Source organism: Sturnira hondurensis, unplaced genomic scaffold (assembly GCF_014824575.4).
Source record: "Sturnira hondurensis isolate 20B ecotype Veracruz unplaced genomic scaffold, ASM1482457v3 Scaffold0008671, whole genome shotgun sequence".
In the NCBI taxonomy this organism is placed as follows: Eukaryota; Metazoa; Chordata; class Mammalia; order Chiroptera; family Phyllostomidae; genus Sturnira; species Sturnira hondurensis.
Genome location: NW_028081302.1, coordinates 220,430 through 292,518, shown reverse-complemented (window position 1 = coordinate 292,518; position 72,089 = coordinate 220,430). Strand labels below are relative to the sequence as shown.

General features: G+C 40.0%; 1 long non-coding RNA gene across 1 annotated transcript; it reads right to left on the bottom strand.

The window, feature by feature from the left end:
• Positions 1-40,929: 40,929 nt before the first annotated feature.
• On the bottom strand, positions 40,930-70,372 carry LOC118993286 (uncharacterized). Its single transcript, XR_005067828.1, has 3 exons — positions 70,275-70,372; positions 42,675-42,866; positions 40,930-40,964 (listed from the first exon to the last, which is right to left on the bottom strand). It is a non-coding gene; the product is annotated as an uncharacterized LOC118993286 (long non-coding RNA).
• Positions 70,373-72,089: the final 1,717 nt, after the last annotated feature.

Here is a 72,089-nt window from a genome sequence, read left to right as displayed (position 1 = left end):
CCACTGTAAATACTTCACAACACATCTCTCGAGTCTTACACCACCTTACAGGTACCTAAATTTTATTACTGTAGTGATTAACTCTACTTGCTCACACGTTACACCTATATACTATTCTTTACTCTCACCTTACCTCAAAATCTGACCACCCGCAACCTCAGCGCTTTCTAGATACAACTCACAAGCCTTCCCTCCCCAACAAGAGACTTATCTTTAGTCTATCCTTTCTTTAAAGTGGAAAATTGGGTTGAAGATTACAGTTAACACTATATATAGCCAAAAGATCTTCTATCTCTTCTCTACCAGCTGTGACTGTAAATATCATAAACTACTCTCCTGCTGTCATAAACCATTTTGCCTCCCCCTCCAAATGATCACATACACACAAAGAAAGGAGTAGGTGGAAGCAGAGAACATCAAGATACCTGCAGGAAACTGCACCACTGAATTTCACAGATATTCTACCACAAAAGTTCACACCATAAACCCAGGGAGTCAGAAAAGATCAATTTAAGAAGCTGAGGCTAACAAGAAGAGTCTCATAAGCAATGGGAAGACAAAGAAACAATGCCCAAATAAAAGAAAAGGTGGAAGTCTCAGAAATAATGTCAGATGAAAGAGAGGCAAGTCAGCTATCAGATATTGAATTCAAAGCACTAGTTATCAGGAAATTCAAAGAGCTCACAATGAGCTACCAGAAACTAGAGGGGAGCTACAATGAGCTCTCTGCAAACTATATATCAACATGAGAAAGGAAATAGAAACTATCAGCAAAGGCCAAGAGGAAATGAAGAATACAATTTTGGAACTAAAGAACACAGTAGAAGGAAAGAAAAGCAGGATCCATGAGGCAGAAGATCGGATCAGCGAGTTGGAGGACACAGTAGAAAGAATCACAGAGAGACATAGAAAGGGAAAAGAGGCTCAAAAAGAATGAAGAGGGACTAAGAGAAATGCAAGATAATATGAAACTTCATAATATTCGAATAATAGGAATACCAGAAGGAGAAGAAGAAGAACAAGGGATAGAAAACCTATTTGAAAGAGTAATGATGGAAAATTTTCCTAAGTTGAGGAGAGAAAAAGTTACGTGAATCCAGGAATCACAGAGAGTCCCATTCAAGAGAAACCCAAAGAGGCCCACTTCAAGACACATTATCATTAAAATGGCAAAATTCCAAGACAAAGAGAGAATCTTAAAGGCAGCAAGGGAGAAAAAGGAAGTAACATACAAGGGGGTCCCAATAAGGTTTCCTACTGACTTCTCAGTGAAAACACGCCAAGTAAGAGGAGAATGGCAAGAAATATTCCAAGTAATAAGAAACAGAGGCCTACAACCAAGGCTACTATACCCAGCAAGGCTCTCAATCAAGATAGAAAGCCAAATAAAGAGCTTCCAAGGCAAAAGAAGTCTAAAAGAATATGCCTCCACCAAACCAGCTCTACAAGAAATACTAAAAGAACTGCTTTAAGGAAAGGAAGGAAAAGAGAGAGAAAGAGGAACTGTGGTACAAAAATGGCAATGAAAAAGTACCTGTCAATAATAACCTTATATGTAAATGGATTAAATGTTCCAATCAAAAGACATAAAACAGCTGAATGGATAAGAAAGCATGATCCACACATATGCTGCCTACAGGAGACCCACCTCAGGACAAAAGACCATCACAGAATAAAAGTGAAAGCCTGGAAACAAATTTTCCAAGCAAATGGTCAAGACAAAAAAGCCCGGATAGCAATTCTCATATCAGACAAAATAGACTTCAAAAAAAGGGCCATAAAGAGAGACCCAGAAGGTCACTTCATAATACTCAAGGGAAGAATCCACCAAGAAGACATTAATATTGTAAATATTACTGCACCCAACATAGGAGCACCCAAATAGATAAAGAAAATCCTAGAGGACCTCAAGAAAGACATTGGCAGCAACACAATTATAGTAGGGGATTTTAACACCCCACTGTCAAAAAAGGACATATCTTCCAAACAAAATATCAACAAAGATATAGCAGCATTAAATGACACCCTAAACAAAATGGACCTAACTGATAAATATAGAGCCCTCCATCCCAAAGAAGCTAAATACACTTTCTTTTCAAGTGCACATGGAACATTTTCAAAGATAGACCACATGACAGGACACAAAACGAGTCTCAACAACTTCAGGAAAATAGAAATCATACCAAGCATCTTCTCTCATCACAAGTGACTGAAATTGGAAACCAATCCCGGAGGAAAAAAACCCAAAACACCCAAAAGCATGGAGATTGAATGATATGCTATTAAACAATGAATGGGTCAAGACTGAAATTAGGGAAGAAATGAGAAAGCTTCTGGAAACCAATGAAAATGAACTCACAACAACCCAAAACTTATGGGACACAGTGAAGGCAGTCCTGAGAGGGAAGTTCATAGCAATACAGGCTTACCTAAAGAAGATAGAAACATTTCAAACAAACAACCTAACCCGACGCCTCCAAGAACTTGAGGAACAACAACAAAGACAGCCCAGAGCAAGTAGAAGGAAGGAAATAACCAAGATCAGAGCAGAACTAAATGACATAGAGACTAAAAGCACAATTCTAAGGATCAATGAATTGAGGAGTTGGTTTTTTGAAAAAATAAACAAAATAGACAAACCTTTAAGTAGGCTCATCAAGAAGAGAGAGGACCCAAATAAACACAATCAGAAATGAAAGAGGAGNTCAAGACAAAAATCCTATTCAATATAGCAAAAACAAAAATACAATACCTGGGAACAAACCTAACCAAGGAGGTAAAAGACCTGTATGCAGAAAACTACACAAAACTGAAGAAAGAACTCAAGGAAGACACAAACAAATGGAAACATATACCATGCTCATGGATTGCAAGAATTAACATCATCAAAATGTCCATACTACCTAAAGCAATTTATAGATTCAATGCAATACCTATTAAAGTTCCAATGGCATATTCACAGACATAGAACAAACACTTCAAAAATTTATATGGAACCATAAAAGACCCTGAATAGCAGCTGCAATTTTGAGAAAAAAGAACAAAGTAGGAGGGCTCACAATACCTGATATCAAACTGTATTACAAGGTCACTGTAACCAAAACAGCCTGGTATTCACATAAAAACAGGCACATAGACCAATGGAATAGAACAGAGAGCCCAGAAATAAACCCAACTCTCTACAGTCAATTAATATTCGACAAAGGGGGCAATAACATAAAATGGAGTAAAGATAGCCTCTTCAACAAATGGTGTTGGGAGAACTGGACAGCTACATGAAAAAAATGAAACTCGAGCACCAACTTACACTATACACCAAAATTAATTCAAGGTGGATAAAATACTTAAATATAAGCCATGACACCATTAAAGCCCTAGAGGAGAACATTGGCAGGAAAATCTCAGATATTCCACGCAGCAAGATTTTTACTGATATATCCCCTAGAGCAAGGGACATAAAGGAAAGAATAAACAAATGGGATCTCATCAAAATTAAAAGCTTCTGCATGGCTAAGGAAAACAGTATCAAGATAAAAAGAGAAGCAACTGTTTGGGAAACATATTTGCCAATGATACTTCACACAAAGGTTTAATCTCCAAAATATACAAAGAACTCACTGGACTCCATTCAAAGAAGACAAGCAACCCAATTAAAAAATGGGGAAAAGACTTGAACAGACATTTCTTCAAGGAGGACATACAGAGGATCCAGAGACACATGAAAAGATGCTTGATATCGCTAGCTATCAGAGAGATGCAAATTAAAACCACAATGAGATACCACTTAACACCAGTCAGAATGGCCATCATAAACAAAGAAACAAACAACAAGTGCCTGGAGAGGTTGTGGGGAAAAGGGGACCCTAGTTCACTGTTGGTGGGATTGCAGACTGGTATAACCACTATGGAAAACAGTATGGAACTTTCTAAGAAAACTAAAAATGAATGTGCCTTTTGTCCCAGCAATTCCACTATTAGGAGTATATCCTAAGGACCCTGAAACACCAATCCAAAAGAACCTATGAACCCCAGTGTTCATAGCAATAGAATTTACAATAGCCAAGAGTTGGAAACAACCTAGGTGCCCATCAGTAAATGAATGGATCAAAAAATTACGCTACATATACACAATGGAATTTTATGCAGCAGAAAAAAAAGAAGGAGCGCCTACCCTTTGCAATAGCATGGATGGAACTGGAAAGCATTATGCTGAGTGAAATAAGCCAGGCGGTGAAAGACAAATGCCATATGATCTCACCTTTAATAGGCAGCTAAACAACAAAACAAATAAGCAAGCAAAATATAACCAAAGACACTGAAATGGGGAACAGGGGGACAGTGACCAGAGGGGATAGGGGAGGGAATTTCAGGGGAAAAGGGGGCAGGATTTACAGGAACTGGTATAAAGGACACATGGACAACTAAGGGGGGGTGGAAATGGGAGGGAGGTGGGGAGCACTGGGCGGGGGTGGGCTGGCATGAGAGTAAAAGACAGAAAACTGTACTTGAACAACAATTAAATAAATTATTTTAAAAAATAAAGCCAGACTGGGCCACCACCCCTGGCAGAGCCTCAGGAATGGGAAGGTTGCACCCAGTCCCCACCTCCTGCAGGAGTGGGGAAGATCCACAAAACAGGCTGGGCAGGCTCAAGAACACTGCGGGGTGCATTTCCACAAGAGAAATACAAAAAGAGAAATACCTAAAGGTCCCATTTTCAACTTCTCTAAGGGAGACATAATACACTGGTTACTAGGGCCCTATTTCACTGAGACCAACAAAGCAGGGAGATCAGAAAGCACTGCAGCAAGGGGACTAAGGGTCCTGCCCAACCTCAGTTGGCATATACAGCAGCCATCAACACCAAGCAGGAGAGAGTTAACACTCTTACACAAATCGCTGTGAAACAGACAGCTATTTAGTCAGAAATTATATGTTATTTGAAATAACCTGGGAGAGGCCAAGATGGGTGCAGAGGCAAGGGGAACACATCCATGATTTTCCAAGAAGACTGAACAGTGCCTGCCAGGGAAGACCCAGGGGACCCACCCTTCCAACTGCAACAGAAGCTCCCTCTAGAGGCAGGTGAAGGAGATACAGGCGGTAATGCCAGACATTGGACAATCCAGAGGTGAATCCAGAAAGAGAAGACAGAAGGCAAACACCAAATGTTACTGAGATGAATTTCACCTCACTCTTCTTCAGAATTAGCAGATTTTCCTTTTTCTTCTCTTCCTTTCACATAGCCCTTTAATATTTCTTCTTTTGCTTCAATTGTATTCCAACTAACTCATGACTTTTGGCCATTCATTTTTTAACTCAGATTATTCTTCATTTCATTATTAATTCAAATCTCACATTGCACCCTTCCCTTATCTTACTCCATTTTGCCTTCTTCCTGGCCTTTCTCATTAATGTGGAAAACTTTATTTTCCCCCACATTATGCCTTGTTCCTATTCCTTACTGTTACCATTTCTCCTCCCTCTATCCTCTCAAAAGCATTCTTTTTTCTTTTAGTGAACTCACATTCTTACCCCTCTCCTATAATATTTTTATTTTCTTTACACCTTTGTAAATCGTGGCTTGTTGGGTGTGGATATTGTGGTTATTGCTGTTCTTATTTGGTATTTTTATTTATTCATTTTTTCTTGTACTTCAAATCACATAGGTCACTCTCTCCACATGTCTTACACCATTCTGCCTTCCCCCTGACCTTGCTCATTTCAGTTAGGAAGTTTATTTTAATGTTTTCCCTTTCTTAGCCTGAATTCTATACCTTACTCTTATAGTTTTCCTCCCCCTATCCTCTCAAAATCATTTTTCTTTACTGTAGATATCTCATATTCTCCTTTATATAACATCTTAGTCCCTTCACACCTCTATTAATCTTTGTTTAGCTGTCATTGTTATTGACCCTGCTGTTGTTTTCTGAAATTATGTTCCCTTTGGTCAATACCTTCTTAATTTTATTTGAAACCTCATAGTACACTCTTCCCTTTTCTTACTCCATTTTGCCATCACCCTTCCTTGTTTTACTTATGTTTTAAATTTTATTTTCTCCCATTCTTTGCTTTGTTTCTATTCCTTACTCTTATTATTTCTCTTCCCTCTTCCCACTCAAAATAATTTTCCCTCCCTTTAGTCATCTCATATTACCTTTTTCCTGTCTTATAATATTCTTAATCTCTCTCCACATTTATTAGTCTTTGCTCAATTTCTGTGGATATTGTTGATGAGTTAGGGGGCATTTTGTTGGTGTGAGCTTGGTTTATGGTAATATTGCTTTATTAACCAACATCTTTACAACAGCAGAAAAGACATGGCAGGAGTTGTGACTCCCAGTCATTACTGGAATGACAACCCACCAATGAATGAGCCACCAATAAGCAAAGTCCAAGTACACCGAGAGAATCCACACAAACTGACTAAATGGCAACCCTAGAACATTCAGATGAGGAGATTAAACAGACTACACCACTGAGTCCCATAGAACTCCTACCACCCCACAAAGACAGGCAGGCAAAGCAGAGCAACATGAAATGCAGAATCAACCAAAAAGAGTCATTGTAAAATGAGGAGACAAAGAAAGAACACTCAATCAAAGGAATGGAGGAATCCCCCCAAAAAAGAGCTAAATGAAATTGAGGCAAGCAATCTATCAGACATAGTATTCAAAATAATGGTTATAAGGATGCTTAAGGAGCTACAAGGAACTTAATGGGAACTACAGCAGGGTGAAAAAGGACAAAGAAACTATGAATAAGAATCATGAAGAAATGAAGAACACAGCATCAGAAATAGAAAATATACTAGGAGGAATTAAAAGCAGGCTAGATGAAGCAAAGGACCAAATCAGCAAACTGGGAGAGAAAGTGGAAAGAAATGCCCAGAGCAACAAAACAAAACAAAAAAAGATTGAAAAAGAATGAGGATACTTTAAGGGAACTTCAGGACAACATGAAACAGAACAACATTCACATCACAAGTATATGAGAAAGAGAAGAAAAGGAGCAGGGGGTAGAAAATTTGTTTGAAAAAAATAATGACAGAAAATTTCCCTAACTTCACGAGGAAAAATGTCACACAAGCTCAGGAAGAATAAAGGGACCGAATCAAGATGAACCCAAATGGACCTACTCCAAGACATATCGTGATTTAATACCAAATGTTAAAGACAAGGAGGGTTTCTTATAGGCAGCAAGGGAGAAATAGCAAGTAACATAAAAGAGAGCTCCTGTCAACAGCCATACCACCCTCAAAGCACCTGATCTCCTCTGATCTCAGAAGCTAAGCAGGTTCATTCAGGCCTGGTTAGCACTTGGGCGGGAGAGAGCTCCAATAAGGCTATCAGCTGACTTCTCAATGGAAATACTACAAGCCAGAAGGGATTGACATGAAATATTTCAGGTAATGAAAAGGAAAGACTACAACCAAGACTAGCCAGGAAGGCTCTCATTTAAAATGGAAGGTGAAATAAAGAGTTTCCCAGACAAAAAGAGGCTAAAGAGTATGTCTCCACCAAGCCCATACTACAAGAGATGCTAAAAGGACTCCTATAAAATGAAGAAGAGAGACAGAGAGGGAGGAAGAGAGAGAGAGAAACACAGGTATGGATACAATGGTACCTATTAATAATAGCTTTAAACATATATGGATTAAATGCTTCAATCAAAAGACATAGGGTAGCTGTATGGATAAGAAAACACAACCCACATACATGCTGTGTACAAGAGACTCACCTAAGAACAAAACCTTTACACAGGTTGAAAGCGAAAGGATGGAAAAAAGTATTCCAAGCAAATAGACACGAAAGGAAAGCTGGGGTAGCAATATTTGTATCAGACAAAATAGACTTCCAAACAAAAGCCATAACAAGGGACAAAGCAGGTCACTACATAATACTTAAAGCAACAATGCAACAACAGGATATTACCCTTTAAACATATATGCATGCAACATAGGAGGATCTAAATATATGAAGAAAAGCTTAAAGGACTTCAAGAAAGATATTGACAACAATGAAGTATTGTAGGGGACTTCAACACCCCACTGTCAACAATGGATAGATCTTCCATAAATATGTTGTTTCTAGTTTCTGAAATAACAAACCCCTGGATGCAAAAGGCAGGATTTTTTTTGTACCCTATGTAGGCAATATACTTCCCTCGCTGTAGGTGCCAGCAATGAAAATAAATATATCCTACTGTAACTGAGCTTGTTCAACATCCAGTCCTTTGGATGGGACCTCCAGGATATCTGAGGCCTAGTGCTACTCGGGCCTCCTGTGCTGCTCCACCCCTCAGAACCCCTTGCCTTGCCCTGAGGAAGCCCCTATACCCCTGCTTCCCTTTCCAGCGCCCTTACCCTTCTGGCCCTGAGTGCACCTCCTACACACTCAGTGTTAAGTTTGCAGCACAGGCACACAGACCCTTTTCTCCCATTTCCTCACCAGTTGTTGGTGGCCAAAATCCAACCGCCCAGACTTCAAAGGAAGATACATAGTCTGGAAATAATGAAAAGTGATATCTTTGCATGCGAAAGGAAAGAAGTTGAGGTATATAACTTTTATCAGTATTAGAAATGTATGAACTAGTCTCAGAACAAAGTTTTTATTTACTCTATGTCAAGGGTGTCAAACTCATTTTCACCAGGGGCCACATCAGCCTCCCAGTTGCCTTCAAAGGGCCAAATGTAACTTTAGGACTGTATAAATGTAACTACTCCTTAACTGGGGCAAGGAGCTCAGTGCTGCTGCCAGGTAGAAACAAGGTGCCAGGCTGGATAAAACAAGGTGGAGGGCTGGATTTGGCCCATGGGCCTTGTGTCTGCCACCTGTGGGCTAGGTGAATACATATCAGAACCAATCATCCCCATATCACTTCATACCAAGTGTGGTCTGCTTAGTTAAAACCAGTCTGTGCATCCCTTAATTTTTATGATGATTGCTGTTATTTTTTCTTGTTATTATTATTTTGGGTTTCTGGGGGTTTTTTCTTTGCAACTCTCCACACTAAAACTTGCAACATTGTACAGAGAAGCAGTAGCTTATCTCTATGCTGCCGTGAGATGTAGCAGAAACTGCCCCAGCAGCGCAGCCAGGGCTGATGCTCACAATAATCATTATTGGTTTAAAGCTTTATTTAGCCCTCATCTGTACCCTTTTAGTCAATAAGGTCTTGCCACATTTTAATAGTGAGGTTGAGACATGCATTATTTGTTGTTCTGCCTCTCCCCCTATATTAAACTGTGAAATTTGTGATTTGTTTAAATTCTGGGTGAATCATAGCTTAGTTGCATGTCCAGCTAATTTGTTTCTATACATTTTGATTCTCTTTCTCCTCTCAGGACTTCTACAAATATATATATATACAAATATATATATATATATACAAATATATATATATATATACAAATATATATATATACAAATATATATATATACAAATATATATATATATACTTCTACAAATATATATATAGATGTATATATATATACATCTTCTAAAAAATTTTTTGAGATGCAAGTTTCTCTTTTGCTTTTCTCTTTGATTTGTGAACACAATGCTGAGATTTAATCACTACATGAAACTCCTGGCTGTGAAAACAGAACAAGAAACTCAAAGGCCTGTTTTTGCAAGCAGCCCCAGGGAATCTATGTAACAGTCAGATGCAAGTTTCACAAAGATTCATCATACCCTCAACCCTCTGTTTGTCTTTCCTCTCCTCTCTTTTGTTTAAGAAGGAAGTTGATCTTAGTTATTTCAGCCCATGCACTAAATAGGAAACAGGACTTCTGGCCAAGATGGAAGCACAGGTAGATACACTGTGCCTCCTCATACAACCAAAAGAATAACAACAAATTTAAAAACAAACAACAACTAGAATTGACAGAAAAGTGAACTGTATGGAAGACTGATGACAACCAAGGAGTTGAAGAAGAAACATTCACCCAAACTGGTAGGAGGGGCAGAGATGGGCAGCCAGGCAGAGAGGACTCACAGCAAAGTGGTGGCTGAAGGACCAGGGCAGGCAAAGCAGTGGCTGCTGGACCAAGTGAGGGAATGGCTTATGAAGCAGGTGGCCCCACACTCGCATGCAGATAAACCAGGAGGAACAACTGGGGAGTGAGACAGACCACACAACCCAGGGTTCCAGTGCAGGGAAATAAAACCTTAAAACCTATGACTGAAAAAATCCTGTGGAGGTTGTGGTGACAGAAGAAACTCCCAGCCTCATAGGAGAGTTCATTGGAGAGACCCAAAGGGTCCTGGAATATACACAAACCTATCCACATGGGAATTAGCATCAAAAAGGCCAAATTTGCTTATGGGTAGAGGCAGAAGTGACTGAAAGGCAGTAGAGAGCTGAGCAAGCAACACTGTTCTCTCTTGGACCCTTCCCCCACAGAAAGAACCACAACATGGCTATGTGGGTTGCCCTGTCCTGGTGAATGCCTAAGACTCCACCTCTTATTATATAAGAGGCTCACTGACACCAAAAAAAAATGGCCCAAATGAAAAAACAGAGCAAAGCTCCAGAAAAAAATACAACTAAGTGATGAAGAGATAGCCAACCTATCCGATGCAGAGTTCAAAACACTGGTAGTTAGGATGCCCACAGAACTGGTTGAATTTGGTCACAAAATAGAGGAAAAAGTGAAGGCTATGAACAGTGAAATAGGAAAATGTACAGGGAACCAACAGTGAGGGTAAGGAAACTGGGACTCGAATCAATGGTTTGGACCAGAAGGAAGAAATAAACATTCAAGCAGAACAAAATGAAGAAACAAGAATTCAAAAAAAAATGAGGAGATGCTTAGAAACTTCTGGGATAACTTTAAACATTCCAATATCCAAATCATATGGGTGCCAGAAGGAGAAGAGGAAGACCAAGAAATTGAAAACTTCACTGAAAACATAATGAAGGAGAACTTCCCTAATCTGGCAAAGAAAATAGACTTCTAAGAAGTCCAGGAAGCTCAGAGAGCCCAAAAAAAGTTGGACCCAAGGAGGAACACACCAAGGCACATCATAATTACATTACCCAAAATTAAGGATAAGAAGAGAACCTTGAAAAGTAGCAAGATAAAAGAAGACAGTTACCTACAAATGAGTTCCCATAAGACTATCAGCTGATTTCTCAAAAGAAACCTTACAGGCAAGAAGCGGCTGGAAAGAAGTATTCCAAGTCATGAAAGGCAAGGACCTATATCCACAATTGCTCTATTCAGCAAAGCTTTCATTTAGAATGGAAGGGCAGATAAAGAGCTTCTCAGATAAGGTCAAGTTCAAAGAGTTCATCATCACCAAGCCCTTACTATATGAAATGTTAATGGGACTTATCTAAGAAAAAGAAGATGATCAAAACTATGAACATTAAAATGACAACAAACTTACAACTATCAACAACTAAATCTAAAACAAAAACAAACTCAGCAAACAACTAGAACAGGAAGAGAATCAGAGAAATGGAGATCACATGGAGGGTTAGCAGCAAGGGAGGGGAGAATGGGGGAAAAGGTACAGAGATACGTAGCATAAATGGTAGGTAAAAAATAGACAGGGGGTGGTTAAGAATAGTATGGGAAATGGGGAAGCCAAAAAACTTATATGTATGATCCATGGACATGAACTAAGAGGGGGACAAATGCAGGTGGGAAGGTGAGTGCAGGGTGGAGGAGAATAAAGGGGTAAAATGAGACAACTGTAATAGCATAACCAATAAAATATATTTTTAAAAAAGAAAAGAAACACAACAAGCAAGCAAAATGTAACCAAAGACTTTGAAATACTCCTCCAAATTTTAAAAGTAATCATCATGGTTGAAAATACACTTCTTACCACTCTGATTGGTTTCAATACGGCCAGTGAGCCAGGAAAGAATTGAGGAGGTTCTTCCCTAGACTTATTTCATCTGTTCTAAAAGTCATTGTCCACAGAAGTCAGAGATTTCTGCTGCAATTACTATTTCTAAGTGAAAAAAAAACTTTTTTCACAATCCTCCATGGGAAAAACTTTTAGCAGCTTTACAATCATAGAAAATAGTTAGAATAATAAGCCTTCTATGGAGAACTCACTGCTGGGTAACTGAAACAAGAGTTAAAACAAAATTATAATTAAGAGTACATTTTCCTTAAAACCTGTTGGTGACTACTGCTGCTCTGAAGATAAGATCCAGACTCCTTTCCACAGCCTTGTCAGCCCTTCGATCCTCATTCCCAGCCACTCACCTTCCTGCTGTCTAACAACGGCCACTTAGCCTTCTGTGTGGTCTTCAGTAGTGCCAAACTGCTGCCTGGCATTGGCACATGCTGCTCCCTCTGTCTGTAAAGCTCTATGTTGTTCTCTTTGCCTGGCTTTACTTGTCAAGCCCCAATTGAAGTGTTACTTCCACAGGAAAGCTTTCTCTGATTCTCTAGATTAGAAAAATTTTCATTTCTTTAATTGAAATATATTGACATATAACATTGTGTAAATTTAAGGTGTACAGCATGTTAATTTGATACATTTACATATTGGAATATGATTGCCACTGTAGTGATAATTAGCACCTTTATCACATTACATAATTATCATTTGTTTTTAGTGGTTGAAATATTTAAGGTCCATACTCTTAGCAAGTTTTATTATAATGCACTATTGTTGTATATATTCACTGTACTGTGCATTAGATCTCTAGGGCTTATTTACTACTTAATGTGCATTTGTACCCTTAAATAACATTGGTGCTAACCCCACACCCACCTCACATTCCTTGGTAGCTATCATTTTACTCTGTTTTTACGACTTTGTTTTTAAGATTCCACATGAGTATCATCATACAGTATTTGTCTTTTTCTGTCTATTTTACTTAGCATAATGTGCTCATGGATAAACATGTGAGATATGTATATAATGGAATATTATTCAGCCATGAGAAAAAGGACATTCTGCCAATTGCAACAACATGGATTGGCCTTGAGGAAAAATATTTCTTGAGTGTTTGTGTTCTTAGCACCCTCTTACTTTCCTTCACAGCATTTATTGTCTGACTCCACCACTCAAACTGTGACCTCTAGGAGGAAAGGGGCTGTCTCCTTTTTTCACCACCATACCCCTAGTGTAGCATAGGCACTCAATGAAACATTCAGTTGAAGGCAGAAAAACTGTACAACATGCCCTAGAAGTGATTTCCCCCATGAGAGGGCTGAAAAGAAAAGTGACCCAACAGTCTCCTCTGTTTTCTCCCTCTGCCATCTCAGTGGTTTTGTCCAACCAAGCTCTCCATTCCAAATCTTACCCATTTTTTCAACCCACCCTCTATCCTTTAATACTTGCTCTCCTCCCCTCTCAATCTAGCTTTTATTTTCCCAATTTTTAATAGAAGTTGGATATAGAAAAATATTTCAAGTCTTCTTAATGCCACTGTAAAAATAACAATAATGGAGTTCAATGGAAAATGGTAATCAACTTTCATATTCAAGGTCAATTTGACAAGGGCAGCCACTGTTCAGTTCCAGTCAGCTGTTATGAGAAAATGGGGGCCCTGTGTGCCAGAGTCTGTGTTTGTAGAAGTCAGGAATTCATCTTTTTATATAAAACCTCCTATATTTGAAATACTGGCAACTATTTTTTACTGTGAACATGTGTTATCCTAATGAAGCATATGTATAAGCAAGAAGTGTCCCAGAAGCTACTACTTTGTGACCACAAAATAGTAAATAATTTAACTACAATGCAAGTCAGAATGAAAACAATGGTATAATGGAAGTCAAAGCAACATGCCATAGGAACATACATGGTGCAACAATCACAGAATGCACATTGTCATATTAATGGATACATTTTTTAAAACAACTAGGCAAGGCCATGGCCAGTATGGCTCAGTTTGTTAGAGCATCGTCCTATAAACTACAAGGTTGTAAATTTGATTCCCAGTCATGGATATGCTTAGGTTGAGGGATCAGTCCCCAGGTGGGGCACATTCAGGAGACAACCAATCGATGTTTCTCTCTCCTCTCTCCCTCCTTTCCTCTCCCTCTAAAATCAATAAGCATGTCCTGGGGTGAAGATTTAAAAAATTAAGTAAAATAAAAATAGGTCAGTGACCGCCTCGTGTGAGAGCATAGGCAAAGCAGGATTGCAGTGCCCCAACCTTTGTTTGACTACCAGAGTCACACAGGTAGTCCAGTTATGGTCCATGACATGCTCTCTTGCCTTTATTTACCTCCTGGATCTTGGCAATGAAGACAGAAAGTAAGGGAGGAATGATGATTAAAACAAAGAAAATAGGCTTAGAAAGGAGCACAGTGTTCTTTCAGAAAAGCACTACAGGAAATAAATTCAAGAAAAATGATTCACAGACATGTGTATTCATTAACAGTTCATTCCTAAGTGCACTTTTGAGTCCTTTGCCTCATCTTTTCAGTATCCTAAGAAACCAAAAAATTCTAACCTCTTTTTGCCATTTAATCCTAACCTAATTTCAACATTCTAATTTTCCCCTAGTAAAAATAATCCGAAATGCTACTTAAACCTAACCACCTTCTCAAAGCTTATCTTGACTATTGTAACTCGACTTGTTTCCCTAACCATTCTTTATCCTTTCCATTTCCCTAACCTATGACTTTTTGTGAATATCTCTGTGTAACTTCATAATTAATGAAATATTTTATGATTAACTTTAGTAATTAATTTCCTGGAATATAGCCATAGTCCACAAAACTAACATTCAGAGCCCTCTTAGGACTACCTGAAATCCTAAATAAGCATTTTGAAGAGAACTTATATAAAGAAGTTTGAGCTCATATGGCACATAAAGAGTCAAGAATATTCACTGAAACACTGTTTGTACAGACATGCCTTGGAGACATTATGGGTTCAGTTCCAGACTACAGCAATAAGCAAAGGCATACCTCAGAGATGCTATGGTTTCAGTTCCACATCACCATAATAAAGTGAGTATCACAATAAAGCAAATTGTATTCAGCTGGTGGAGGATCTTGCCTTACATTTGTGAAAGACACAACATCTATTAAAGAGCAATAAAGCAAATCACAGTAAAATGAGGTATGAATGTTCACAGAAAAAGACTAGATAAACTCAAATGTCCATCATCTGGAGAATGGTTCAATGCACCAGGAGGTAACTATGCTGTGAATTACTATAACTGTTTCATGTATGAATAGACACAGTAGGTCTCGGATTGGGAGTTCTAGAAGCAGGGCCTGAGATAAGGATTTTGTGCACAAGATTTATTGGGGAGCTGCTCTCGGGAGAAGGGAGGAAGGCAAGCAGAATAGGGCCAGAGGAGAAAGCTAGGGAAGAATTTGATCTTAGCTGGAAACTAGCCTCAGTCTCATCCCACAGAAATCCTCTGAAGTATAAAGTGCACTACCAAGCATTCCTTCCCCAACCCTGAGTAAAAGACGCTTTATACCCTGGTACCCAACAGCTCTCAAAATGTTTAAGTTGCCTTCTTCCAGTGCACATTCATCCAATGAAATGGCCAGGAATTCTTTGGGAAATAACAGAAAGAATCATTAGTACAAACATGTGCAGTGGTATTGCATGATCCTTCCTCCATGGGGCCTTAAAGCCCATTTAGTCCATGGTTTCCAGGTGTGAAAACTAGCTCACATCCAGAAACTCAGCAGGAGGTAATCACTTTTTACTGGAGTAACTGCCCTCAGCCTCCTCATCATTAAAGCTTGACTGCTTTTGATTTGTAGATTAAGCAGTGCCCTTGCATCTATTTTACCCATGAGAGGTATATTTTATTAACTACCTCCACAACTGACACTGGGTCAGGCCCTTTGGTTGCCTCTCTGTCCTAGCTCTGTATTATGATTATTGCATCCACCAAGCTTCTGGAAGTTGAGCATTCATTACTAGTTGGCCTGTATTACCTCATCAGTTTCCCCATCATCTCCATTGCTAGTTATGAGCCCAGTTCCATTACTGCCTCTCCTACTGTCCACTCTGGCCTGCATGTGGCCTGCACATGAACTTCTTCATGATGGTGGTGCCCTCTCATCAGCATTCCCTATGGCCTTGGTGAACGGTGTATTCTCTGTGCCTTTCTGTGCAACATAATCCCCAAGTGAATCTTCTGATCTCACACACCATAATCTCTCAGCAGGCTCCACTCTGAGTCTTCTCTCTCACTCAGAGATTCACTCTCTGTCATGGTAAATCAGGCTTTTCTACACAACCAAGTGTCACCCAAGATGTTTTCTATGCTTCTAGGGTCCATTTTAACAGTGTGTTTGCACCATCTTCCAGGTTCCCCGCCAGGGTGTTAAATCCTGGATCCCAGGAGAGATCTCTATATCTACAAACTATCTCTTATCCAAATTTGTGTTCTTCCTCCCTTGGTTCAACAAAATCCTTGCCCATACCTACTGTCCCAGCCCTTGCTTGTACATTTTGACAACATGCTTCAGTTTTATCCAGGTTTTGTGCCTCTCCTATCTTAGCGAGCTTAGCACACTAACTGGGTTACATTGAGATTTACTCCAGTTACTGGCCTACTGTCCAAAAAGACCAAGGCAGGGAGGGGGGAAGGTGCTGAGGGGGCAGAAACACGTTGTCTTGTAAGGGAGAGGCCTCTGTATTGTGTTGAAGCAAATGAAGCATGCTAGCTCTTAATAGCAAAGAGTGGGCCACTGCCACAGGCTCAGGGGATTCATGGAAATCTGAAAATTCAAGGTTTTTAGAGCCTAGAAGTCTCTCTCTCTCTTATGTCAAATTATCATTCTTTCTCAACCAAAACTCTGACTTTGGTATAGCACATCTGATTTTAACCATGTTTAGAGAATTACTACTCATAATTAAGTCCTGGGCTGGGCCTTTGCTTTTTCTATCATTCTGCTGCAGGAGGTGAGAGCCTCTTTATATGCTACCAAGGAAGTTCTAGGGATTTCATACTTAACGTTAAATTGCCAATTAATCACTTTCAGCTTTTTGTTATCTTTTCCCAAAGTATCAATGAAAGTTAGGAATAAGCATCAAATTCCATTCTTTTAAACATTATTGTTCTCCCCATATTTCTCAAATGTCTGACATAAACCTATAGCTGGTGTATTCCCTTCCACCAATGAAAGTAACATCACTGCTACCTTGTATCAGGGAACATCCATGCTCCACCTTCCACCTCAACAGAGTCCTCAATGCCAGGCAGGCAGTGGTGATCCAGGTCCAAAATACCATGAAAATATTGAATACCTGCTTCTTCAGACCACTTTTGCCACCAACTGTCAGAGATTCTGGGTTCCCCAGGAAACAGACTCTAAGATAGAGACTAGTATGTGTGTGTGTGTGTGTGTGTGTGTGTGTGTATGTGTGTGTATATATATATATATATATATGAGAGATATATATGTGGTATATATATATTATATATATATCAGAGATATATATATGCTATATATATACATATCAGAGATATATATATGCTATATATATACATATCAGAGATATATATATGCTATATATATACATATCAGAGATATATATATGGTATATATATACATATCAGAGATATATATGTGGTATATATATACATATCAGATATATATATATATGGTATATATATACATATCAGAGATATATATGTGGTATATATATACATATCAGAGATATATATATGGTATATATATACATATCAGAGATATATATGGTAGTGCCCTTAGGATCAATAGCTGGAAAGAAGGTGGAGGAAACAGCACCGAGCAGAGGGAAAAATGAAACTATGATGCAGTCCCAAGAAAGGCCTCAGCGAATGCCACGGTAGGCTCTCAAACTAGAATGACTGGTTGGCCCAAATTGGGTTTAGTGGGAGGAACGGACCTTTATACCACTGCATTAATTGCTCATTCAATGTGGGCATACCTTGAAAGGAGGCATGATCTTGGGCGAGGCAGCTTTCTTTAGCCTCAACAATACCTAAAAAGGACTGAAACCTAAGGACCCGAGGACCCTAGGACCCTCTTTAAGATGCGCTGCCAGCAGTTAGGAGGAATAACATCTTCATTGCTGAAGGCAGATCTGGGTGACACATTACAACATTCATAACATGTACTCATGTCAATACCATGTGAATGCAAACTTTCTGATCTGCCTTCTAATTGGTATGAGAAAGAACACATTCTCTAGATCAATAGGCCCATATATGTGGCTATGTTAATTTGTTCTAGTGAAGACAACTCATCTGACATAGCAGTTGCTACTAGTACATGGTAAAATCTGTGATACCACATTTTGTTACCTGCCATGATTTATCTGGGTTCTTTTTTTAGGGTCACATTATTGCATTAAATAGGAATCTGATACCTGCTAAAAAAGGAAACTTGACCACCAACTTAAGCCATACACATAAAAAAACCTCAAGATGAATAAACGACTTAAATACTAAGTTGTGACACCATAAAAGTCCTAAATGAGATCATAGGGAATAAAATCTCAGATACTCCATGCAGCAATATTTTCACCGATATGTCCCCTAGAACAAGGGCCATAAAGGAGAGAATCAACAAATGGGACCTCATCAAATTAAAACACTTCTGCATGGCTAAAGAAAACATCAACAAAATGAAAAGGGAACCAACTGTATATGAAAATATATTTGCCAACAATACCTCAGACAAGGGTTTGATCTCCAAAATATATTAAAAACTCACATAACTCCACACCAGGAAGAGAGACAATCAAATTAAAAAATAGGCAAAAGGCCCTGGCTGGTGTGGATCAGTGGATTGAGCATGGGCCTGCAAACCAAAGGGTTGCTGGTTCGATTTCCAGTCAGGGCACACGCCTGGGTCTTGGGCCAGGACCACAGTGGGGATCATAAGGCAACTACACATTAATGTTTCTCTCCCTCTCTCCCTCCCTTCCCCTCTAAAAATAAATAAGTAAAATCTTTTAAAAATTTAAAAAATGGGCAAAGGACCTGAACAGACACGTCTCCAAGGAAGACATACAGACCCAGAGAAATACGAAAAGATGTTCAGCATCACTAGCTAGCAGAGAAATGCAAATTAAAACTACAATGAGATACCACTTCATACCAGTCAGAATGGCCATCACAAATAAAAGAAAAATGAATAAAAAACAAAATTGTCATTATTTGTAGATGACATGATCATGTACACAAAAAATCCTATAGACTCCACCATAAAACTACTCGACCTAATAAATGAATTTCACAAAACAGTGGGATATAAAATCAATATCTGGAAATCAAAGGCATTTTTCTACACCAAAAATGAAATATCACAAACAGAAATCACGAAAAAAATCCCATTTGCTACAGTAACAAGAAAAATAAAGGACCTACGAATAAGCCTAACCAAGGAGGTAAAAGACCCATACTCAGAAAACTATACAACACTGAAGAAAGAAACTGAGGAAGACACAAAAAAATGGAAGCAGAAAATGGGAGAGGGAGGATGGCTGCGGAGTAGGATAAAGGATTTCGCTTCCCTCCACGCACAGGAGAAGGACCTGGCTGATCTGCGGAGGAGCACAGCAGATGCCCAACAGGGACCCAGCATATAAGAAGGCAGGACTCCAGAGAGTGTAGTGGACACTGAATGACCAGAGGTTGAGGAGAGGAGACGACCGCGGATCAACAAGGTATGAGAGAGCAGTGCAGAGGCGGCGGTAGGCCCCTCTCCAGGCCGCGCCAGGACCCAGGTGGCCACCCTGGTCTCTGAGAGCCGAGGGTGGGCAACACCGACTCTGGGAGAGAACTGGTCACCAGCACCTCGCCCCCCCATCTGGCAGGGCGCAGATTGGAAAACACCATAAGAGATCGGTCTGCCAGTAGTGGCAGAGAGAGGAGTGAGCATTCGGAAGCAAACCAGAAAGCTCTGATAACCCGTGGAGTCAGGTTGCTGGCTTGGGAGAACCGAGAGCTGCCCGAGCATTCCCTAGCCTGAGCATTTCCTGCTTCTCGGGGAATGTGCCAGCTCTCGAACAGTCTTGGGGAGTCTGGGCTGCTGGCAGGACCTCTGGAAGTGAGTCAGGTGGCAGCTCCACCCCTACTCAGCCAACGCAGACTGGGAAGCACCGGGAGTCAAGCTGTGGCTGTCCGCTTGGGTAACTGGGAGCTGCCTGCGCCTCCGGGCCGGCGGGGCCTGCACTGGCCCTCGGCTTGGGGAAATGCCAGTCGCCGGCAGCATGGGGTCTGCACCGACCCTTGGCTTGGGGAAGTGAGAGTCGCCCAGGTGATCCCTGTGGCTTGGGACCTGCACTGGCTCTCAAACAGTCTAGGGGAGTCTCAGGCTGCTGGCTGAGCCCATGGAAGAGAGCCAGTCACCAGCTCCATCCCTACTCAGCCTGCATAGACAGGGAAACACAGGGAGTCAGGCTGTTGCTGTTGGTTTGGCAGAATTAAGAGTTGCCCTGTGTGTTCAGCCACAGCACAGGGAAAGGTCCACACATGAGAACAGGAAAGCCTGGCTAGGAGGGCACGCCCTATCGCCAGACAAGGACTGGAAAGCCTGGGAGAAAATCCCTCTCAGTAGGGCATGGGAGAGCAGTGCCAGTCTGGACCTTGGGGGGGCACTGGCGAGACCAGTTGAGCTCACCAAAGCACGAGAAAGGCCACACTAACAGCCCCTCAGGTTGCTGCAGCTGGTGAGACCAGAGAAAAGGTTTGACTAGCTGGAAACCAACGAGAGGAGTAGTGGAAAGAGAACACCAAGATACTTACAGGAGACTGCACCACTGAATTTCACAGGTATCCTACAACAGAATACCACACCATAAACGCAGGGTACCAGAACACATCACTTTAAGAAGCAGAGGCCAACAAGAAGAGCATCACAAACAATGGGAAGACAAAGAAACAATCCCCAAATGAAAGAAAAGGAGGAAGTCTCAGAAATAATGTAAGATGAAATAGAGGCAAGTCAACTATCAGATATTGAATTCAAAGCACTGGTTATCAGGAAATTCAAAGAGCTTACAACAAGCTACCAGAAACTACAGGGGAGCTACAATGAACTCTCCACAAACTATACGAACATGAAAAAGGAAATAGAAACCATCAGCAAAGGCCAAGAGGAAATGAAGAATACAATTTCTGAACTGAAGAACACAGTAGAAGGTATGAATAGTAGGATTGATGAGGCAGAAGACCACATAAGCGAGATCGAAGACAGGGTGGAAAGAATCTCCCAGACGGACCAAGTAAGGGAAAAGAGAATCAGAAAAAATGAGGACAGTCTAAGAGAAATGCAAGACAATATGAAACATAATAATATCCAAATAATAAGAATACCAGAAGGAGGAGAAGAAGAACAAGGGATAGAAAACCTACTTGAAAGAGTAATAATGGAAAATTTTCGTAAGTTGAGGAGAGAGAAAGTCACATGAATCCAGGAATCGCAGAGTCCCAGGCAGGTGGAACCCAAAGAGGCTTACTGCAAGACACATCATCATTAAAATGGCAAAACTCGAAGACAAAGAGAGAATCCTAAAGGCAGCAAGGAAGAAAAAGGAAGTAACATACAAGGGGGTCCCAATAAGGTTTCCTACTGACTTCTCAATGGAAACATTCCAAGCAAGAAAAGAATGGCAGGAAATATTCCAAGTAATGAGAAACAGAGGCCTACAACCAAGGCTACTGTACCCACCAAGGCTCTCAATCAAGACAGAAGGCCAAATAAAGAGCTTCCAAGACAAAAGAAGTCTAAAAGAACATGCCTCCACCAAACCAGCTCTACATGAATTACTAAAAGGGCTGCTTTAAGGAAAGGAAGGAAAAGACAGACAGAGAGGAACACGGGTACACAAATGGCAATGAATAAGTACCTTTCAATAATAACCTTAAATGTAAATGGATTAAATGCACCAATTAAAAGACACAGAAGAGCTGAATGGTTAAGAAACCATGATCCACACATATGCTGCCTACAAGAGACCCACCTCAGGTCAAAAGACCACCACAGACTGAAAGAGAAAGGATGGAAACAAATTTTACAAGCAAATGGTCAAGAAAAATAAGCCGGGGTAGCAATCCTCATATCAGACAAAATAGACTTCAAAAAAAGGGCTATAAAGAGTGACCCAGAAGGTCACTTCATAATACTCAAAGGAAGAATCCACCAAGAAGACATTAACATCATAAATATATATGCACCCAACATAGGAGCACCCAAATATATATAGAAAATCCTAGAGGACCTCAAAAAAGACATTGACAGCAACACAGTTATAGTAGGGGACTTTAACACCCCACTATCAAAAATGGACAGATCTTCCAAACAAAATATCAACAAAGATATAGCAGCATTAAACGACACCCTAGATGAAATGGACCTAACTGATATATATAGAGCCCTCCATCCCAAAGAAGCTAAATACACATTCTTTTCAAGTGCACATGGAACATTTTCAAACATAGACCACATGATAGGACACAAAACGAGTCTCAACAACTTCAGGAAAATAGAAATCATACCAAGCATCTTCTCTGATCAAAAGGGACTGAAATTGGAAATCAACCCCATAGGAAAAAAACCAAAACACCCAAAAGCATGGAGATTGAATGATATGCTATTAAACAATGAATGGGTCAAGATTGAAATTAGGGAGGAAATCAAAAGCCTTCTTGAAACTAATGAAAATGAACTCACAACAACCCAAAACTTATGGGACACAGTGAAGGCAGTCCTGAGAGGGAAGTTCATAGCAATACAGGCTCACCTAAAGAATATAGAAACATTTCAAACAAAAAACCGAACCCGACGCCTCCAGGAACTTGAGGAACAATAATAAAGACAGCCCAGAGCAAGTAGAAGGAAGGAAATAACCAAGATCAGAGCAGAACTAAATGACATAGAGACTAAAAGCACAATTCTAAGGATCAATGGATCCAGGAGTTGGTTTTTTGAAAAGATAAACAAAATAGACAAACCTTTAAGTAGGCTCATCAAGAAAAGAAGAGAGAGAACCCAAATAAACACAATCAGAAATGAAAGAGGAGAGATTACAACTGATACCGCAGAAATAGAAAAGATTGTAAGAAATTACTACGAAGAAATGTATGCCAAGAAATTTGAAAACCTAGGTGAAATGGACAAATTTCTAGAAAAATATAATCTTCCAAAACTCAATGAAAAAGAAACAGAAACTTGAACAGCCCAATAAGAGCAGATGAAATTGAAGAAGTAATCAAAAAGCTCCCATCATACAAAAGCCCTGGTCCAGATGGTTTCACAGGAGAATTCTACAAAGCTTTTAAGGAAGCGCTAACACCTATTCTTCACAGACTATTCCAAAAAATCCAAAAGGAAGGAAAGCTCCCCAACTATTTTTATGAAGCCAGCATCATCCTAATTCCAAAGCCAGATAGAGACACAACAAAGAAAGAAAACTTCAGGCCAATATTGCTGATGAACATAGACACTAAAATCCTCAATAAAATATTGGCAAATCTCATCCAACAATATATCAAAAGGATCATACACCATGACCCAGTGGGATTCATCCCAGCGATGCAAGGATGGTTGAATATTCGTAAATCAGTAAATGTAATTCACCACATAAAGAAAAGCAAGGACAAAAACCACATGATCATATCAATAGATGCGGAAAAAGCTTTTGGTAAGGTACAACACCCATTTATGGTAAAGGTACTCAGAAAAATGGGAACAGAGGGAACATTCCTCAACATAATAAAGGCCATATATGAAAGACCTACAGCCAACATCATACTCAATGGGCAAAAACTAAAAGCTTTTCCACTAAGATCAGGAACAAGACAAGGTTGCCCACTATCACCACTTCTACTGAATATAGTATCAGAAGTTCTAGCCACAGCAATCAGACAAGAAAAGGAAATAAAAGGCATTCGAATCGGAAAGGAGGAAACAAATCCAGCACTGTTTGCAGATGACATGATAGTGTACATGGAAAAGCCTATAGCCTCTATGAAAAAACTGCTCGAACTAATAAATGAATTTGGCAAAACAGCAGGATACAAAGTCAATATCCAGAAATCAAAGGCATTTTTGTATACCAACAATGAAACAGAAACAGAAATCAGGAAAAAAATCCAATTTGATATAGCAAAAACAAAAATAAAATATCTGGGAATAAACCTAACCAAGGAGGTAAAAGACCTATATACAGAAAACTACACAACACTGAAGAAAAAAATCAGGGAAGACACAAACAAATGGAAACATAGACCATGTTCATGGATTGGAAGAATTAACATCATCAAAATGTCCATACTACCCAAAACAATTTATAGATTCAATGCAATACCTATTAAAGTTCCAATGGCATATTTCACAGACATAGAAGAAACACTTCGAAAATTTATATGGAACCATAAAAGACCCCGAATAGCAACTGCAATTTCGAGAAAGAAGAACAAAGTAGGAGGGATCACAATACCTGATATCAAAGTGTATTACAAGGCCACTGTAATCAAAACAGCCTGGTACTGGCATAAAAACAGGCACATAGACCAATGGAATAGAACGGAGAGCCCAGAAATACACCCAAGTCTCTACAGTCAATTAATATTCAACAAAGGGGGCAGAAGCATAAAATGGAGCAAAAAATAGCCTCTTCAACAAATGGTGTTGGGAGAGCTGGACAGCTACATGCAAAAAAATGAAACTTGAGCACCAACTCACACAATACACAAAAATAAACTCAAGATGGATAAAGCACTTAAATATAAGTTGTGACACAATGAAAGTTCTAGAGGAGAACATAGGCAGGAAAATCTCAGATAGTCCACATGCAATATTTTCACTGATATATCCCCAAGAGCCAGATACAAAATAAAAATCTTCTGTGGGGCTAAAGAAAACAGCATTAAAATGGAAAGAGAACCAACAGTATGGGAAAACATATTTTCCAATGATACCTCAGACAAGGGTTTGATCTGCAATATATATAAAGAACTCACATGACTCTACTCCAGGAAGACAAACCACACAATTAAAAACTGGGCAAAAGACTTGAACAGACACTTCTACGAAGACATGGACAAAGGACCCAGACACATGAAAAGATGCTCAGCGTCACTAGCTATCATAGAGATGTAAATTAAAACCTCCATGAGATACCACTTCACAGGGGTCAGAATGGCCATCATAAACAAATCAACAAACAAGTGTTGGAGAGGATGTGGAGAAAAGGGAACCCTAGTGCACTGCTGGTGGGAATGCAGACTGGTGCAGCCACTGTGGAAAACAGAGTGGAATTTCCTCAGAAAACAAAAAACGGAACTGCCTTTCGACCCAACAATTCCACTGCTGGGATCATACCCTAAGAATCCTGAGGCACCAATTCAAAAGAACCTATGCACCCCAATGTTCATAGCAGCACAATTTACAATAGCCAAGTGCTGGAAGGAACCTAGGTGCCGATCAGTAAATGACTAGATCAAAAAACTGTGGTACTGTGCTACATTTAGCCAATTGAATACTGTGCAGCAGACAGAAAGAAGCAGCTCACATCCTTTCCAGCAGCGTGGATGGAACTGGAGAGCATTATGCTAAGTGAAATAAGCCAGGTGGTGAAAGACAAATACCGTATGATCTCACCTTTAAGTGGGACCTAATCAACAAAACAAAGCAGCTTGCAAAATATAACCAGAAACAGTGAAACTAAAAACAAACTGACAGTGGGACTTCCGCCAAGATGGAGGCATAGGTGGAAGCACTGTGCCTTCTCCCACAACCAAGTTTGAATACAACAAAGGTTTGGAGAACAAAGACACAGCCAAAGAACAGAAAATTGAATTATACACAAGTCCGACACCAAGGAACCATTCAACTGGGACGGTAAGAGGGGTGGAGCCAGCAGCGGAGCAGGGCCAGGCAGGAAAGATCCCCATACCTAGGCGCGCAGGTAGCCCGGACCCAGTCAGGGTGTGGGGCAGACTGACTGTGGTCGCACATTCGCGCACAGTGAGATGGACCACACAGGCCCCAGGGGGCAAACCCAGTGGTGGAGGGCTGATGGCGGTGGCACACTCACGTGCAGTGGGACGAAACACGCGGGCCCTGGTGACGCGTCACCCCAGTGACAGTGGCAGCTGCAGCACCTGTGGCAACAGAGGCGGGAGGCGGCAGATGGGACGCCATTGCTCCTCTTTGACCCCCACCTCCACATACAGCGTCACAACCCAGTGACTGAGTTGTCCTGCTCTGGTGAACACCTAGAACTCCGATCCTGCTACATAACAGGCATGAACAGCCCAAAAGATGGCTAAAGAAGAACTCAAAGTCCCAGAGCCAATAACTAAGTGACCAACAGATTGCCAGGCTCTCAGATGCACAGTTCAAAACACTGGTGATCAGGATGCTCACAGAACTGGTTGATTTTAGTCACAAATTAGAGGAAAAAATGAAGGCTAAACTAATTGAAATGAAGGGAAATGCACAGGAAACCAATACTAATGGAAAGGAAGCTGGGACTCAAATCAATAGAATGGACCAGAAGGAAGAACAAAACATCCGACCAGAAAAGAAGGAAGAAACAAGAATTCAAAAAAATGAGGAGAGGCTTAGGAACCTCCAGGACATCTTTAAACGTTCCAACATCCGGATTATAGGGGTACCAGAAGGGGGAAAGAAACAGCCACCAGTGGAAAACTTATTTCAACAAATAATAAAGGAGAACTTCCCCAGTCTGGCAAAGGAAATACACTTCCAGGAAATCCAGGAAGCTCAGAGAGTGCCAAAGAAGTTGGACCCAAGAAGGAACACACCAAGGCACATCATCATTACATTACCCAAGATTCAAATGAAGGAGTGAATCCTAGAAGCAGCAAGAGATAAGGGGATAGTCACCTACAAAGGAGTTCCCATCAGACTGTCAGTGGATTTCTCAAAAGAGACCTTACGGGCAAGAAGGGGCTGGAAAGAAGTATTCCAAGTCATGAAATCCAAAGACCTACAGCCAAGATTGCTTTATCCATAAAAACTTTCATTTAGAATGGAAGGACAGATAAAGTGCTTCTCAGAGAAGGTCAAGTTCAAGGAATTCATCATCACCAAGCCCTTATTATATGAAATGTTAAAGGGACTTATCTAAGAAAAAGAAGATACAAAATATGAACAGTGAAAGGACAGCAAACTCACAGTTATTAACAACCACACCTAAAACAAAAGCAAACCAAGAGGACAGCTAGATCAGGAGTGGAACCATAGAAATGAAGAACACATGGAGGGTTAGCAACAGGGGAGTGGGAGGAGGAGAAGGGGGGAGAAGGTACAGAAAACAGCATAGACAGTAGGTAGAAAATAGGTAGGGGGGAGGGCAAGAATAGTGGGGGAAACATAGAATCTAAAGAACTTGAGACACATGGTTATAAACTAAGGGGGGAGACTGGTGGGGGAGGGAGTGTGCGGGTGGAGGGGAATGAAGGGGGGAATAGAACAACTGTAATGGTATAATCAATAAAATATATTAAAAAACTGACAGTAACAAGAGGGGAGGTGGGAGGGGATAAAGTGTGGGAAAAGGAGAGGATTTTTCAGCAACATGTATAAAGGACACATGGACAACACCAATAGTGGGTAGGATAGAAGGTGGGAAGTGGGGATGGGTGGGGTGGGGAGAATGTGGTGGGTAAATGGAAACAACTGTACTTGATCAACAATAATAAATAAATAAATAGATAGATAGATAGATAGATAAAATTATTTAGAAAGAAAAATACAGGTTCCTGATGGGCACTGCACTAAGTCTTTGACAGCTGAACTTAGCCAAAAGTCCAAGAAGCAATGTATAAATGTTGAAGAGTACTTAATTCTGCAATTTTTCTAGGAAAAAATACAGTTTTTAAATTTTATTTAGTTACTATTTTGGTAGGTAGGTGTGAGAAGTTTCTGAAGTTTGTACTTGGGCTTTCCTACTACAGTAGCTCTTATTCTATTAGTCAAGGAACCTTCAAGATGAAGACCCCCCAAAATGGAATTTATAAAAACTGTTTACTTATTCTTTCATGTTTAAACTGCAGTCACCCTTCAAATACTCTCCCTTTGATGCAATACACCCATCAAGATGCTTTTTCCCACTGCTCAAAACAGTTTTTGAACTCATCGATTCTGATGTCTTTTAGTGCCTATACCGTTTTTTGTTTCACCTCTTCCACATCAGCAAAACGTTTCCCTTTTTTCATCTGGGGAAACAAAAAAAGCATCGCTCATGATGAGATCAGGTGAATAGGGTGGGTGGGGCATGGGGGTCATGCCATTTTTGGTCAAAAACTGGTGAACACCCAGTGCAGTGTGGCAGGGGCAGGGGAGCTCATAAATTCCCCATTATGAAATGGGTAAACACATTGAGTTTTCAAGAAAACTTCACTGAAGCTGAGCACAGCCTCTTGCAACACTGCCAGCTGGTACACGGATACAGATGGGTTCCTGGAACACTCACTTAGCAGGAGAAGACTCTATTACTAGGGGCCCGCCCTCCAAAAGATAATTCCAGTTTTTTGCGGTCCCTCCTCATATGTGAGGGTTCAGCCAACTGCTACATTTTTCCAATCCAATTACACACCTGCAACTAGGAACATGACCATCAGCTAAGTGTATAGACCCAGCAGACCCACCTAGGCCAGGGTTCCTTTCATTACCCAACCGCCATTTATCGCCTCTCAAACAGAGGGCACTGGGTTTTCCACTGTAAAGTTATTTTTCCCTTGTAATTAATAAATATCTTGGGGGAGATTCTTTGAGACTACACAAATATCCCATTTGCTCTAAAACTTTTACCCACTGATTTTAGCATCTATTTTGTCCACAACAATTATTATTGTGGTATTTGTCTAATGATGATATTGCGTTTTTCTCAGTTTTCTACATTTCTTAATTGAAATTCATCTATATGTAAGGCCTTTCCCTACTCCCCAAAGTTCAGGAGATTTATAGCTTACATACAGCTAACATTTTAGGATTCACTGTATTTATCAAAATTTATGATAATTTTGTTTTTCTGTCTAATTGGTATGGGTCTGTCTCTACTATCAAGCGGTCAAACAGCCCCTAAGCAGTAGTGCATTGGCAGCTGCTAGGTTGGTTGACTACACCTCCATAGAGTTGGCTAAGAAGCACACAAGCTCAAATGAATACAGTTTATTACTTACATGGGCAGCAAAAGCAAAATGCTCATCGTATCAGCATCCGATGTCTCTGTGGGTTGCTCTGTTGTGGAGGAGCCAACTCTAAATTACAGTCAAGCCCTTTGTACTGCAGCTATACTGAGGGGGAAAGAGAATGCACAATGGTGGAAAGCATTATACCTCACCAGAACCAAGAAGGTACCTGAAAAAGTACCTCATGGTCCTGGCTGGGGTGGCTCAGTGGATTGAGCACCAGCCCATGAACCAAAAATACTGCCTCATGGCAGCCTCCCACAAGACAGGGAGGCAGACAAGAAATGGTCTTGGTACAGCTCCTCACCATATTGTTCCATGTTCTAGAGAGGATTACAGGGCTTTCCTCCAAGGCTTCAGTCAGACTGTGGTTAAGCCTTGCTAATGCAGCCTTTTGGGAAATATTCAAGGTCCTCAGGACACTGTCAGAATTATGTCTGTACACCCACAACTCAAATGAAATTTCCATGACTCTAAAGTCTGTATGTGGCTTGTTCACTGCTATATTCCTAGTACCTAGAGTAGAGCCCGACTCATAGTAGATGCTTAGTAAATTCTCGATTTATGGACAGATGGATGGGTAGATGGGTGGATAGGTATATAAGGACTTAAAATGTCTGTTTTTATGGATTTTTACCTCAAAGTGGGATCTGTGTTCTTCTTGTTCTTGTTACTTCTTTAGCTCTAATAATTTACTTCTGTCACTGCTGCTCATTTGCATGCACTGCTAAAATCAGATTGAACAAATGACATTTCTATGGTGTTTCTTAACTCCTGTTCCCTCTTATTCATTGAACACTCTTGATGTCTGCCAGAACCAGTCTATGAGAAAGCTGGATTGACTGTTATAATGTTGGGTCACTGACCTTTCTGAGCAGTGTGGTTCTCAACTGTAGATGCACCTTACAACTAATTTTTTTAAAAGCCGAGAAATCCCCTCACTTGGCAGCTTTCTGATCAATCTGCCCAGCTGCACTGAGTGAGAGCAAACTGCACCCTCAGTCCTTTCCCCTTGATGACAGGGCAGCTCCGTGCAGGGTCCCTGTGGAGAACTCATCAGCTACCCTTTTAAAAAGTCTCTGGGCACTTCCACTAAAGCACTGAGTCACTGTCCAGATTTCTGTACCCACCACCTCTCTAAAAAGCTGATACGCTCTCACAGGCATGGCTGGATGTGGACAGCCTCCTCCACCTGACCCAGGTGCAGATAGAGGCCATCTCACTCTTTGGCACTCTCCCAGTTGGTGTTTGCTGCTGTAGCTACAGGTGTGTTGCCTGCTGTGTGTGTGCGTGTGTGTGTGCGTGTAGCGTGAGTCCCTGACTTTGTATATTTAAGTCACTCCCAGCCTAGGTCTGGGGTTCCCTGCCCTGGGAGGGGAGGGAGCCACAAAGCTGCCATCTCTGACCAGGCTCTCCATGGCTGCAGGCACCACGCATAGGATTCTTCCCCTTCCACCTATAAAATCTCCTTACCACACATTGTGAAGAGTCTTCTGCATTCCTTGGCTTCCAAACTTCATATCAGCTAAGATTCCATTAAATGTTCAGTTTATTTTCCAGAAGAGCAGCCAGGTGTCTGAGTTGGGTGCAAGAGCAAGTGGACTCAGCTTCCACCTACTTGGCCACCATCTCCATTCCCCCTTTATATCCTTTTTTAATACTTTCTAAGAATCTTCATCCTGTGGTCTCACAGAGTTTGACAACAGCACTGGAATTAACTGGGTAGCAAATTAACTGATAAGAAAAATGAGGCCCTGGTTGGTGTGGCTCAGTGCATTGAGTGCCAGCGTGCAAACCATCCCAGGTACATGCCTGGGATGCAGGCTAGATCCCCAGTAGGGGGCACTGGAGAAGGAACCACACATTACTATTCCACTCCCCCTCTTTCTCCCTCCCTTCCCCAAAGTCTACAAATAAATAAATATAGATGGAGGTGTAGATGGATACACTTTGCCTCCTCACATAACCAAACCAGATAAAGTGCTTCCCAGATAAGGTCATGTTCAAGGAGTTCGTCATCACCCAGCCCTTATTATATGAAATGTTAAAGGACTTATCTAAGAAAAATAAAATTAAAATATGAACAGTAAAATGACTGTTCACTCACAGTTATTAACAACCACACCTAAAATAAAAACAAAAACAAATTAAGCAAACAACTAGACCAGGAACAGAATCACAGAAATGGAGATAACATGGAGGGTTATCAGCAGAGAGGGGTCAGGGGAGAGTAGGGGAAAAGGTACAGGGAATAATAAGCATAAATAGTAGGTACAAAATAGACAAGGGGAGGTCAAGAATAGTATGGGAAATGGAGAAGCCAAAGAACTTATATGTATGACCCATGAATATGAACTGAGGTGGAATGATGGTGGGAGTTAGGAACAGGGCACAGGGGAATAAAGAGGAGGAAAAAATGGGACAACTGTAATAGCAAAATCAATAAAATATATTTTTGAAAAAAGAATACTATGTCGCCATTAAAACTCATGTTTTGGATCAAAAAAATAAAAAAATAAAAATCTTAAGAAAAAAGAAAAGACAAATGACACAGGACAGGTTATGAGCTTCACACAGGTTGCTCAGCAAAACTAAGACTGGATTCCACAAATGTTTTTTTTAATATATTTTATTGATTATACCATTACAGTTGTTCTATTCCCCCCTTCATTCCCCTCCACCCGCACACTCCCTCCCCCACCAGTCTCCCCCCTTAGTTTATAACCACGTGTCTCAACTTCTTTAGATTCTATATTTCCCCTACTATTCTCGCCCTCCCCCTATCTATTTTCTACCTACCATCTATGCTATTTTCTGTGCCTTCTCCCCCCTTCTCCTCCTCCCACCCCCCTGTTTCTAACCCTCCATGTGTTCTTCATTTCTATGGTTCCACTCCTGATCTAGCTGTCCTCTTGGTTTGCTTTTGTTTTAGGTGTGGTTGTTAATACCTGTGTGTTTGCTGTCCTTTCATTGTTGATATTTTTCATCATCTCTTTCTTATATAAGTCCCTTTAGCATTTCATATAATAAGGGCTTGGTGATGATGAACTCCTTGAACTTGACCTTATCTGAGAAGCACTTTATCTGTCCTTCCATTCTAAATGAAAGTTTTGCTGGATAAAGCAATCTTGGCTGTAGGTCTTTGGATTTCATGACTTGGAATACTTCTTTCCAGCCCCTTCTTGCCTGTAAGGTCTCTTTTGAGAAATCCGCTGACAGTCTGATGGGTACTCCTTTGTAGGTGACTGTCCCCTTATCCCTTGCTGCTTCTAGGATTCTCTCCTTCATTTTAGTCTTGGCTAATGTAATTATGATGTGCCTTGGTGTGTTCCTTCTTGGGTCCAACTTCTTTGGCACTCTCTGAGCTTCCTGGATTTCCTGGAAGTGTATTTCCTTTGCCAGACTGGGGAAGTTCTCCTTTATTATTTGTTGAAATAAGTTTTCCACTGGTGGCTGTTTCTTTCCCCCTTCTGGTACCCCTATAATCCGGATGTTGGAACATTTAAAGATGTCCTGGAGGTTCCGAATCCTCTCCTCATTTTTTTGAATTCTCATTTCTTCATTCCTTTCTGGTGGGATGTTTTGTTCTTCCTTCTGGTCCATTCCATTGATTTGAGTCCCATTTTCCTTTCCATCGCTATTGGTTTCCTGGACATCTCCCTTCATTTCAATTAGTTTAGCCTTCATATGTTCCTCCAATTTGTGACTGTACTCTACCAATTCTGTGAGCATCCTGATAAATAGTGTTTTAAATTGGGCTTCTGAGAGCCTGGCAATCTGTTGGTCACTTAGAGTTATTGGCTCTGGGACTCTGAGTTCTTCTTGAGCCATCCTTTGGGTTGTTCGTGCCTGTTAAGTAGCAGGAACAGAGCAATAGGTTTTCACCAGAGCAGGGCAACTCAGTCACTGAGTTGTGACGTTGTATGTGGGGGCGGGGTCAAAGAGGGACAATGGCTTCCCTCCGGCGCCCACCGCCGCTGCGAGCCCCACCAGCACCGCAGCCATCACCGTCACCAGGGCCACGCGCCCTGCTCCACTGCACGTGAGTGTGCCACCGCTGTCAGCCCTCCACCACTGGGTTCGCCCCCTGGGGCCTGCGTGGTCCGTCTCACTGCGCACGAATGTGCGACCTTGGTCAGTCTGCCCCGCACCCTGACTAGGTCCGGGCTGCCTGCGCTCCTAGGTCTGTCCTTCCCGACCCTGCTCCACTGTTGGCTTTGCCTCTCTTACCGTCCCATTGAACGGTTTGTAGATGTCGGACTTCCGTATAATTCGGTTTTCTGGCCTCTGGGTGTGTGTTAGTTCTCCAAAACTTTTGTTGTATCCAAACTTGGTTGTAGGAGAAGGCACAGTGTTTCCACCTATGCCTCCATCTTGGCGGAAGTCCCTCCACAAATGTTAACTCAAAGGCAGAAATTCTCTTCACAGATAACTTTTATAAAAGGTCTCTTAATAGACACCCCCTCCAAATAAGAAAGGTGGTTATGCGATCAGAGTTCTGAACTGCTGAACTTGTGGAACAGTTTCTTTTACTTGGCGGTTTTAAGCCAGGGATTGTATCTGAGAAAATTCAATCACTATTTCCTAGGTCTATATTCAGTTTTAAGGCACATGCTTAGTTTGGTTTTTGGTTTCCTTCAATCTCTTTTTTCTCTTACGAAATACTTCATTAATAATGCCATTGGTATATTGTGCAAAAGAAAAAAACTTTCCAAAATTTACCACAACGAGCTTTGTTTCTTACCATGTGACACTTTTCTAATTTCAACACCAAAAAAATTGCAGTGGAAATTGCAACACTTAAGGCTAATAGCCACAAGATGGCAGAGTTTACCATTTCATTTTTTCTTGTTTACATTATTCATTCATTCATTCATTCATTCAAGAATTATTCTTTGGTATCTACTATGTGTCCAGTGCTTTTCTAGGAATCAACAAATTACAAGAGAGTCACATGTTATGGTTCCTGCCCTTAATGAGCTTAGAGAAAGGACACGGTTAATAAGAAAAACACACCTGAAAACCTTTAAACGAAAGTACCCATGATTATGTCCCAAATGACTGATACAGACTGCTGCATGAATTCAGGAGCCAGAACAGGGAGGGAAATCTGCATGGAGGAGGGAAGAGTAATCTGGGGCTTGAAGGATGAATTAAAATAGACCAGAAAGAAAGAATAAATCCCAGGCAAAGGGACCAGTGTGAGTCATGTTACTGAGGTAGAAATGAACAAAACATGTGCTCAGGTCAGTGATGACACTAATGTGATTATAACAAACAGATACTGGGTAAACAAGATTGAAATAAATTAGATCTCTATTGATTTTGCTAAAACTTTGCCCACCATAAAAGGTAAAGTTATCTATTAAGTCTGGCAATAACTATAGCCTTTAGGCTGGCAATTTGGTCTAGCTTCAGTTTCATCATCTGTAAAATGTGCAGGTTGGACAAGATGACCTCTGATAGCCCTCACAAATCTTATAAAAGAGAGAAACATGGGGAGGTAGACAGGCAGGGAAATATGAAGGGAGGAAGAAAAGAGGGAAGAGGAAGGAAGTGGAAGGTAAAGGTAGGGAGGGGAGGAGAGGGGAATAAAACTGATTCTAAGTTCCCCAGCAATTGCTATATGGCCATTGTCATGTGTCCACTGCAAACATAGTGACAGTCTAGGGCAGTGATTAGAGCTTGGGCTGTACTGTTAGCTAGACAGTTGAAGTCTTACATCAGTTACTTACTATCTGTTCAATAGTAGGCAGGTTAGCCTCTATAAACCTCACTCATTCATTCAACAAATATATATGTAACATGTTCATTGAATGGTCTAATCCTTACTATATGCTGAGACCTATGCTAGTCATTGGGAATAGAGAGATGAATAAGACAGACAAGATCCCTTTTTTTGGAGCTCATAGTTTTGTAGGTGAAACAGTCCAAAAATAATCACACAAGAAACTCGATAACATTGTAATAAGTGCAAAAGTGCATAGTGCTATGAGAGAGGCCTTTAGGTAAAGGCCTGACCCAGTTTGGTAGGTCAAGGGGTACTCCAAGGAGGGATAAGCCAGGCAAAGCTGAGTTCATTTCAGGTCAAGCGAACAGCATGTGTAAGGGCTGTAAGACTAGAAGGAGCTTGGCACAGCCAGGGACTAAATGGCCACAGTAGATGGAGCACAGAAAACTACTGAGCTAAGGGCAGAGGGGAGATGGGGATATGTAAGTCAATAGAGTCTAGGTTATACATTGCCTTGAGGGCCCTACAAAGTCTGTAGACTATGTTCAAGCAATGAGCTGTCTCACTTTCTGTATTTGTAAAAGAAGGAGAGTAATAACACCTCCTTGAATAAGGTAGCTGTAAAGATTAAAGGTCACCACTGCCCTCTCCCATCTGCACCTTCTTATTGAGTCTGTCACCAAGTTCCATCAGCACTGTCTTCAAGAAATCTGCCACCTCCAAAATTCATTTGCATCTCCAATGCCACCACCCCAGTCTGAGTCATTGTCTGAAGCCTGGACTATTGCTAACTGGTCCCCTTGACCTCCAATTTTGCTCCCCTCCAATCCATTATCCCTGCCATCAACTCAAATGGTCTTACTAAAATGTAAATCTGATCTTGGCATACCTTTACTTAAACCTTTCAGGGAATGCTCACTGCTTTTAGGACACAGACCAGATCCTTAGGACACGCTAATGCTGCTTTCTTCCCTGAGTTGTACATTACAGCTCCGCACTCCCACCCCCTACTCACCTAGTTCATTCCAACTCATCTTTATTTCTCTTCTTCAGGGAAGCCTTCCCTGATCTCAGCCCACCACCTATCTCCAGTTCTTTTGCAATTTACTCACTGAGAACCATGTTCTTTCTCTTCTAAGCACTTATATCTGTAATTACAGTCACCAGTGTGATTTTTTAAATGCCTGTTTCTGTCACTAAAATATAAGCACAAAGAAAGCAAGGAACACATATTGTTTGCTCGCTTTTGTACCTGCAGGATGTTGCCCAATGCTTGACATGTAGGAAGCACCCAGTGAATACCTGTTTATTGAATTATCAAGATGTTGGCTACTGCTACAAATAAAAGTAATTGTAAAGGTAATAATTATCATTATTATTGTTACTTAATTATATCGAATATTATAATGATAAATATGCCATTTTTAATAATTAACCAGGAACATATAAGCAAAATGATGGCACAGACCATGTGGCTGGTCAATAAATACTCTAGCACCTTTATTCAGGGCCCCAATGTCTATATTTAGATCAATTATTATTATTATATAACTATAGCTATGACCAGGCATGGTTATGAGACCCTAAAGTCAGACTAGACCTAAATCCTTGCTCTGCTACTATCTTTGTGATTACAAACAAGTTAGTCTTTGGGACTAACTGGGACAGTGTTTGTTCTCAGATTCAGGAAATTTCAATGAGATTATGCAGGGAAAGTGCTTAGCACAGTGTCTTCAATGTAATATGCACTCAAAACTATTATTGTTACATCTTACAGATTCTTGATAGTTTGAACAAATACCTGTTAAAATGTACAGTGAAACCAAAATATCAAAGGGCCTGTGAGAACATAGTGTCCCAGCCTGCTGCTGAAAAAAAGAAAACACAAACTCCTTCATGATATATCACAATCTACCTGCAATCAGGAAAACTAAAGGGAACTTTCAAGGAGACCAGAAAGGCCACAGAACATTGAGTCAGAGGCCTCCCAGAATGAAAATACATTGTTTAGTGTATGTAACATCATCTGGAATGCAAACATAGTGGAGAATGCCCCAGAGGGCTGGCTATCTTAATGGTAGCAAACCACTGAGGGCACCAACATAAAATTCGTACTTGACCTAATCTATCCTATCCCTCTGATTCTCCAAAACTTATTACCTTGAGGAAATGAAATTAATTGCCCATGTCCTTTGTTTGGAGGAATTAGCTAACAGTCCATTTTCCTCCACCCAAACGTTATCTGATGTACTTAAGCCAGTGCTGCCCTTTGGACAAACACCTTTTAAAAAGGGATCTCTGGGTCAGAAAACCCTTCACAATCCAAGGGATTAAATCTCAAATGGTGGAATCTAAGAAAATAAAACATGCAATGCATAAACTAGATTCAAGAACAGTACTTTCCCCTGTGTGCTCCAGATCAGGCAGTGATTAGCAGCAGGTGTTTGGCATAAGATAGAGGGGATTTCAAATCCAATTTCAAACCCTAGATCTGCAGCATACTAACTGGGGAATCCAGGTAAGTTAATTAAATCCATTTTCTCAACTGTAAAATGGGGATAATAAGGATCTATCCTACCAATTTGTAGAAAAATGAAATGAAATGAAGTCATCCAAGAAGAGCCTGGTATAATTTTTCAAGAGCTCACATACTTTTATTATTTAATCACATCTGATGATTAAACAGAGCTGGCCATGGCCTGCTCTTTTCTGAAACCATAGCAGGCTCCTCTCAGAGAGCACTGGGGCATGTGTAGTCACCCGCCCTGTTTGTATTTCTGGCAGAGAGTGGAAAGAGCAGCAATGATGGGAAGCCCAGACCTCTGGCCACTGGTCCCACTTGACTAGTAATAGCCATGTGCAGGACATGAAGGGGAAAACTTACAAAGGCAGATGAAAAGTGACCCTCCCAAATATAAACATAAAAGCACAATTCAGTATAATTATGCCCAGACTTCTGCTGGGAGAAGTTGGCACACTAATGTTTTACATAAAAGCTACCAGGCTAATTAACATCCTGAGTCCTTAAGGGGGGGGGGGTAGGTGTGAAGCCAGTATTAAGCAAAAGGTTTCCTCTTTCCCATCTTCCCAACAACAACCCCGATGCCCCAGGCACCACCTTCCTTCCCAGTAAACCTCAGTTTTTCAGGCCCCTTCCATCTGTTCCCAGAAACCTCAGGTGGATTTGGCTTCCCACTTTTAGAAGCCTCCAGAGGTTTCCCAAGTCCTTCCTCTCTATTAAAACACACCTGTCCATTCCCTCAAGTCCTTACTATTTACTAGATGTCAGTGATATAATTCGGGGTGAAAGCACGCTAATATTTTGATGATTTTGTTTCCCACCAACCCCAGACCAGAGTTTCAAAGCATGCATTTTGAAAGATATTAAATCAGCAAATATTTCTGAGGGCCTAGTATGTACCCAGCATTGTGCTAGGTCCTATAAACCATACCAAGGAACAGAACTGCCACAGTGGTTCTTTCCAGCCTACTAACATCGGCAGCAAATAATATGCTGAGGAAAAAAACAGGGGTGGAACATTCATGCCATCTTCCTGGCAGGTAATTTGGCCAAACATAACAAAAGCTTTAAATTCTTACATAATCTTTGACCCAAGAATTTTTCTCCTAAGAATTTAGAATAAGGAAGTAATCAGAGATACATAAATTATGCAAGTACAATGATGTGTATTGCAGCATTATTTATAGTATCAAAAACTTGAAAATAATCTAAATATCCAAAATAGAGGACTGGGTAAATAATTCACTCTGCATCTCTATGACAGAATACTGAATCTATATTAAAATCATATTAATACAAGTCTCTTTAAAGACAGGAAAAATCTTTTTCTTGTTGAATGTGAAATTTTTGTTTTAATTTTATGCATACAGAAAAGATGTATCCCCAGGAGATTGGAGGAAGAGAGAAGGGGAAAAGATACAGAGAACAAGTAGCATAGATGGTAGGTAGAGAATAGACAGGGGGAGAGTAAGAATAGCATAGGAAATGGAGAAGCCAAAAAACTTATATGTATGACCCATGGACATGAACTAAAGGGGGGAAATGTGGGTGGGAGGGGGTGTGCAGGGTGGAGGGGAATGAGGGGGAACTGTAATAACATAATCAATAAAATATATTTTTAAAAAAGATATACCCTAAATGTTGAAAAAATGGTTATCTCAAAATGATAGGATTACTAGTGACCTTTCTTGAGTCATATATTCTAACTATTCAAAAGAAACATTCTTTTCTTAATTGTAAGAAAAAATGAAACATCTGTTTTAAATGTTATATTCCCTGAGAAAACTGTTTTTCTTATAACATCCAAGAGGAATGATACTGCCATCTTCTCCCAAAGTATCCATTTGTGGTTTTGCATTTATAAATGTATCTGACACTTATAATCATTTTGCTTCTGATAAGTAACTTCTTAGGCTATTATGTTTTTAAATAATTGCACATTCAAAGGAAGCTGCAAGAAATGTATAAGGAAGTCCCATGCATCCTTTCCTCAGTATTCCCCAACATTAGTATCTTATACTGCTACAGTGTAATACCAAAACCAAGAAATTGACATTGGTATAATCCACAGTGCTTACTCAGATTTCAACAGTTATACATGTACACATTTGTGTCTGGGTGTATGGGGGGTGGGTTTTTAGCTCTATATAATTTTATCACATGTGTAGCCTTGCATAAGCACCACCACAATCAAGATGTAGAACATTTCCATCACCACCAGGATCCCTCTCCAATTCCCTAATCCCTAGTAACCACTGAACATTCTTCCACCTCTGTAATTTTGTCATTTCAAGAATGGTATACAAATGGAAACACAATACATAACCTTTCAGGATTAGCCTTTTTCACTCAGCACAAACTCTCTGGAGATTGATTCATCCAGGTTGTCGCATGTATCAATAGTTCATTCCTTTTCTTTTCCTACTAAGTACTATTCTAAGGTATGGATGCACCACCTCATTGAACCGTTCATCCACTGAAGAGCATCTGGATGTTTCCAGTTTTTGTCTATTACAAATAAAACTTCTATGTACATTCATGAACAGTTTAAATATGTTTTAAATCTCAATTTATGTCACCCAAGAACCTGAGAAAGCCTCTTCCTCCTCTGCACCAGGACTTGTTGAACAGATCCATGTTTACCTCACCCACACATGTACAGTTTTTATGAGAAACAAGCTAGATTAAGAAAAGAACTGGAGTCATGCTGTATTTTCTCACTGAATAATACTTTTTAAACTTTCTGCCTCTGCCCTGGACTGTGAGCTACATGGAAACAAGGACCATAACTCGATCACCTCTACTCCTAGAGCAGGTGCAGGGCCTCTCATAAAATAGGTGTTTAGAAAATGTCAGGATCTCTAGGGGTAAATGGGGCCCAGGGGTAGATGTTTTAGAACAAACTCCATAGATTACGATAGGCAGTCAGGGTTAAGAACTACTATTGAGCTGAACATACAAATACATACAAAGAAGGAAAATTCATGATAAGAAAGGGCAGACTCAGAACAGGGGGGAAATCAATGTTCTGTTATCTTTCTGTGCCTTAGAGAGAGTTCTGTGTCCACATTAGCTTCTAGACTGCACAGTAGGGAATTCATAATTTCCACGACTGTGTTTGAAAACTGCTACTGTTGAATCTCTATGGCTGACTGGGGCTTTACCTATTTCAAAGGCCGCCCCACACATCTTTGGACCCCCAGACACCTTCAGGAGTCTGATGGAAAAAGCAATTGGCAATATGAATTACCTTGAAGGTGCTTATTTGTTTAGATGAGATCATTACGTTCGGCAATGCTTTGGAGGAGAGGAACGATGCCTTCTTATATTACTGGATTACCTGGGAAACCCAGCCTAAATTGTCCCTTGACGAATGCCAGTTCTTCCAGACCTCAAAATATGTTGGACAGCCCTGATTGGTGTGGCTCAGTGGGCTGGGCATTGTTCCGCTAACTGGAAGGTTCAGGTTTGATTCCCGGTCAGGGCACATGCCTGGGTTTTGGGCCAGGTCCCCTGTTGGAGGCATGTGAGAGGCTACTGATTGATGTTCCTCTTGCACATCGATGTTTCTCTCCCGATCGCACTCCCTTCGCCTCTCTCTAAAAATAAAAATAAATAGATTCTTTACAAAATATATTGGACATATAATCACACAGGTGCTGGGCACAGACTCTGGAAAGATCACTGAATGGCCAGGGCCCAAACTGTTTAAATATTTGGGAGATTCAGCAGACACTACCACAGTTGGTTGAAGGACTACTCAAAAATTGTAAAACACTTCACTAAGTTGGCTTAGGGCACAGGTGGCAAACACAAGGCCCATGGGCCAAATCTGGCCCTACATCCTGTTTATCTACCCAGCAGCAGCACTGAGTTCCTCGCCCCTAGTTAAGGAGTAGTTACATTTATACAGTCCTAAAATTACATTCAGCCCTTTGAAGGCAACCTTGAGGCTACTGTGGTCCCCAGTGAAAATGATTTTGACACCCTGGCTTACAGTAATCAGATCATAATTGCAGCACACGTGAGTTGAAGAGGGAGGGGAAGGCAGGACAAAATACCAGGGACTGTGGAGGTCAGAAGAACTTGTGTTGGAGGCACAACTATGTTACATATGAAAATAAAGCTGCTCTGGGATTGGGGCAGAGGGGCAAAAGCAATCACACGAAGGAGTTTTCACGTGGTCAGACTTCTCACATTTGCTCTAACTTGAACTTTTTTCAGACTGGCAGGATGCCTGGCTCATGGTTCTGTTTTAGCATATGCTATCTATCACTACCAATGCCTTTAATAAATTGATGCCAGTTTTGAAGACTTGGGATCTGTGCTATGTCATGAAAAGACAAAAGCAAAGATAACCTCTGCTTTTTGCCAAGTGGAGTCTAGCAGCTTATGAGACCTAGAAGCCAATTGAAAATTTCAAATTTGTAGTAGAAAGTGGACACTTCTAGACAATATCCTCAGGTACTTGGTATCCTGGAAGGCAAGGACCACAGGCCTTGACTGACTTTCTGAAGAAAGGGCATCTCCTTTATGGTGGAGGGATGAACTATTGGCTGGGTAGGGAGAGTGGAAAGCAAGGAGTAACAGAAGTGCAGACTCGGTCTCTGGAATCGAGAATACAGCTGCAAAATGCCTTCCCTGAGCTTGCTTGGAGTCAAGTAAACTAATTCGAGAAAGCAAGCCCTGCCTCTTTTTCACAAGTCCCCAAAATGCTTGTTTCAGCCTCCTCCGGCCCTATGGAGTCTTGAGGCAGGATGAAATCTCATATTAGAATATGGAAAGGCTGTGGCCCAGAAGTCCCTGTGCTCCTCCAAGCTGAGAAGTGAGGTGAAAGCTGCATTATCCAGGTGTGTGCCTTGGATTCTACCTTTCTCGAAGAAAAAGGGGTCATGGTAGCCCAGTTGCTGACAATCATATTTGACATCAACTAAATAGTTGAGAAAGGTAGTAGTGCTGCCAAAAGCAGGACTGGTGAGAGCAAGGGGAGGAAGGAAGGGCAGGGTTGCTTTAAAGCATGTTAATGCCTTGGGCCCTCAGGGGCAACTGTGATCACGGCCCTGAAGAAGAGGTCAGAAAGCTCCTTGACTGGTCACATTCAGGCCTCCCCTCTATCAGGAACACCACAGTTGAGTAGTCATGATCAAAAAGAGAGAGGAGTGGGCAAAGGCACAGACAGAACGCTGTGTGGGACTTGCAAAAGGAGGTATCTGGGGCATTTTACTGTTATGCCAAAATTTGTGGTGGGAGGACTTGACCCTCTACTCACATCTGCGTTGGAGAAGTCACTGTCTATCTTCTATACTCACCTGGAGGTTGCTGGAAGGGACAAGTAAGTGGGTCCTCCTTTGTAATGACTCCAGAGTTTTCTCCCCAGGTAGTATATACAACAGTTGAGGCTTTAGACTCATTTAAACAAGGGTTCAAATCTTGGCTTTACCACTTATTAGCTGTGTGAGCCTGGGCAATTTAATTCACTCTCTGAATCTCAGTATTCCTACCTGTAAACTGAAAATAATAATACTCACACAACAATACTTAAACAATTGTGCAGCTGAAATCAAATAATATATATCAATGCCCTGACACCTAAGACAATTTTAGATGGTGAAAAAAAACATAAGCATGGAGACAAGTCAGACTCAGGGTTGGGCAAGCCAGGGTCATCTGCAACATGAAACACTCCAAATGACCATCAATACTTACCTCACAAGCACTGGCAGATCCGGGTATTGTGGGGCGTGAAGCTTACACCATTTGGGTTAAATACATTTTTAAAGTGGAAAATTAGGAATAGCCCTGGCTGGTATAGCTCAATGGATTGAGCACAGACTGTGAACCAAAGGGTAACAGTTCGGTTCCCAGTCAGGGCACATGCCTGGGTTGCAGGCTAGGTCCCCAGTAGGGGCCATGCGAGAGGCAACCACACATTGATGTTTTTCTCTCTCTCTTTCCCCTTTCCTTCCCCCTCTCTAAAAACAAACAAAAAAAGAAAGAAAGTATTTTTTAAAATTAGGAACAATTCCAAATATTTAATTATAATGAAACAATAAATCACAAGAAATTACATGTTTTAAAAACTCACAAATACCATGTGCATCACAAAATTGAAAAAAACATTTTTCATTAAATTAACACACCTCTATGCTACCTTTTTTTGATTTGGGGACTGCATATTGTTTGATCACCTCTTCAACTGAAACCATTTTTTGTTGTATAATTTCTTTACTTTTTAAAATTTATTTTATTTTATTTTATTTTATTGTTGTTCAAGTACAGTTGTCTCCACTTTCTCCCCACCATCCCCCCCCCCATCACAGCCATCCCCACTTCCCACCCTTGATCCTATTCCACTTTGGTTTTGTCCATGTGTCCTTTATATATGTTCCTGAAAACCCTTCTCCCTTTCCCCATTATCCCCTTCCACCTCCCCTTTGGTTACTGTCAGTTTGTTCTTAAATTCACTGTCTCTGGTTATATTTTGCTTCCTTGTTTGTTTTGTTGACAAACAACCCAATTGAAAAATTGGCAAAGGACTTGAACAGACACCTCTAAGGAGGACATACAGAGGGTTCAGAGACATGAAAAAATGCTCAGCATCTCTAGCCATTAGAGAGATGTGAATTAAAACCACAATGAGGTTCCACTAATTTTTTAAAAGATTTTATTATTTCTTTTCAGAGAGAGGAGAAGGAAGGGAAAAAGAGAGGGAGAGAAACATCTATGCACAAGAGACACATCGACCAGTTGCCTCTTGCATGCCCCCTACTGGGGACCTGGCCTAGCAGCCCAGGCATATGTCCTGACAGGAAATTGAACCAGTGACCTTTTGGTTTGCAGGCCAGCACTCAATCCACTGAGCCACACCAGCCAGGGTTGTACTGTAATCTCTACAGCGAGAATAAAAAGACAATTTAGCTTTTTCTGAGTTTAGAAAAGTATTTTTCAGCTTCACCACCACTCATCACTGGTTAATGTCATATAAATTTTCTGGATTGTCAAATTTGGAAAACCCTCTATTAAACCTCTATCATTTCTTTTATATATTAGCTGCAATATTTTAGGATATGTCATGTTTTTATATAATGACTAATCTTAAATAAACTTTGGATTTACTACTTTAGAAATGTTCCCACAAGTCATTCCTACACTGGTATAGCCAGCAGTAATTTAACTATATGCAGAAGTGAGAGCAAGCCACATAACTATAGCCACTAACCCCAACTCAATTTCTGTTTGGTTGGATCCTCCAAAAGAACAGTTCTGGTAAAGACGGAATTCTTCCTACAAAGCAAAGAAATGCAGAAAATATGGAAAGAGCAGAATCGTTTCCTGGATTAGGAGAAGATAGACAACATAGTTTTAATATATCTGTGTCTTCACATATAGATTCAAGGTTAATATATGTATTTCTTTGCCATATACATGCAGCGATGTGGCCCAGGATGCGGCCCAGGATGACTATGAATGCGGCCAAACACAAAATCATAAATTTACTTTAAACTTTTTTTTGGCTCGTCAGTTTTCATTAGTGTTGTGTATTTAATATGTGGCCTAAAAGAATAAGTAGCATAGATGGTAGGTAGAAAATAGACAGGGGGAGAGTAAAAATAGTATGGGAAATGTAGGAGCCAAGAACTTATAGGTATGACCCATGGACATGAACTAAGGTGGGGGAATGTGGGTGGGAGAGGGTGTGCAGGGTGGAGGGGAGTGAAGGGGAGAAAATGGGACAACTGTAATAGCATAATCAATAAAGTATATTCTAAAATAAATGAATAAATAAATTAATTAAACACAGCTGGAGTATCCTAAAAAAAAAATAACTCTTCTTCTTCCTGTGTGGCCCACAGATGCCAAAAGGTTGGACACCCCTTATAGTGTTGTGAACTCCATTGATTGAACTTAGAAAATGATGCCCCAGAAGAATGAAGCCTCAGAGGAAAACTGGGGGAGCCAACCTACAGAAGGAAAGGCTTCACCACCAATGAACTCTAGACCTGTTCTGTGGCAAAAGACTTTCTAAAGGGCAGCAAAGACAGAAATCTGAACTTAAAAGATGGACAGATTTAACTGTGCTGTATTAAACTTCAAAATGCCTCTGTAGTTAAAGCAAAGAAAATCGAAAATCAAACATCAAACTAAAAAATAGGGGAAATAAGTACTTGTTATTCATATTACAAAGGATCAGTAGCCCCAGTACAGAAATCAATTACAATTTTGAAAGTATGAGGAATCCAATAGGAGAACCGTCAAAGCACAGGAACAGGTCACTAACAAAGGAAGAAATACAAAAGGAAAAACTGATAGAATTGGCAAGGATTTAGGATAATTAAGCTCTGTTGAAAATGTAAATCAATTCACCTTCCCATGGGGTAACTGGACAATATAAAAGTAACACTAGCATTTATAATGAGCTTGCTATTTGCTAAGCACTCCGTGAAGTGCTTTATACTGATTGACTTATTCCATCCTCACTTAACTTTATTGACATCCAACATGCACCATTTGTAATAATGAAAGACTCAAGACTCCTCAGCCCTGGCTGGTGTAGCTCAGTGGATTGAGTGCAGGCCTGCAAACCAAAGGATCGAGGTTCGATTCCCAGTCAGGGCACATGCCTGGGTTGCAGGCCAGTTCCCGGCAGGGGACGTATGAGGGGCAACCATACACTGATATTTCTCTCCCTCTCTCCTTCCCTATCCCTCTAAAGATAAATAAATAAAATCTTTTTTAAAATACCTTTTAAAAAAAGACTCCTCCGATACCCCAAAATAGGGTTTGGTTAAATGGAATATATGGAACCTCCATACAATAGTGAGGGAGAACAGATTTTGCCACCTCAAAATGTGCTTCTTTTGGATATTTATTATTTTAAGCTGGTTATTGTTAAGAAATGAAAGACTCAGGAAGAAACTCTGAACCTCCCCCTTTTCATACCAATAGAAAAACCTGCTTAAAGGAAGGGAGCTATCACCTTAGCATCATAATATGATCTAAGTGTGGCAGATAGGGAGAAGCCAAGCAAAATCTGTTAGTTTCCCTTTTGTGCTCCATTGTTTCTGGGAGGCCCAGCAAGAATTTACCCAGTGTTTGCTCTTTCTGGCCTATCTGTGAATTGCCTACTTTTCCTTTGAAGTGCCAGGCCCATATCCCTGTCTTCTCCTTAGTCCAGAATGGCATGTAAGTCTCAACTGCCCAGTATGTCCTCTGGTCTAATATTCTTACAAAACCCCTGCACACATATCCACAATAAATTTGGTCATGTTAATCTGGCTCATGTTCTCCTGGTTATCTGACCAGCCAGAGTAACTTAAAAAATTATACAGAAGATTATTTTTCCTCCTCCCACAATAGGATTGAGATGATTTATATCTCCTAACATGGAAAACTGCCCAAGATATAAAGTTTTTTTAAGGGTCAAAATGATAACAATGGTTGTTTCTAAGTGGTGAAATTTTCTATGAGCTTGGTTTTCTGCATTATACCTTTCTATTATGCCTTACGAATTTTGCTATTGCTAGCCCTGCTACCCAGGAGTAAGTGATAGGCATACAACCTATGCTGTCACACAGAGGCCCAAGCTTAGAAGAGCCCAGGTTTCGTTTAATATTTTGCTGTCACTGTGTTGAAATTCTGAATAATTCATGAGCGAGGGGCCTCACATTTTCCTTCTGCACTGGGTCCTGCGAATTGTGTAGCCAGTTCCGTCAGCAGTACAGCTTGCCTGAAGCATGTTGATCTATAACCATTACCACTGTGAGAACTTGCTACTCTCATTTTCCTTCCTTCAAGTGGAAGGGGAAAACCTCTCAACAAGGTGGCTTTTGATTCATTTTTTCCAATGTCAAAAGGCCTATCAACTCTCTCTCTCTGGAAAAGGAGGGGAAACCCCTTAGGCCAGACTATTTTTCTTCCCTAGTAGATTTTCATTTTACACTCTTTTGTGGCCCTTGACAGCATGGGTTGTGGATGTCCATATTAGAGTGTCTATCTGCCAATACCTTTCAAAAAGCCAATCTCAATAGGAGAAAAATCTGTTCTGAGTTCTACAATCAATCCCAGCCACCTGCCTTAGCATCAAATGCACATGTGTACATTTACATGTATAAATTATCCTTAGGCCTTTCGATAATGAGCCCATACCCATACCCCCAAGATTTCCTTATACTTCATTCCCATTGACTAGACTTTTTATTGTCAGGAAGCATTTCATGTAATTGTCCTCTTGGAGAGTTCACTGCAATTCCTTCAGATCTCTTGTAAAGATTTATTTTTTAAAAACTAACCCCCCTCCTCCTATCCCTAAAAAATCATGCTTTTGAAATGTCAGAATAATGTCCTTAACCTCCTTTTTCTCTACCTTTGCTACCCATTTCTAAGGAAGTATCTACTGAAAAGAAAGAGTCACAGTCCTATGGTGACTCACTTCCCTTAAATATAGTGGCTGTAACATCCTGTCAACAGCTTTTTGAGGTCAATTTATATTACATCCACCAAATGTTTTATCTACATGCACCTTAATCCTTCAAATTCAATTAATTAGGTAAGAATTATAGAAATCATCATGTTTCCTCTAAGAAATTATTTTGGTTCAAACATCTTCTACTAGTTTTACTGACATGATGGTCAAACTTCCCAGGTCTGAGTGACCTCCATGGTCCCATAATTGTCATATAAAAAAGTCTACTTATGGATATGTTCAAACACACACAAAAGTATAGTGAACAGTGCAATGAAGTTCCAAGTATCCATTACTCAGCTTCAGCTATTACATTCTGCCAATCTCAACCATCACTTTTTAATTTTATTTCTTGAATTAGAGGAAATTTTGAGCATTAGATTCTAACTTTCTACAGCCAAATTCATATTATCACTTGAAATAAAGTTGTCATGTAAGTAGGAGTTTTCTAGTTAAAATCTAAAAGCATCCTCATTCCCCTGGGCTGGTGTAGCTCAGTGGATTGAGCACAGGCTGTGAACCAAGGGGTCTCCAGTTTGATTCCCAGTCAGGGTACATACCTGGGTTTCAGGCCAGGTCCCCAGTAGGGGGTGCATGAGAGGCAACCACACACTGATATTTTTGTCCCTCTCTTTTTCCTTTCCTTCTTCTTTCTCTAAAACTAAATAAATAATTTTTAAAAGAATAAAAATAAAACAGGCAGATGCTTCTTGATTATTATACAGCAGTTTGGTTTTAATCCCAAGTGTTATGCTTAAAATGAAAAATGTGACTCACTTATAGGGGGTTCTTTGTGCTTGATCAGCCTAGTCCCTGAATACTTAACTGCTCTCCAAAACGGAACTATACCCAGACAGACCATCAAAAGCAAGTGTTCTACAGCTACTTCTCTGGGACAGTCCTGGGGTAGAGGACCTTTGCCCAATCCATACTGCTGATATTACCCCTGAGATCCACTGGAGGCAGTTTTTGCTCTTCCTCCTTAGTCAGACTAGGCATGCTGGATTTCCTCAAGAAGCCCTCAGCTTGCAAAAAATAATATCCATCAAGCTCGTTCTTTGCCATCAGCATTTACCCTACCCTGCTGGATCTAGAAGCTGATCCCTCTAGAGTAAAGATCCCCCCTTTTCTTCCTCACTGAGTTGGGCAGACAAGATGCAGCTTTAAAACTTGCTCCTGCTGCCTTTGCCTGTGGCGTAGCCTACTTTTTGTCCTACTGCTTCACTGATAAATCTTTAAACTCTAAAAAAAAAAAACCTTGCTTCTCTTTTACTAACATTTAGTATGCCTGTTTTATCTTTTATCTAGGCTCCCCTCATCTTATATCTAACTTTGGAACTGGGAAATCAGTTTTTATCCAGTCACACTTGCTTCCTCCACAAAGCACAGAAGTTAGGGTGCAGTGGTGGCAGTAGTGGGGTTACAGGATCCAGGAGGGAATGGTAGGAAAGCATTCTGAAAGGGAGTCAGGAGCAATCTCTCTCAGGGAAGGGGGATAATACATCATCTGAGGATTAGGCAGGCAGCAGTAAGGAAGATAAATTCAGACATCAGGAGAAAGGGAGAAGGGACTAAGTACAAGGCACTATGTTAGATGCTTTACATAGCCCAAGGAGGGACTGGAAGAGGGGTGGATTTATGAATGTCATTACACTAGTCCAGACACGAACTGATGACAGACTTAATAGAAGGGTGCCAGGTTTTTAATTCTCATACATAACCTGAAGATATATTTATTGATGAGAGAGAGAGAGAGAGAGACACACACACACACACACACAGACATCAATCAGTTGTCTCCCATATGCACCCCGACTAGGGATCAAACCTGCAACCTAGGTATGTGCTATGACCAGGAACCAAACTTGCAACCTTTAGTGTATGGTACAATGCTCCAACCAACTGAACCACCCTGCCAGGGCAGAAAAGTGGCAGTTTGGATGGAAAAGACAGGATAGAATCAGGACTCACTGTGAAGAGAATCTCAGACTGACTTAGCAACTGATTGGCTGTAGAGGTCAGGGAGAAAAAGCAAATCAAGAGCTTTGGGTGACTGGATAGATAAAGGGACATTAATAGAAAAATGACTGTCAGGAGATGAATATAAGCAAGATTAATCAATTTAGTTTTGGACCTATTTACATTTTTAAGATTTTATTATTCAAATTGGCAAACATAAACAAAAGTAGAGAGAATAGGATATTGAATCCCCACATGCACATTACCTAGCTCACAATTTTCAACTTACTGATAATTGAGTTATTGCAAATTTTATTCAATGCCTTTACCCATTCTCCTTTTCCCAAATGGATTATTTTGACATAAATCCCAGACATATGATATTGTCCATAAACACTTCAGTATGTATTTCTGAGAGATAGTATTAACATAGCACATATGATTATCTTACCTAAAAAATTTAACATTAAGCCTTTACTGTCATCAAATACTAAATGTCATTAGTAAGTAGGTAAACTCTTCTCAATCTGATATTTGTTTGTTTATAGTTGATTGGTTAACATCTGGATACTGATAAGCTGACCTACTGAATGTTAAGATTCTCTCTGAAACAGCCATATGGAAATATCAAACAGGTTACTGAAATTTAGGTCCAAAACTGAAGGAAGAGGTAGCAGCCAGAAATATGGATTTGGAAATATCTTCTTGGAAGGAATGGCTGAAGCTATTTGAACAGATGAAGTTACTGAGTAGATATCAAAGTTGAGAACATACCAATAAAAATGACCCAAGGACAGAACATTGGGTCAAAAGTACATTCAGAAGAGGAGAAAGAGACACCAAGAATAGGGACAGGGAGGGAGTAGTTAGAGGGGGGGAAGTTGAAAAGGAAAACAAGATAGAGTTGTCACTGGAACCAAGAAATGAAAGCATTGCATAGAGGGAGGACCACACTAGTTTGCTCACTTTATGTTTTCCATCAGAAGAGCCATGGGATAGGACCCAGTCCCTGAGCAATTGTGACTTTCTAGCTGTGTTATACACAGCAAGAACAAGCCACCTTGTAATAGGATGTAGCCAGGGGGACCCCAAATAGGGATTGGTAATGGGGTCCAGAACTCAGGGTATACAGGAAATATTTTTAAAATATGGGATGTCCTCACTCCTGCAGCTCCAAACTGGGGGATGGGACACAAAGAACAGGGTCATTGAGAGCTGCTTTGCATAGCAACAGTTTTGCAACTAACCTCAGGTGTGGTCATTTAACATGTCTATAACCTTTAACTGGTTTCATACATATATTAAATAGCTGTGGCCATGCTTTGAGCCAGGGGGATGGTAGTGACTTCCACCCAGGATATAACTGGGAGGTAACTCCCCCTGGTTATAGCACCTATGTGAGAGCTTGGAGATGATTGGCTCCATGCCATGGGGCCACACCTGTCTGGACTGCCTGTCTGGACTTACTATGGCAGCCAAGAAAGGCTGAAAAAATAGGGAATGCTGGCAGGTGTAACTGATTGTGGGAGGAGTTGGAAATGGGGCTGCAGAGGAAGACTGGCCCTGGGATTTAAAACCTAGGCATGGCAGCCATGCTGGATGGTTGGGACCACGTGGCTTTGGGGCTCCCTTTGCCATGTAGCGTAGGAAGCTGGGAAGAAGGATGTAGCAGTGATGCAGAGCTCTCTCTTAGCAGTTTGGAAGAATGCAGGAGAGACACTGCAGGAAGGAAAGTGATGAGAGGACTCTTGCTGGTAGGCCAGGAGAAGGTGCCACATGAGTTTGGATTAAGAACTTGAGATCATGGTGGCAACACGGTTGATAGTGCCAGGAACCACGGGCCTACCTGAGCCATGGACTTCTACTTCTTTTCCTGAGATACGGTACCCCAGACCAGGCAGAGGGAGAAGGAAGGACTGTGTGCATTTGTGGGTATTCTAAAGGACTTCAGTATTTTAATGAAGACATTAAGTCATCACTCTAACTCGGTATAACTCTGAATAAATAATTCCTTTCTTTTTCACCAATCTCTTGCACTGAGAAACGTCTTTCCCTGGTGGTGGGTAAGGCAAACCTAGTATGGGGGCCCCCAGACCACAAGGGGGTATCCCTTCAGTAACAGTATATTGTTCACCCCCCCTACCGGCTCTGTTCTGTAACAACCTCCCTAAGATAAAGATTCTCCAGATGTAAAGAATGGATGAGATCACTCCTTCCAGTGAAAAGGCTGCTGCTATGAGGATCAAATGAGAATTGATTCACATGAGGAAGGCCTCTGTCAACTGCAAAGCACTGGACAATTACGAGATGCTGTTCATTTGATAAATATTTATTGCTTTTTATTAATAATGTGAAACTATAACTTAACAGTTGAATGTAGGATTTAAAGTTTTTAATACTGGAAAACCATGAATTTGAAAGGCCATAATTCAAGAGTCTCATTAGATCTAATAGCTAGCTCTTACTAGCATCTGCTTTGTGTTGTGCACTGTTGTAAATCTTCCACATACTCATTTGATCCTCAAAAAATCTTATGACATAGGTACACTTATTAACCTTGTTTTACAGACCAGGAAACTAAGGCTGTGAGAAGGAAACTAACTTGTCCCTGGTCACATAGCTAGTAGGCCACTGAGCCAAAGCCCAAATGAAGTCTGTCCTATTCCAGGGCCTGACCTCTTAACCTCTTCATCACTACAACAAACTTCCTCTTAAAATATGACTTAGGAGATCCAAGATGGTGGAGAAATAAGTAGAAGCCACATTAACCTATCAGGACCAATCTGGAATTATGACTAAATTGTAGAGAAAGCATCCAAAATAACTAACTGAACACTAAGTGGAGAGAAGCCTTATAATCAAGGATGAAAGACGAAACCACTTCACCACAATGAGACTGGTAGGGAGTGTGGAGGAGGTGCAAGAGGGCTGGCTGGGCTCCCACAGGCAGCAGCTGAAGCACGGGAGGGATATTTCAGTGGCTAGGGGGTCCCCCTGACATGTGTGGGGTCTGAATCCCAAGCTGGGCTCCCCAGCCTACAGCAACAGAGCCAGAAAAGGAACCCAGATAACATCCACCTGTGAAAAGCAGCAGGGTCTCTGTCTGCCAGAGAGGGCTGGAAAGGCCAAGAGCCTCTTAAAGGGCCAACACACAAAGTTTCATTTGCAGCCACTTAACCTGGCTTCTGGTAGAGGGAGGGCTGAGGGGACCAGAAACACTAGTCTGGGGTTGGTGGCTCTGGGGAGAAAACTGAAGGGTCAGCCTCCAGGATCCCTGTGCTGAGTCACTTCCCATTATGCAGAAGCCATCTTCCTCAGGCAGAGCAATCCCCTCTAAGTGGCATCAGCCTTAGGGAAAGCAAAAGCCCCACCCTGTGGAGCTTAAGCCAAGCTGTTGATTATACCTTGAGGCCATATCACTGACTGTTTAACACCTAACACAGAAAATACAAAGAAGAAGCCAAAATGGGAAGACAAAGGAAAAGACCCCAAATGAAAGAATGAGAAATCTCCAGAAAAAGAAATAGATGAAATGGAGGCAAGCAATTTATCAGATAAAGAGTTTAGAGTTATTTTTATAAGGATAATCAACAGCATTAAAAAAAGACATAGAAACCATGGAAGAGGGTCAGAAATAAAGAATACAATATCTGCTATAAATAATACATTGGAAGCAATAAACAGTAGGTTAGATGAACCAGAGTATCAAATAAGCAATTTGGAAGACAAGGTAGGAAAAAACACCCAAGCAGAGCAGCAAAATCAAAAAACAATCTTAAAAAATGAACAGACCTTAAGAAACATTTTGGACAGCATGAAGCATAACAACATCCACATCATGGGAATACCAGAAGGAACAGAGAGTGAGCAAGGGATCAAGAACCTATCTGAAAAAATAATGACTGAAAACTTCACTAATGTGGTGAAGGACAAAGACACATAAGTCCAGGAAACTCAGAGAGACTCAGAAACTTGGATCCTAAAGAGGCCTACACTGAGACACATCATAAATAAAATGGCAAGGCTTAAAGACAAGGAGAGAATCAAAAGCCCTAAGAGAAAAGCAGATATTTTTACTACAAGAGAGCTCCAATTAGACTGGCATCTGATTTCTCAACAGAAATATTTCAGGCCAGAGGGAAGCCGAATGAAATATTCAAGGTGATGAAAAGCAAGGCCCTACAACCAACACTACTTTACCCAGCAAGGCTAACATTTAAAAGTGAAGGAAAAACAAAGAGCTTGTCAGACAAGAACATGCTAAAGCAGTTAGTTAACACCAAACCAAAACTGCAACAAATATTAAAGGGCTTACTTTAAAAAAAAAAAAAACAGAGCAGCCCTGGCTGGTGTAGCTCAGTGGATTGAGTGCGGACCTACGAACCACACGATCGCGGTTCGATTCCCAGTCAGGGCATATGCCTGGGTTGCAGGCCAGTTCCCAGCAGGGGACTCACAAGAGGCAACCATACACTGATAGTTCTCTCCTCCTTTCCTTCTCTTCCCCTCTAAAGATAAATAAATAAAATCTTTTAAAAATATTATTAAAAAATAAAAATAAAAATAAAAAAAGAACAAGGTGAGAAAGAAAAAGAAAACAGAGGATAATAACTAACAACAAAATGTCACTAAATACTTATCTATCAATAATCACCTTAAATGTAAATAGCTTAAATGCTCCAACCAAAAGAGGTAGGGTTAGCTAAATGGATAAGAAAACAAGACCCATATATATTCTACCTCCAAGTGACACATTTCAGATTGAAATATACAGACTAAAAGTAAAGGAATGGAAAAAGATATTTTATGCAAATAGAAAAAAAGCTGAGTAAGCAGTACTTATACCTGATCAAATATACTGTAAGAGCCAAAAAAGACACTACATAATGAAAAGGGGAATGGTCCAACAAAAGGATATAACCCTAGTAAACATCTACACACCCAACACAGGAGCACCTACATATGTAAAGCAAATCTTGAAGGACATATAGGGAGAGATCAACAGAAATATAGTCATATTTTGAGATTTTAACAACTCTATGACTTCAATGGATAGATCTTCCAGACAGAACATCAACAAGTAGACAGCAAACCTAAATGACACACTAAATCAAATGGATTTAATTGGTATCTTCAGAACACTTCACTCCAAAGCAGCAGAATATACACACTTTTCAACTGCATGTGGAACATTTTATAGAATAGTCCACATGTTAGGATACAAACAAGTCTCAATAAATGTAAGAAGATTAAAATCATATCAAGCACCTTCTCTGACCACAATGCTATGAAACTAAAAGTCAATAGCAAGAAGAAAACTTAAAAATACACAAAGATATGGAAGCTAAATAACATGTCATTAAATAATGAATGGGTCAACAATGAGAGCAAGGAAGAAATAAAAATAATAACTTGAAACAAATCAAAATGAAAACACAACAACCCAAAATCTGTGGGACACAGGGAAAGCAATCATAAGAGGGAAATTCATAGCATTACAAGCCTACTCAAAAAAAAAAACCAAGAAAGAAAGAAAAAGCTCAAATAAACTAACTTCACACTTAAAGGAACGTGAGAAAAAAAAACAAAGTCCAAAGTGTGAACAAGGAAGGAAATGATAAAGATCAGAGCACAAATATACAAAATAGAATTTAAAAATTATATAAAAACCAATGAATCCAAGACCTAATTGTTTGAAAAGATAAACAAGATTAACAAACCTCTGATCAGACTCATTAAGAAAAAAGGGAAAGGACCCAAACAAATAAAATCAGAAATGAAAGAGGAGAAATAACAACTGACACCAAAGATACAAAGGACTGTGAGAAAATGTTAAGAACAACTATATGCCAACAAACTGGACAACCTAGATGAAATGGATAAATTCCTAGAAACACATCCTCCTCCAAAACTAAATCAGGAAGATTCAGAGACTCTGAATACACAGATTACACCTAATGAAATTGAAGCAGTAATCAAAAACTCCCAAAAAACAAAAGCCCTGAACCAGATGGCTTCACAAGTGAATTTTAGCAAACATTGTTAAGGAGAACTAACATCTCTCATTCCCAAACCATTTCATAAAATTCAAGAGGGAAGGCTCCCAAATTCATTTTACACGGCCAGCATTTTCCTAATTCCAAAATCAGATAAAGTCACAACAAAGAAGGAAAATCATAGGCCAATATCCCTATAAATACAGATGCTAAAATCTTCCACAACATACTAGCAAACCAAATTTAGCAATGCATCAAAAAGATCATACACTATGACCAAATGGGATTTATTCCAGGACTGCAATGTTGGTACAACATGCACAAATCAATAAATGTGATTCACCACATAAATAAAATGAAGAAAAAAAGCCATATGATCATATCAATAAATGCAGAAAAGCATTTGACAAAACCCAGACCCGACTTCCAGCCAAGATGAGGAAAAGGTGGAAACACTGTGCCTCCTCGCAACAACCAAGTTTAAAGACAACAAAGTTTTAGTAACAAAAATGAAACCAAAACACAGAAAATTGAACTGTACGGAAGTCCAACAGCAATGAATCATTCATCCAGACTGGTAAGAGGGGCGGAGTCAGCAGCTAGCACAGAGGGGTGGCACAGGAAAAAGCAGCCAGACGGATCCAGGTGCACAGGTGGCAGTTGGCAGATCCCAGGTGTGGGGTGGCAATGGGTGGACCCAGTGGGGGTGCAAGGTGGCTGGCTGACCATGGTCACACATTCATACTCCGAAAAACCAGGCAAAGGAATGAGCACTGAGACAGACCGTGCAAACTAGGGCTCGAGCACCAGGAAATAAAGCGTAAAAGCACCAATTGGAAAAACTTTTGGGGTTGAGGTACCAGGAGAAGCTCCCAGGCTCACAGAGAGTTTGTTGGAGAGATCCATAGGGTCCTGGAGGGTGCACAGGCCCACACACCCAGGAGCCAGCACCAGAAGGGCCAAATTTGCTTGCAGGAAGCAGCAGAAGGGACCAAAACACAAGAGAGAGTGTAGAACAAGCGCCATTGCCCCTCTCTAACCCCACCCCCACATACAGCGTCACAACCCAGCAACTGGGTTCCCCCACCGTGGTGAACACCTAAGGCTCCACCCCTCCTATGTAGCAGGCATGAACATACCAAACATTATGGCTCAAGGAGAACAGCTTAAAGCCCCAGAGCCAATAATTCTAAGCAACCAAGAGATAGCCAACCTCTCAGATGCACAGTTCAAAACACTGGTGATCAGGATGCTCACAGAACTGGTTGATTTTAGTCACAAATTAGAGGAACAAATGGAGGCTAAACTAATTGAAATGAAGGGAAATGCACAGGAAACCAATAGTGATGGAAAGGAAACTGGGACTCAAATCAAGGGAGTAGACCAGAAGGAAGAAAAAAATGACCAAACAAAAAAGAATGAAGACAGTGGATTGAGCACCGGCCCGTGAACCAGAAGATTGCGGTTCAATTCCCCATCAGGGCATATGCCTGGGTTGCAGGCCAGTTCCCAGCAGGGGCCAGTTCCCAGCAGGGGATGAACCAAAAAAAGCAACCATGCATTGATATTTCTCTCCTTCTCTCCTACACTTCCCTTATAAAGATAAATAAATAAAAATTTTAAAAAAGATGCTACTTAAAAAAAGAAAAAAGAATGAAGAAACAAGAATTCAAAAAAATGAGGAGAAGCTTAGGAAACTCCAGGACATCTTTAAACGTTCCAACATCCGAATTATAGGGGTACCAGAAGGGGAAAAGAAACAGCCACTAGTGGAAAACTTATTTGAACAAATAATAAAGGAGAACTTCCCCAGTCTGGCAAAGGAAATAGACTTCCAGGAAGTCCAGGAAGCTCAGAGAGTCCCAAAGAAGTTGAACCCAAGAAGGAACACACCAAGGCGCATCATAATTACATTAGCCAAGATTAAATGAAGGAGAGAATCCTTGAAGCAGCAAGAGATAAGGGAACAGTCACCTACAAAGGAGTTCCCATCAGACTGTCAGCGGATTTCTCAAGAGAGACCTTACAGGCAAGAAGGGGCTGGAAAGAAGTATTCCTAGTCATGAAATCCAAAGACCTACAGCCAAGATTGTTCTATCCAGCAAAGCTTCCATTTACAATGGAAAGGTACATAAAGTGCTTCTCAGATAAGGTCAAATTCAAGGAGTTCATCATCACCAAGCTCTTATTATATAAAATGTTAAAGGGACTTATCTAAGAAAAAAGAAGATAAGAAATATGAACAGTGAAAGGACAGCAAACTCAGTTATTAATAACCACACCTAAATCAAAAGCAAACCAAGAGGACAGCTAGATCAGGAACGGAACCATAGAAATGGAGATCACAAGGAGAGTTAGCAACAGGAGAGTGGGAGGAGGAGAAGGGGGAAAAGGTACAGAGAATAAGTAGCATAGATGGTAGGTAGAAAATAGACAGGGGGAGGGCAAGAATAGTATGGGAAATGTAGAATCTAAAGAACTTGTGACACAAGGACATAAACTAAAGGGGGGGATGGTGGGGGAGGGGGTGTGCAGGGTGGAGGGGAATGAAGGGGGGGAATGGGACAACTGTAATGGCATAATCAATAAAATATATTTCAAAAAACAGACCCATTTATTATAAAAACTCTCAGCAAAGTGGGATTAGAGGAAACATATCTAAATATAGTAACAGCCATACGTGACAAACCCACTACCAGCACCATACTCAATGGGCAAAAACTATGAGCATTACCTTTAAGATCTCGTGCAAGGCAGGGATGCCTATTCTCACCTCTCTTAGTCAACACAGTACTAAAAGTCTTAGCTACAGAAATCAGACAAGAAGAAGAAATAAAGGCATCCAAATTAGAAAGGAAAAAGTAAAACGGTCATTATTTGCATAGGACATGATACTGTACATAGAGAATCACAAAGATTCCACCAAGAAACTACTAGAATGGCTTGTTGTGTTTTCATTTTTATTTGTTTCAAGGTATCTTTTAATTTCTTCCTTGATCTCATTGTTGACCCATTCATTGATACTTTGCTGATAAACAAATTCAACATAGTATGAGGATACAAAATTAATACCCAGAAATCAGTTGCATTTTATATGCCAATAATGAACTAACACAAAGGGAAATTAAGAAAATCCCAGTCACAATTGCTAAAAAAGAATAAAATACCTAGGAATAAACCTAACCAAAGATGTAAAAGATCTCTACTGAGAAAATTATAACACATTAAAGGATGAAATTTAAAAGGATGCAAATAAGTGGAAGAACATGGTATGTTCATGGGTGGGAAAAATTAGCATCATTAATATGTCCATCCTACCCAAAGCAATGTACAGATTCAAGGCAATTTTTATCAAGATTGCAATGACATATTTCTCAGAACTAGAAGAAATACTTCAAAAATGTTTATGGAACTACAGAGGCCACACATAGCAACAGTGATCCTGAATAAGAAGAAGAAAGTTGGAGGAGTCACACTACCTAATATCAAACTTAACTGTAAGGCCACACAGTAAGTAATCAAAACAGCCTGGTACTAGCATAAAAACAGACACAAATATCAATGGACACAGAACAGAGAGTCCAGAAATAAAAACACACCTTTACAGTCAATTAATATTTGACAGAATCAAGCACATACAATGGGCTAAAGATAGTTTATTTAATAAATAGTGTTGTGAAAATTAGACAGATGTGTACAGAAAAATGAAACTAGACAAGCTCCTTACACTGCACACACGAATAAATTCAAAATGGATCAAACACTTAAATGTTAGACCCCAAACTATAAAATTCATAGAACAAAACATAGGCAGCAAAATCTCAGACACTGCTCATATATCTCCTTAGGCAAGGGAAACAAAAGAAAAAATAAACAAATGGGACTACATCAAACTAAAAAATATTTGAACAGCAAAGGTAATCAACAAAATAAAAATACAACCCACAGAATGGGAGAACATATTTGATGGTACATCTGATAAGAAGTTAATATCCAAAATGTATAAAGAACTCACAAAACTAAAAACCAAAAAAACAAACAACCCAATTTAAAGAATGTGCAAATGACCTGAATAGAGACTTCTCCAAAGAGGACATACAGATGGCCAGTAGACATATGAAAAGATGCTCAATGTCAGTAATCAGCAGAGAGATGCAAATTAAAACCACAATGATATACCATCTCATACCTCTCAGAATGACCATCATCAATAAATCAACAACCAACAAGTGCCAGCAAGGATGTGGAGAAAGGGGAAACCATTGCACTGTAGGTGGGAATGCAGATTGGTGCAGCCACTGTGGAAAGCAGTATAGAGATACCTCATAAAATTAAAAATGGATCTGCCTTTTGACCCAGCAATCCTACTTCTGGGAATATATCCGAAGAAATCCAAAACACTAATTCGAAAGAACATAAGTACCCCTATGCAGTGTTATTTATAATCGCCAAGATAATGAACCAGCCCAAGTGTCCTTCAGTAGACGAGTGGATAAAACAACCACAGGACATTTACCCATGGAATACTACACCAGCCATAAAAAAGAAGAAAATTTTACCCTTTGCGACAGTATTTGTGGACCTGGAGAACATTATGCTAAGTGAAATAAGCCAGTCAGAGAAAGAAAGATACCATGATTTCATTCATATGTGGAGTCTAATGAAGAAACTGAACTTACAAGGAAAATGGGGACAGACTCATAGATGGAGAGCAGGATGACAGTGTGGAGGGTAAGGGTATGGAGGGATTGAGCAAAAAGGAAAAAGGACTCTTGGACAACGGTGTGGTAATTCCTGGGGGAGAGGGATATAAAAGGATTAAATGGTAATGGAAAAATACAATAAAGATTAAATCAAAATATCAAAAAAAATAAAGATACCTGCATCCTGAAAAAATATTTTTTAATTGCAAGCCTCATTTAATTTCAGTGTCATAAAAGCAAAATTATGTGCCCAGGGTCACATAGATAGCAAATGACAAGGCTAGACCTAAAAGAGGTCTGTCATATGCCAAAGACACTCTTTCTGCTGTCTTTTTTTCTTTATTTAATTCTTGTTCAAGTACAGTTTTCCGTCTTATATTCCCTGCCCTATGTCCCCCTAGTGCTCCCCACCTCCATCCCATTTCCATATGCCTTGGAAAATTAGATCACCATAATGCAACCCTAATGAATTATGGATCTAGGCATTAAGCATCAATGGCAGCTGACATCATAAGAGTGACGACTAGAAATAAGGCTCCTGAATGAACCACCACGTGCCAACATCTTTGAAGTAATATTGCCCCTGCTCCTCACCAAAAAACTAAATGGAAACTGAATTAAGCAAAATGTTTAGATTCGGATTACAGTTGCCAGATAAAAATTCACAATGGCCAGTTAAAATTGAATTCCAGATAAACAACAAATACTTTTTTTAGTCTAAACATGTCCCATGACATATTTAGTATATATAATGTTTCAGGCATACTTATACTAAAAGTCTTCACTATTTATCTGAAATTCAGTTTTAACTGAGCACTCTGTATTTTTATTTGCTAAATCTGGCAACCCAGGTTTTGATCTAACTACTTGTGTATAAGGAACACAAAGGATGGAGAAATGTGTTACAGGAAACAGGATGAGGCTACCTGCATCAGACTGTGGTTAAATGTACAGGACCAGAAAAAAAAAGAAACAAGATTTCTTCAACAAAAATATATCAAGGCAGATTCAGAAGATGGCAGCCAAGTAGGTGGGAGCTGAGCCCAGTTACTTGTGCACCCAACTGGGACATTTAGCGAATCTTCCAAAAAACAAAGTGAGCCGTCAACAGAATCTTAACTGATATGAAGTTTAGAAGCCAAAGAGTACAGAAGCCACTTCAAAACAGGTGGTAAGGAGGTTTTATAGACAGATGGGAAAAGTCCCCAGGCGTGGCACGAGCAACAGCAGCTGCCTCAGGGCCAGTGTCGGTGGAGATACCAGTCAGAGATGGCAGCCTGGTGGCTCCTTCCCCTCCCAGGGCAGGGAATCCCCCAACCTAGTCAGGAGTGGCTTGGATATACAAACTCGTTGGGAAAACCAAACTGCATACACACACAGCTAGCAGCACACACTAGATGCAGTGGTGGACACTGACCAGGATAGTGCCAGAGAGTGAGAGGGATACTGTCTACACCTGGATCTGGGGAAAAAAGAGGGCCACCACTGGCCATGACTGAGATAGACTCTTGACTTACTGGAGAGGTGTAATGTGTGGAAAGCCAGTGGGTGGCTTGGTGCTGCAGTGGGAGCGCCCAGAGAGACATCTTTTAAAAGGGGAGCTGAGACTTGCTGGGCAGGGACCCCACAAATACAGCTGTTCTGCCAAAAAGGAGGAAGGATTGTGGGTGCAATTTGCTCCCATTCAGCACAGCTGGGTGGATTGATCAGCAGGGTGGAAAGCAAGGGGGTTTCTCTGCCCCAGCCCAGAGAAGAGGCAAAGAGTAGAGAGTGCAGGCCGCAGTATGCTTAAATAACGTTGAATGTAAATGGATTAAATACTCCACTAAAAAGACATAGGGTAACTGAATGGATAAGAAAACATGACACATATATATACTGTCTACAAGAGACACACCTCAGAAAAAAACATACGCACAGACTGAAAGTCTGTGGGTTGAAAGACAATATTCCAAGTAAATGGACAGGGAAAAAAACATGGGGTAGCAATACTTATATCAGACAAAAGAGATTTCAAAACCAAGGCCATAACAAGAGACAAAGACACTTCATAATACTTAATGGTAGAACCCACCAAGAAGACATAAACAGTATAAACATATATAAACCCAACACAGGAGCATCCAAATATATAAGGAAAATCTTGGAAGACTTCAAGAAAAATATAAACAGCAACACACTTATTCTAGGGGATTTTAATGCCCCACTGTCAACAGTGGACAGATCTTCCAAACAAAATATCAACAAGGATATTGTGGCATTAAACAACACTCTAAAGCAAATGGACTTAACTGATATATACAGAAACTTTCACCACAAAGAAGCAAAATATACATTCTTTTCAAATGCACATGGAACATTTTCAAACATAGAACCCATGATAGGAGAAAAAACAAGCCTCAACAAATTCAAGAAAATTTAAATCATATCAAGCATTTTCTCTGACCACAAGGGACTAAAACTAGAAACCAAGGTCAAAGAAAAAACTCCAAAACACTCAAACTCCAGACTTCTGGCCAAGATGGAGGCATAGTGAGACACACTGTGCCTCCGTGAACAATCAAAAGAAGGACAACAATAATTTAAAAACAAAAACCAACCAGAACTGACAGAAAATCAAACTGTATGGAAGTCCAACAACCAAGGAGTTAAAGAAGAAACATTCACCCAGACAGGTAGGAGGGGCAGAGTTGGGTAACCGGGCAGAGAGGATGCACAGCAAGGCAGTGGCTGGTGAACTGGCAGGGCATCAGATTGTGGACTGGGTGGTTCCATATTGGAGCACAGATAAACCTGGAGAAGAAACTGGGGAGCAAGACGGACCACACAACCCAGGGTCCCAGCTCATGGAAATAAAGCCTCAAACCTCTGATTGAAAACACCTGTGGGGTGTTTTGGCAGCCTACACCTGTAGGGTTGGGTTGGCAGCCTCCCAGGAGAGTTCACTGGGGAGACCCACAGGGTCCTACAACCTACACAAACCCACCCAAACGGGAATCAGCAACAGAAGGGCCCAATTTGCTTGTGGGAAGTGGGGGAAGTGACTGAAATCCGGCAGAGAGCGGAACAAGCACCATTGTTCCCTCTCGGACCCCTGCACCACATACAGCATCACAACAAAGCGACCTGGGTTACCCCACCCTGGTGAACACGTAAGGCTCCACCCCTCATATGTAACAGGTGTGTCAAGATTTTAAAAATGACCCAAAGGAAAGAACAGATCAAAGCTCCAGAAAAAAATACAACTAAGCAATGAAGAGATAGCCAACCTATCACATGCACAGTTCAAAACACTGGTAATCAGGATGCTCACAGAATTGGTTGAATTTGGTCACAAATTAGAGGAAAAAATGAAGGCAACACTAAGTGTAATGAAGAAAAATGTACAAGGATGCAATAGTGATGGGAAGGAAATTGGGACTCAAATCAATCATGTGGACCAGAAGGAAAAAAGAAACATCTAATCAGAAAAGAATAAAGAAACAAGAATTCAAAAAAATGAGGAGAGTTGTAGGGACCTCCAGGACACCTCTAAACATTCCAACATCTGAATTATAGGGGTACCAGAAGGAGAAGAGGAAGAACAACAAGTGGAAAAGTTATTTAGGCAAATAATAAAGGAGAACTTCCCCAATCTGGCAAAGGAAATAGATCTCCAGGAAATCCAGGAAGCTCAGAGAGTCCCAAAGAAGGTGGACCCAAGGAAGAACACACCAAGGCACATCATAATTACATTATCCAAGATGAAAATGAAGAAGAGAATCCTAGAAGCAGCAAGAGATAAGGGAACAGTCACCTACAAAGGAGTTCCCATCAGACTGTCAGCTGATTTCTCAAAAGAGACCTTACAGGCAAGAAGGGGCTGGAAAGAAGTATTCCAAGTCATGAAAGGCAAGGACCTACATCCAAGATTGTTCTATCCAGCAAAGTTTTCATTTAGAATGGAAGGTCAGATGAAGTGCTTCTCAGACAAGGAGTTCATCATCACCAAGCCCTTATTATCTGAAATGTTAAAGATATTTATCTAAGAAAAAGAAGATAAAAAATGTGAACAGTAAAATGACAGCAAACTCACCATCATAAACAACCAAACCTAAAACAAAAACAGCAAACTAGAACAGGAACAGAAACACAGAAATGGAAAACACATTGAGGGTTAGCAATAGGGGAGTGGGAAAGGGAGAGAGTGGAGAAGGTACAGAAAATAAGTAGCATAGATGGTAGGAAGAAAATAGACAGGGGGAGGTTAAGAATAGTATAGGAAATGTAGAAGCCAAAGAACTTATAGGTATGACACATGGACATGAACTAAAGTGGGGGAATGTGGGTCAAAGTGGATGTGCAGGGTAGAGGGGAGTGAAGGGAAAACGGGACAAGTATAATAGCACAATCAATAAAATATATTAAAAAATAAACTCATGGAGATTGAACAACATGTTATTAAGCATTGAATGAGTAAAAAACAAAATCAAGGAAGAAATCAAAAACTTTCTGGAAACAAATGAAAATGAACTCACAAAAAAACAAAACTTATGGGATACAGCAAAGGCTGTCCTGAGAGGGAAGTTCATAGCAATACAGGCCCACCTCAAAAAGAGAGAAACCTTTCAAACAAACAACCTAACCCTACATCTGTAAGAACTGGAGGAAGAACAACAAAGCCCAGAGTGAGTAAAAGAAAAGACATAATCAATATCAGAGCAGAACTAAATGACTAAAAGAACCATAGAGGCTAAAAGAGACTAATAGAGAACTAGTAGAGACTAAAAGAGCAATTCAAAAGATTAATAAATCCAGGAGTTGGTTCTTTGAAATGATAAGCAAAATCGACAGGCTTTAACCAAGAAAAAAGGAGAGAGGACCCAAATAAACAAAATCAGAAACAAAAGAGGAGAAATTACCACCGATATCACAGAAATACAAAGGATTGTAAGAAATTACTATGAACAACTGTATGCCATGATATTGGAAAACCTGAGTGAAATGAACAAACTTCTAGAAAAATATAATCTTCCAAAACTGAGTCATCAAGAAGCAGAGAGCATGAATAGCCGATAACAGCTAGTGAAATTGAAGCAGTAATCAAAAAGCTCCCAGCCCACAAAAGCCCTAGACCAGATGGCTTCCTAAGAGAATTTTACAAAATATTTAGGGAAGAGCTAACCCCAATTCTTCTGTAACTATTCAAGAAGAGGGAAGACTCTCAAACTCTTTTTATGAAACTAGTCCAAAACCAGATAAAGATACAACAAAAAAAGAAAACTACAGCCCCATATCGCTAATGAACATAGATGCTAAAATCCTGAACAAAATATTGGGAAATCACATCCAACAATACATTTAAAAGATCATACACCATGATCAAGTGGGATTCACCCCAGGGATGCAAGGATGATACAATATTTGCAAATCAGTAAATGTAATACATCATATAAACAAAAGCAAAGACAAAAACCACATGATCATATCAATAGATTCAGAAAAAGCTTTTGATAAGGTACAACACCCATTCATGACAAAAACATTCAGCAAAGTGGGGATAGAGGGAGCCTAACTCAACATAATAAAGGCCATATACAAGAAACATACAGCTAACATCATACTCAACAGGCACAAACTAAAAGCTTTCCCCCTAAGATCAGGAACAAGACAAAGGTGTCTGTTCTCACTACTTCTATTCAACACAGTCCTGTAAGTTCTACCCACAGCAATCAGACAAGAAAAAGAAGTAAAAGGCATTCATGCTAAAAAACAGGAAATAAAACTGCCACTGTTTGCTGATGACATGATAGTGTGCATACAAAACCCTATAAACTCCACCAAAATGTACTCAATTAATTAGTGTATTTGGCAAAACAGTAGGATACAAAGTCCATACTCAGAAATCAAAGGCATTTTCATATAATATCAATAAAATATCAAAAGCAAATTAGGAAAAAAATCCCATTCGCTGTGGCAACAAGAAAAATAAACTACCTAGGAATAAACCTAACCAAACAGGTAAAAGACCTGTACTCAGAAAACTACAGAACTCTGAAGAAAAAAGTTAAGGAAGATACAAATAAATGGAAGCACATATCATGTACAATTGGAATAATTAACATCATTAAAATGTACATACTACCCAAAGCAATCTATATATTCAATCCCCGTCAAAATAACAATGACATATTTTACAGATGTATAGAACAAGCATTTCAAAAATTTATATGGAACCATAAACAACCCTGAATAGCCTCAGCAACTTCAAGAAAGAAGAACAAAGTAGGAGGGATCACAATACCTGATATCGAACTGTATTACAAGGCCACTGTAATCAAAACAGCCTGGTACTGGCATAAGAACAGACACACAGACCAATGGGACAGAATAGAGACCCCAGAAATAAACCCATATCTCTATGGTCAATTAATATTTCACAAAGGGGGCAGGAATGTAAAATGGAGTAAAAATAACATCTTCAATAAATGGTGTTGGGAGATCTGGACAAGTACATGCAAAAAAATGAAACTAGACCACCAACTTAAACGATATACAAAAATAAAATCAAGATGGATAAAAGGCTTAAATATAAGTTGTGACACCAGAAAAGTCCCAGAGGAGAACACAGGCAGGAAAATTTCAAATATTCCATGAAGCAATGCTTTCACTGATATGTCCCCTAGAACAAGGGATATAAAAGAAGAATAAACAAATGGGACAACATCAAAATAAAAAACTTCTGCACAGCTAAAAAAAAAAATCAACAAAACCAAAAGGGAACCAATCATATGGGAAAACATATTTGCCAATGATACCTCAGACAAGGAATTGAACTCCATATATATAAATAACTCATACAGATCAACACCAGAAGGACAAACAATCCAATTGAAAAATGGGCAAAGTATCTGAACAGACACTTCTCCAAGGAAAACACACAGAGGGACCATAGACACATAAAAGAATGTTCAACAACACCAGCCATCAGAAAGATGCAAATTAAAACCACAATGAGATACCACTTCACACTGGTCAGAATGGCCATCATTAACAAATCAACAAACAAGTGCTGGCGAGATTATGGAGAAAAGGGAACCCTAGTTCCTGTCAGTAGGAATGCAGACTGGTGCAGCCACTGTGGAAAACAGTACGGAATCTCCTCAAAAAACTGAAAATGGAATTGCCTATTGACCCAGCAATTCCACTGCTGGGAATATACCCTAAGAATCCTAAAACACTAATTCAAAAGAACCTATGCACCCGAATGTTCATAGCAGCATTATTTACAATAGCCAAGTGCTGGACAGCCTAAGTGCCCATCAGTAAATGATCGGAGCAAAAATCTGTGGTACATTTTACACAACAGAATACTATGCAGCAGAAAGAACACCTATCTTTCATGCACAGCATGGGTGGAACTGGAGAGCATTATGCTAAATGAAATAAGCTAGGAAGTGAGAGACAAATAGCATGGTCTCACCTATAAGTGGAATCTAATGACCCAAACATAACAAAAATAGAACCGAGGACAGAGAAGTAAAGAACAAACTGACAGTGACCAAGGAGGGAGGGGGATAGTAGGGGAAAGAAGGGGAAGGGTCAAGACAAGGAACATGTATCAAGGACATGTTGGCACAGAGAATGGGGTAGGAATTGACTGAGGCAGGCAGAGAAGTGGAGAGCAATGGGAGAAAATTAGACAAATGTAACTGAATAATTAAAAAATCATGGCAGATTGGGATGAGTGGGGAGGGAGAGAGAGAAAGAGAGAGGGACCCTATAGACTAAAAAGAGACTCAACAAACACAAAAACCAACACAATGTTTAGACTATTTGGATTTTTATTCAGATTATTTAAAAACCATGGTATTTGTGATAATGGTAACTTGAACACTGACTGGATATTTGATTATATTAAGGAATTATTCATTTTTAGTTGTCTAGTGGTATTGTGGGGAGGTTTTAAGAAGTTCTCATCTCTTATAGACATATTTGAAATGTCTGTGGATGAAATGACATGATGTCCTGAAGATGCTTCACAGTAATCTGAAGGGGAGGGAAGTGGACATGTAGAGATTAACAAGATTGGCTTTGAAGTGATGTTAAAGGTTCTTAAAAATTACATGTGGTTTCATTACACCTTTCTCTCTATTTCTGTATATGTTTCAAATTCCCCATAAAGTTTTTTTAGAGTAATACCTAGTACAGTGCCTGATCTACTATAAACACTTAATACATATTCAGTGGCAGGTAAGCAGGTTTGTTAACTTTTTAAAAAAGAAAGCTCTCAGACAGCCATCAAATAGAAAAACATTTTTGAAATGAGACTGTAAACACAAATGTGTCTGGACACACAAATGAGATTCATTTAGGGACCAAACTATACTCCAATGGAAATAATAATGAATGTGCTCAGACAAGGGAATATGTTCATTGAAGATGAACAGTTGTGAAACTCTGGGCAGAATTGGTACATATACTACAGGTACTTAATGTTGGTAAACACTGAAGGCATTTTTTTAAAGATTTTATTTATTTATCTTTAGAGGGGAAGGGAAGGAGGGAAGAAAACATCAATGTATGGTTGCCTCCTGCGCGTCCCCTGCTGGGAACTGGCCCACAACCCAGGAATGTGCCCTGACTGGGAATAGAACCGTGATCCTTTGATTCACAGGCCGGCGCCCAATCCACTGAGCTACACCAGCCAGGGCTGAAGGAATTTTTAACCCTCAAAAAAAATGTTATGCAGAAAACAACCCACCTTAGATTTTCTTCAACATTTATTATTCCAGTGCTCTGTCATAGAAAGCTTTGTTCATTTCTGAAAGATCTTTGTGGTGATTTTGAAAATTTAAGTGCTCAAGTGCAAGTGAATCACCATTTAGTAGAAATAAATGACTTCTCATGGTGAATAATACATGTACTTGGCAGGAGGACATTACTGAAAATGCAGTGTTGTCAGTTGTGAATGCTTTATCCACTGCATACATGAAGGCAAACAAACTCAAAGCAACCCTACCCAAGCAGGTGCAGGTTAGTGTGTTTAGTGATGTGTTTAGTGATGTGCTTAGTGAAGGTTACTGAAATGAGATGCTTATTTTATACTTAATAGTCCACTATGTGGATGCATCATAATTAATTCAACCATCCTCTTATTGATGGACAGTCCCCATTTTTGCTATATATAAACAACAATGCATTTGCCCTTACACATTTAGCCTTACATTCTGGTGCTTTAATTTCTGGGATATCACAATAAGTGGGTTTACTGGGCCAAAGAGTATAAATATTCTTAATTTTAACAGATATTAATTGCATGTAATTTTATTTATTTAGATTTTATTTATTTATCTTAGAAGGGAAGGGAAGGAGAGAGAGAGAAATATCAATGTATGGTTGCCTCTCATGTGTCCCCTGCCAGGAACCAGGAACTGGCCTGCAACCCATGCATGTGCCGACTGGGAATCGAACTGCGATCGTGTGGTTTGCAGGCCCGCACTCAATCCACTGAGCTACACCAGCCAGGGCTAATTGCATGTAATTTTAAATTAGAGCTACAATGTGAAATTGCTTTAAAAATGCAATCACCTGACTACAAGTCAATTATCTCAGTAACTTCACTTCAAATACTAAGTTTATTTAAGCTCTGCTTTAAGTTAAAAAGAAACTAAGTTTTTAGACAATCTCTCATTAACAGTGCTTTTGGTGTTGAAAATCCTGTGGTGTATTTTTGTTTCAGAGCATCTTGTAGCAATACTTCCAGTATGGTATACCCTTGTACTAGATAAACAATGAATTTTAAATTACCTCCTTGTCACTGTCTCTGAATTCTGAGTACCATTTCTATCTGTCCTTCCTTGGTCTCTTTTTGCAAGGAGATACTAGTTCTCTGCACTCTTTAAAAGGTTATTTTTTGGATCACATTTTTTATTTATTTTCAATGTATTCTATTGCATTGGTGAATTTTTCTGAAATGAGCTAAAATTTCCTTTGTAAAGTTGTACAACACATAAACTAATTATCAACGTACCATGTAAAAAGATGTACTATTGTTTCTGTCTTATACACAGTCATAGACTGTTAATAAGGTTATTCAATTTTCTTCCTCCTGAATTACCTTTTTTCTACCTAACTTGTTGGTTTCTTTTTGTTTAAAATTTTTCAATGACAATTTACACTCAATTTTATTCTATACTAGTTTCAGATGTACACCAAAGTGGTTAAAAAAATCATGTACTTTACAAAGTGGTCCCCCCACTGCTTCAAATACCCTCCTGGCTCCACACGCAGTTATCACGATATTCTTGACTATGTTCCCTATGCTGTAACCCATGTCTCTGTGACTCTTCTGTAACTACCAAAGTGTACCGTTTAATGCCTTCGCCTTTTTCATGCAGCCCCAAACACCCCCGTATGACAACTGTCAGTGGGTTCTCTGTGTAAGTTTCTATTTTGTTCATTTTGTTCATTAGATTCCATATAAAAGTGAAATCATGTGATATCTGTATTTCTCTGACTTATTTCCCTTAGCATAATACCCTCTAGTCCCATCCTTGCTGTCACAAAAGGTTTCATTCTTTAAAAAGTATTTTTATTGGTATCTTTTCCTCTGATCCATTTTGTCCCTCTAATTTTAAACATCCCCTTAGCTACTATTCTTCAAAAGTAACAAATGCTTGTTATAACCAGTGAAACAATGCAATATGAGGATGTATGAAGACAAAATTAATCACCCACACCCCGACTTCCTGATGTAATCAATAGTACCAGCCTACTGAGGAGCCTTCCCCAACTCTCCTTGCTCATACAAACAGATCAAAAAATGTGTATATATATAAAATTTTGTTTGTTTTCACCAAAGTATAATCATACTATATTATGCTGCAACATATTTCATTTTAACTGCATATGTACATAGATACATGTACTTATGCGGTGTGAAAATGGACTATATTATACTTAACAAAATATAGTGAAGATGCTCTGAAGATTTAAGTTTCTTTCCAGTACTCAAATTCCTTTTTGTATTCCTTTAAAGAACATAACACCATTATAATTATTTATAATGAACTGTTTTATGTCTTTCTTCCTTGCTACACTGAGAACTCCAGGAAGGCAGGGGGTCTAATTTTGTTCAACACTAACTCCAAAATTTAGGATAATGCTGCCAAGATAGTAAATGCCTAAAATTTATTTGTTGTTTCAGTGCTTCTTGAAAAGTTCCATCTAAACTGGGTCATTGCCCATACTCAAATCTATGTGTCTTTAGGAACTCAGGCCTGAGTGTGTCACCACTCAATATTTTTTTTGATGGAACGTAGTGACAGTATGTTTTAAATGTTTGTAAGAATTTGCATTTTAGCAAAACACCCTGCCTGCCACAAAAATGAATTTTAAAATGCAGATAACATGTTTAGTGGAGAGTTCTGCACTTGTAATTAGGAGATCTGGGTTCTAACCCTACCACTGCCATTAATTTATCTGTGGCCTTTATAGAAATCACCTTATCCTGATGCTGGCTCCTTATCTGTAGCTCTAGCACTCATTAATTCCACAAATATGTACTGCCTACTATGTGCTAGCACTAGGCTAAGTGCTAGTGAATACAGGAGTGAAAATAAC